General features: G+C 40.4%; 3 protein-coding genes across 3 annotated transcripts; 1 reads left to right on the top strand and 2 right to left on the bottom strand.

The window, feature by feature from the left end:
* Window positions 1–41,067: 41,067 nt before the first annotated feature.
* Window positions 41,068–55,063, top strand: htra4 (HtrA serine peptidase 4). Its single transcript, XM_028414088.1, has 9 exons — window positions 41,068–41,518; window positions 48,203–48,302; window positions 48,375–48,579; window positions 50,086–50,280; window positions 50,363–50,395; window positions 50,924–51,038; window positions 51,413–51,470; window positions 52,575–52,670; window positions 53,889–55,063. The coding sequence occupies exons 1-9, from the start codon at window positions 41,101–41,103 to the stop codon at window positions 54,043–54,045; spliced, it is 1,377 nt and encodes a 458-aa protein (XP_028269889.1). The 5' UTR covers window positions 41,068–41,100; the 3' UTR covers window positions 54,046–55,063.
* A 1,841-nt stretch (window positions 55,064–56,904) lies between these two features.
* tm2d2 (TM2 domain containing 2) lies at window positions 56,905–63,303 on the bottom strand. The gene is made up of 4 exons (XM_028415216.1): window positions 62,941–63,303; window positions 62,289–62,376; window positions 62,087–62,202; window positions 56,905–59,693 (listed from the first exon to the last, which is right to left on the bottom strand). Exons 1-4 carry the CDS (start codon window positions 63,201–63,203, stop codon window positions 59,480–59,482), a joined length of 681 nt encoding a protein of 226 aa, XP_028271017.1. The 5' UTR covers window positions 63,204–63,303; the 3' UTR covers window positions 56,905–59,479.
* Window positions 63,304–64,099: 796 nt separating this feature from the next.
* LOC114441098 (T-box transcription factor TBX3-like) lies at window positions 64,100–67,830 on the bottom strand. Its single transcript, XM_028413877.1, has 7 exons — window positions 67,341–67,830; window positions 66,990–67,257; window positions 66,702–66,848; window positions 66,533–66,609; window positions 65,628–65,737; window positions 65,127–65,548; window positions 64,100–64,396 (listed from the first exon to the last, which is right to left on the bottom strand). The coding sequence occupies exons 1-7, from the start codon at window positions 67,670–67,672 to the stop codon at window positions 64,100–64,102; spliced, it is 1,653 nt and encodes a 550-aa protein (XP_028269678.1). The 5' UTR covers window positions 67,673–67,830.
* Between the last annotated feature and the right edge of the window lie 4,259 nt (window positions 67,831–72,089).

Genomic DNA, 72,089 nt, shown 5'->3' with positions numbered 1-72,089 from the left:
AGCCTCTTCTTTTTTATTACTGTAATTAAGGCATAACAGGACAGCTTTCCAGGGGAAGAAAAAAAATGACACCTCAGAGGTTTGGCACTGACATTTTCATCAAACCTGATGATTTTTTTGTGGATTTTTTAGCTGCAGTTGAAGTACATGGCAGTGATTACTTATCACAAGGCTGCTTATTAGCTGGAGGAAGCATTTGTTGTGCCATTAGACGTAGCTGCGCTGAAGGTAACTTCTCTGCCATGCATGCAGTATATATGTTGTATGCAGGAAAAAAAGTGTTGCATCATTGTTGCATCATTGAGTCAATGACTGAGGAATGGGACCAGAATTACATCACTCTACTCTTGTTCACAGTGGAAATGTTTTTTTACCAGCAGAAGAGCACAAACCACCAGCAGCATCCAGAGCTTTTCTTCCCATCCCAATTACTGTGCCTGCGCCGACATGCCATTGGCTTTACAGCTGCTGTTTGATTAGAGCGCCGCGTTTCATCTTCAGCACAGGGGTCCACTATCAGCTTGGGTCTGTTGACTGATGAATGTGTGTGTGTTTGCCAGAAAACACCATTGACCCCACCCCTACCCCCGTACAAAAAAGAAAAAAAAATGCAACTCTGCCTGCCTGTGCACTCCAAGAGCACCTTGCAGAATGTCAATTCCAAAACTCTTGTCTTTTTCAATGAATGCACAAGTCTGTAACCCGGCTGCCACAAATTGGATCAGAATCAGTGGAGGTTTTATTCCTTCTGGCAGTGCCTGGAGCCCAGTATTTCACAGCAGCAACTGTCAGTCATGGGGAGGAACAGAGGTGAGGGGGATTTGTTCCTGCTTTTTAACTCGGCGCATCTCTCCTCCCTGTGCAGGACACTTTTTGAAGTAGATTACCAGCCAGCGCCTCTGGAACTCCCTGAGTGAGGCCTCTTGTTGCTGTATTATCAGTATTTGGATTTTCTCATCCCTCTCATGTCTGAGTTGTACATCTGGTTGTGTTTCCGCAAAACGCCATGCAGCAGTTTCTAATTTTACATTTCTTAAAACTCAAATAAGAGCGTGTTGTTGTGAGAATGAAGAGACGTTGGAGTCATGATATCTATGCTGAGCATGAATCCTGCAAGTTCCCAGTGTGATGTAGTTACTGCATTTAATTCATGGCAGCAGCAGACCTTGCATGAAGCCCCTGGGAACACAGAGCATATTTCCCTTTATCTGAGATCCATTGTGTTATTTTTCATTGCGGGTGACATTTCAAAAGCTATCTCTCTCAAAGTTCCAAGTTCACCTATCATCCGCTGCCCTTACTCAGACAGATTAGGTGACAATTTGTTTAAAATGTCATCCTCTCTTCCAATAACACCTGTACACATGTGGGACTTACAGGAGGATCCTGAGCAGGGTCACAAACAACTGATGCGTATTGGTCAAGGGAAGCTGGGGTAATACCGAGCCAGAGCCTTCACAATAAAAATAGTATTGACACCTGCCGTTTCTTTAAAATGAGTAATATTAGTTCAGACATGAAAGTCAAGAGTCATGTGTGCCAAGTTCTACAGACTTCCAGGGGGTCGATTACTGAATCCTACAGAGAACAGAACCTGCAGGACAAACTGCAACAGAATCACTATTTGCACTGAAGGACTTTATGAAGTTCTTAGCACAAGTTCAATCAGGAAGACAACCACTCTCAACTTCATCATTTTTCAACCGCCACTCCGATCTCTCCCTCTTCATCCTCCAGATGCTTTATCTCTCTTTCTAGCTCATCCCCTCTCTCTCTCTAACCTCCCACTTGAATCAGGTGGTTAATTTAGAGCACATCCCGCACCAATCAGCTGTTGAGCTGTCCCTCTCCTGCCCAATCACAGCTCAGAAAAAATATTTAAATGTTTTCGTCTCTTCTCCAGCTGTCCTACAGATCGACATCTGCAACCCTCCTCCACCCCAAGCACCACCAGTTTCTCAACAGCGCAGGCCTCTTATCCTCAGCTCTCCAGCTCCTTCACCACCACCAGGTCTAGACCCGGGGGGATTCCTGATTAAGCGGCCTCACCTCCTGTCCTTTCCTTCCTTTTCGGATGTTGGTCACCATGTCGGGGTCTAGAACGCCAAAGCACATTTCATATATTCTTTGTAATTCAATAAATTATTTTCCTCATTCAATCACCTTAGCCTCTCCTGAATGAAATAAGGATAATAATGATCAAGACAGGGGTGTCAAACTCAAATTTACAGGGGGGCACTTTTTCCTTTTTTCTTTGTTTCTCTTTCTTTTTTTGGAGGGGGGGGGGGTTATAATATTAAAACTAATATTAAAACATTATTAAAAAATATAACTCCGGAGTTAATCAGTTTTATCATAAAGCAGGAAGCAGGCACCCTTTGTTTTTGTAAATAAAACATGTCTTACAGTGAATTAAAATACTTAATATTTTTTTAATTAGTTTTTCTTTAACTAGTATAATATCCAATATTTAATATTTTCAAAAAAATAAACTCCTGCGTCTGTGTATTTTACCTAATGTGACTTTAGGTAGGTACCTGAATACCACATTTTTTTTCCTGATTGCACTTCACAGACAATAGTATATCTTTATTCTCTGCCTGAATTGTTTTGGAAAGGCAACATTTGCCAGTATGTGATTTCTTGGATTTACATGTGCACCTCAGGATATATTCTTTAGGATCCTTATTATTCCTGCTCCTTTGGTGCATCTCCGATGGTGTTTTAGTAAGTTTTGCCGTTATACATGTTGCCACACGATGCTGAAGTCTGGCTGTGCTGGGGAAGTCATGCAGTCAGCACTGCTTGGTCCCTTTGGACTGGAAATAAGCCTGGCAAGAGCTTCAGTATGGGTTAAAGTCCTGCAGGGAAATAAATTCTGTACCGCTGAATGATATAGCTGGGAGGGATGTGGGCTTTGTGCTTGTGATCATGGTGGCAGATTTGGTTCCGTCAGAGTAAAGTGGATGTTTAGATGGAGCTTGGTGTGTCTTGAAGTGAAAATGACATGGTATTCTATGGATTTCTTCAGCATACTCTGTGCCTGCTTGTTGCTGGGAGAGCATTTCAGACCTCCAAGGAACAACTGATGGTAACTTTTACAGAAGCGCATTTTCATATTTGAAGCTCTAAAAACAGAGAAAATTGATGTAATGGTGTGGAGGAAATGAGACTTTGGTTTGCTTAGCACCCACTACAAATAGACACGAGGTCTAGACAATTTCACATTTGAATTTGTTCTAATATGTGCTTGTGTTTGGTGCACAGACAATATTATAAAGGGGGAAAAACTCTGACAGTCACTAGGTAAAACTGGTTTGAAAATGTTCAGATGCTCAGTGTGGTAGCTTGGCTTCCTCATTGTTTGTATCTTGGGATGTTTTGAGCTTGAGTATCTGTTGGGTAGGCTACTTGCTTAGTGCTTATGTATTAATTTCAGTTTTGTGTTTGGATGATGGAAGCAGAGCATAGTGGTGCTGTTAGCTACAGGCCATGTGGTGCCGGGCACTTGAGCAGAGGTGCTCATTCTCCTGCCTAAATGGATGATGTCTTTTTAGGCGCTTGTTTTCCATCAAAGAAGACCTTGGCATGTAATCCAAATATATGTTATGTGTGGGGGTCATGGACAAGTCTGTAGTTGCTGTTATTGGCTAGATGGTACCATGGTCAGGTCAGCAGTCCATCACAAGGGCTAAAACAGACACACTCAACTACCACCTTTTAAATCTAATACAGACTTTGGTCTATAGGACTGGAGGTCATGCAAACTCCAGTGCATCATTACAATAACAACATCCAAAGCTGTTGTGTATGACACAATGTCACACATTTAGTATCTATAGTGTAAATATTAGTGTGTCCATGTACCTATTAATATTTAGAAAACCCACACTGAAGTGTACACACTATTCAAGCCTGGTATGAATCCTGAAAGCTGCATTGCTTTGTGTTTGTAATCTTGACCTGTCACAAGTGAGAAAATAAAGCAGCTGTCCTCTGCGACAGCCACTGTGTAGTTATAATGAGCTTATGTTTGCATGGTGTGAGCAGGCATTGCGTGAGAGCGCCATCACAGAGACACCTTTCAGACCCTCAGCGCTGCAGCTTCTTCACAAGTCTGACCTCCTCATCTTCACTGTTCTCCGCTGAGAGGTGAATCGTATTCTCTGCTGTGTTTCTCCGGGGATCGTAAAAAAGGATTTGCATTTACACACCCTGCTTTAAGTGACTAGCACACGTTTGTGCATACATCCTTTCCAAAACACACCGGTGGCATCTGATCTCCCTGAACCTGTGCTACAGAACAGCTGCTGCTGCTGCTGCTGCTTCACCCCGTTCCCTTTATGGATTAAAATCTGAGGTATTACTTCGTGTTTTAGCCTGACCTTAGCAGCAGCCGATGAGCAGACCGAATTCTGAAATGGTTTTGTGTTTGGCCTTCGAACACAAAGATAAGACATCTGAATGTTATTTGTTCTGAGGGGAATACACCCTGTCTCCTGGCATATATACCCAATTGTCAGTGGGAAAAAAAAACAATAATAAAAAAAAAACTCACAGGACAATCTCCCTGCTCGAGACATCTAGTCCACTCCTCTAGTACACTAATATCTCACAGATATGCATCATCACACCAATACCTTCATAAATGTGTTTAAGGAAATTCCCTCCTGGATAGCTAAATGGCTCTTTAGAATAATTGCTCCCATTTCTAGCAGATTTAATATATGCATTTAGTCAAGTAGCACGCTTTCCTTTGAGTAATGGAAACATTAGAACCCCCCGAGCTCGGGATCCTCGCGGCTGTAATCAGCCATGGTGCTAAAGCCCCTTTGGAGATATGAGACAGTGCTCTCCTTTGTCTCACTAGATGGTACCTTAGCGCGACTCGAGCAGGTGAGCGTGAAGCTTTGTTGCACTGATGTATTATTCACTGTAGAGCTACAATGGAGATTTTACCCATCATAAAAATATGCTACCGCTCTATGGAAAGTCACAGATAGAAGTAGAGTGGACTCAAGCATGTGTCTGTGCAGTTAAAAGAGAGGAGAAATCCAAATTGAGTCCCACCCCCAACAACACACCACTAGTAAATAGATACAACTACTAGGTGACAGATACATACCCACCTTCAACGGCTCTATTTTGTTGGTAAAAGGAGTTCACAGGACTGTTCACGATGCACTAGAAGTACAGTAAGGTTCAATACTTTCTGTAGGTTGATTTTTTTTTTATTTTTTTCACTTACACATAATGAAAAGGAGAAAATAATGTCATGGTCAGCAGCCAACAGAGAAGCTAAGCTACGCAAAAAGTTGAGGGAGGAGTGTGCTCGTTGAGGAAGTGGGTGGGTCTATGGGTGAAATGACAATGATGGAGATTCACCTCTTGACTGCTTTACTGCAGGCTTTAGTGAAAGTGTAGGTGTCAATCATTTCTGCACAAGTCCCTAAAATGACAATATGTTCTTCAAACAGCGTCACCCTCCAGTCTGGTGTATGGATGGGTCGACACAATTTTGGACAACAAGACTGGAGAAATGCAGTTCTTTGCACATTTCCAGCTGGTCAATGAAGTTTCTTTTTTACCAATACTCTTAATTAATCTCATCCTTATTATTGTAACTATGGCTTTCCCCTCAACATCAGCACTGTTTGGTGGGTTAAAAGCTCATTGATCAATTTGTTAGTGGTATGTATTGCTGCGGTTAGGTAGGGTTGGAGGACAAAGCTTCTGGTCCTTATAATAATTCATTTCATAATGCATGCAGGCATATATATCACTATATCATTACATAATGCTATCAGCATGGCCTGTAATAAGAATTTATGCACAGGCACATATGCTTGTTTCACTAGTGTACTTAGATACAGCTGGCTGCATGTTAATTTGAGATTGCTGTGCCTGTTCTTAAGACTTGTTTGACAAATGGGAACGGTAAGGCTGATGACTGCACTGTGGGGCACTGTGCACACTCCTGACTTATAGTTTCAATTCAACAAGTTTAGCAATGCTGCACTTTACAGTTTTATACACAACACAAAGAACTAATTACTCTAATGTGTGTTTGGAGACCTGTGTGATGGTGTTCAGAGAGAATGATGTGCATTATATTTTCTGTGTGTGTATATTGCCATGAACACGTGTTCAGGAGCTTTGAATTTTCTCCCCGTGTGTTAAGGCCAATTGGATGCAATTTTTCTTTGAGAATCATGATGGTAAACAACAAAACAAGGGCATGTGGTGAGGAAAACTACTCAATAACATAACAATGAACTTCCTTGCTGTTTTCCCCTCTCTTGTCACATTTTCAGTCAATGTGGGCTCATTTTGTTATATTTGGTTCTGCCTCTATGAAAACAGCACAATCATAGCTAGAGGTAGAGAAAACTCACATATATATATATATATATATATATATATATATATATATATATATATATATATATATATATATATATATATATATATATATATATATATATATATATATATATATATATATATATTTATATATATATATATATATATTTTAATAACAGTGTGAAATCATTAGGATGTTTTCTGTACACCCAGAGCTGTTACTAAATGTTCTGACAAGCCTCTATCCTCCAAGCCAAGAATCCCTGACTCCGGGATCCACATGAGCTTTTATGGCATTCTAGATACCAAGGAGTGCAAAATGTTTTCATTATACCTACACTAGTCTGGACACTGAGGCCTGCATTTCCAGCTAGCAGCTAATAAGGAATGAGCCATAAGGAGTCCTGCCTTGGCTCTGCAGTCAGTCACTATAGCATCTGGAGCTTTCCACCAGTCATTAAGTAATTTTTTTTACAGTTACAGTTACAATACAGTTGCTTTGTAAAGACCATGAGATTCAAACTCATGCTCTGAAAAGTGTGCTTAATAAAGTCTATTGATCTCACATAGGCAGCATGTGGCATCCTTCTGAATGCAGCAGTAAAGTTTGGATTAAGTCTCATCCCAAACCCACAGAGTGCCGGGCCTGAGGAGAACGAGGCATTTTAGTGGAAAGCTAGGTTTAATTAATGTCTGTGAAAGCAGCCCCACATTTCAAAGTGTGCACTTCCAGCAGGAGGATGTCTCACCTGTCTACCTCGGAGACACATCAAGAGCCAAATGAAAGTGTAGCACATCAAAAGTGCTACAGCACGAGTGTGCGTCTTCTTTTGATGGGTCATGGTGTGCCTCAAAGAGAGTCTCCCCCGAACATAAGGAATTCCTTTTCCATATAGACTCCTTTATTGTGTTTATGCCCTCCTCATGTTTCATACATGATAGAGGTTGTAGAATATTTATCCTTTCTTCATGGCCCCCAAAGCAGTGATGGGAGACGGTGGAGGGTAGACAAGGCACATGCTATATTTTAGCAGAAATACTCTAAAATCTTTACAAAAAAATAAAACAATAAAATCATAGCAGAAGTTAAAAATACCTTCTCTAATGCATATTTGAAGCTATCGTCTTTTGTAAAGCTATTAACTTTTATTTTTATTAGATAGTTTCCTCGTCTTTTAAGTGATCTTAAAAGCATTTTAGTCTCTTTAATCTCCTTGTTTTTGTCGTCCACGTTAAAGAACTTTATGTGTTAATTTGTCAGCTGGAAAAATGCTCTCATCATAATACTGCACTGTGTATATAGTAAAACATAACAATGCTACAGGTCTTTTTCTCTTTAACCAAAAAGTAAAGCAAAACTTCAATTCCCAGAATGCACTCACCCAACTACAACAACCAGTTAGAGCCTCTAAAGTGAAGTCACACTGAAAACACACAAAAATAAACTGAGGGCAGCATATTATATGTTTTTAATGTTATTGATATAAAAAAGGAACCAGCTGCTGCAGACAGTAATGAATCTATCTGTTCTGCTCTGCACCACTCTCCTCGCCAGCTGGCAGAGCAGTGCATGACTCTTAGCTGTGTCAGCCTCTTCTTTCGACAACTATGCCTGCATTCTATTCTGCTCCTATGAAAACACACAAGCAGCAACCTCAAGAAAAAGAAGATAAGCTGATGCAAAGCCGCCAAAAACTCAAGTTCCTGGATTTGCCACTCGATGCCGGTTCCAAAACTGACTCAGTCACAATCCTCTCCCATGTCACCTCATGTTCAGCAGAAACAAACATAGGCTATTTGTAGCTTGCCAACCTTAGCTCCACACTTAATTTACAGCTAGTATTAACATACTAGCTTTAGAAGCTGACAGTGACTCGCTCACTTATTGCTTTTATTCTGTTTATGCTTTGACACTTGATGTGTGCTGCGCCACAGTTGCAACAAGGACATAGGCTACTCCAATTATTGTCAGTTCATCAGAGAAAAGGGCAACAGCATAATAGTTAAGTGCAAACTATCTGCGACACCACAGGAACAGAAAGAGCACAAATAACCGGAAGGAACACCTGGACCAGTGCCACACTAACTCTAAGCTGAGGTAGCTGCTGGATTAATGAAGTGGAAGCTGTGTCCACTCAGCGCAGCCAGATTGTGCGTCTTATATCATTAGGCTTATGGCATGCCCCCATGTACAGTAACCATGCAAATATTTTAAAGATGTCATAGCATGAACATGCTAAAGCACAAACTGCATTAAACATTTGTGATTACACATCTAACATGATTAACAAATCAATAAAATGTCACCCCTCTTTGAAGATGCTAATCATTAATCATCCCCCCTTGCTTTTTAAAATCTTATTAAATTAAACGAGCAGGCTATTTCTGGAAAGTGGCAAAAAAACTTGAAGATTATATCAACATTAATTATATCAAGAAGATGAAAAAAGAAAACACGCTCATTTTTCATCTTTAAACAGCAGCTACCTTGTTATCTTGTCAGAGGATGTGCCATTACCATTAACTTGCGAGTGAAGAAAAAATATGAAGGAGCAAACAATGAACATGACAAAATGTGAAATTCCCCAGCCTCTTTCAAGGTCTCATTTCCCTGGCAGCTGCTTGGGAGCAGGGAAGATAGATCCTCTATCAACAGCCTTTGGGAGAAGGGTTGAGCAAATTTTTTTTTTTATTATTTTCCCCAGGCAATTTATCTACATTCAGTCAGTCATGTTGTAGACGAGCTTTACACCGCAAATAATGTATCCAGAGGAGACGAGGAAAGTAAGTAAATAAATAAATGCTCCTAACTGTGAAGTCAATTTAATATCAACTATCAAGAGCATTAAACAAGCAACCTGGAGTGAATTATACCCGAAATGAATTCCCCCCCCGCTCTTGATTGTAAAAAGAAGAGCTGCCGCGTGCAGGTCACCTGTCACACTGACTCGTTCACGTGCTCCATCACGGTGGCAATGATCGTGCTACATTGGGTCACAGGCAAGTGATCTGCAATTCTAATATTATCCAGATTTGACTATATCCTTGCAAATGGTGAATAGAGCTCAATCATCTAACAAATTGCCAGACTTGAGGTGACAAATTTCAGTATGTAATTTTTCGGAGAGAAAGACTGATGAACTTAATTCCGCACACACACACACAGTTCTTATGCTGCAGGGTTCAGAGAGGCGTATGGGGGTGGAATGGGGGGTGATGGTGGTGGGGTTGAAATTCTAATACCAGCCATGTGATACTGTGCGCAGTAGAGACACATGAAATACTGATCATCAGACACCTATGGTCTTAACCTTGTATAACTATAAGTGCTAGTTCTGCATGGGCTTACGAGATAGCAGCTGTCAATCACAGAACACAGAAATGTCAATAGAGATTAATTTGGTCAAGACTGAGATTGGATGATTTTACCCTTTAAAATGCAAACCATCATCTTTACCTGACAATTACATTTAATGTCTAATACTAAGTATTCTTATGGGAGTGTCACCTGAGCTCCACCACTGTGCCCACATTTGAAGTTATACAAATTCAGGTGTTGCAAATAATGAGTTGGCACTGAGCTTCAGAACCTCTCTCTTTCCCAATGTCAACCAAAAAAGCAGTAGAACCTTGTGTGGTACTTCCATGTCAATACAAGCATTCTTTAAAAACTGCAAACTGCTACTTGCATGAGATTTTTAAGGGCAATTTTTCAAGGAGAAAATGTATCTACTGTAGGGCTAGGGCTAAGTAGTGCTGGAGTGTGAGTAGCTGCATGTTTCTCCTGCTCTGAGAGTTATGAATGTGACAATATATATATATATATAATATATACCCTTTCGTTCAGCCATCAAAGTTCCAAGTATTTGCTGTGGGTTTAACCTTAGTATCTACTGCAAGGTAGGATCAATGGGCGGGGCTTGCCGCTGATTAGGTAAATCTATCATGGGTCAATTTAAGTTAAAACTCAAAAGTAAAGGAAGGACAAAAACAAAGCATATAATATAGCATTATAAAAGAACAGAAACCTAGCAGAAGCAGGACTAAGTCCAGCAATTGCATTGCTTATAATCAATGAGAATAATTACAGTATGCAACCTGGGCTGCGACGTCACTGCTCACACTACACATGACTTCAGGTGCTCACGTGGTCACAATTAGGTGTAAATTAAATATGTCTAACCCAGAAATGTGGTTTCAAAGACGAGCTTGTGTTGCGTGTTGCTGCCACAGCTCAAAAAACCTAGCCTCTATCACGTGTCCAACTCCGTGTGGGCGCCACCATGGTTGTTTATTATCTGTAACAATTTCGCGTAGACGAAGTGAGCGTGTTCGGCTAACACAAGCGCAGTGGGAAAAAAACACAGACTTTTTGAGTTGTGGTTGTTGTGTGTTGTGTGAGGTTGAGTTGTGTTAAGTAAAGGTACAATTACCCAGTAAAATACATTTTTAAGTAAAAGTAGAAGTGTCACATCAACAATCCTACTTAAGTAAAAGTCTTAAGTACTTTTAAATGTTCTTAAAGTATTAAAGGTAAAAGCAATCATGCAATTAGTTGTCTCGATATCTAGGTGTTGCCATTTTGATAAAGAATGCAGATATAGCTCCTGGTAATGCTTCTGCCTCTACACATGTCACTACTAGTAAATCCCTGCCAGTAACTCTTTATTAAATTTTCAGTACAGACATCTTTGAAATGTACCCAGAAGCCAGTTACAGACACCTCAAGTCTGTGTGTGATGGGGCAGGCTGTGGGCATCAAGTGAAGAGAGAGGCTGGTACATGGATGATAATAAATGGCAATGAGTGAAGCACATTATAAAAACATATTCATACAACTGTATTCATCAAATGTATTAAGTACCGTAACTAGAAAGTACAGATAATAGCTGCAAAATGTAATGGAGTAAAAGTATAAAAAAATATGGAGCTTCTATGCACTGTGCTGCACTGAGCATCAATTTAGCATCAAGAGCTGCTCTGCTGTATAATTTACATTTAAAAACAAGCTTCTGTTGACACCGTGTGATACAGCTGTAATGGTGTCACATCATACACTGAAACAGTCACCTACAGTCGTTAAAAGGAGCCACCGCTGTGAAAACCAGCCGTGTCTCTCATCCCCTGCTGGGATTCTGCATCTATCTTTAGTGCAGACACTTCGTTCATTTGTTGACTTTTAGAGTTAACAACTGTCCACGGAGCTCCCATCAGTCGTTACTAGAAATGCCAAATGAAAAGTATCCAAGGGAAGGTTGCAATGAAAAGCCATAGAAAGGATGCAAATGATGCTACTTACACTGATATAGATATAGCATATAGTGTTGGTAGGGGCGTTAATAAGCAACAAACTGAGAAGTTAATTAGCCCAATGTATTCTGGAGGTTGAAGTTTTTCATCTTTTCTCTGTTTTCTCTCATCCTGTTGAACTGATTTACACTTTAGTCATGTGGAAATGTGGAAGTGTATTTATATAATAGTTCACAATAGACTTTACAAATTATTGATTGCGAGGAGTGTGTAGTCAGTGCAGGGTGGAGAGCTGTCACTGGGATGATGTTCAGTCAGTCGTGTTTGCGGTGGGTAGGTCACACTTACTGTAAGTCGTAGGCACTTGTTCATTTGAGCTTGTCTCTGATAAGCCATGAGAGAGGGCCTGATAAAGTCATGTTACTCTGCTACACGAGAGTGTCTGTTTTCATTGAACACCTGACATGTTCAAAGCAGTGCACACACACACAGGTACATTCCCTTTTCACCGCGGGATGACAGAGAACAAGGGGCCTATCACGGTTGTGGAATCTGATGCCAATAAGTTCTAAAATAACGCTTTATCTTAATCAAGGTCACACAAGTATGGAACTCTATTTTATATGCCTTATGCCCTTTATAAAAACATAACAAAATTCTATTGTGTTTACACCAATACACACCCTCTCTCTCTCCTGCCATTGGTTACCTCTGTGGAAATTGCCACACCTCTTCCCTGTATAAAGCTGGCCGGCCACTCAGTGCACCATCTTCAGTGGGCTCGGTTTGATAAGCTTCTGTAGGTGCCCTTGTTCTTCCGTCGTTTAACAGAACCCTATTATCGACACCAGGCTCCCTTTTCTGGCATTTTTTTTTTAAAGCAGTAACCCTTCCATGCCATCTGTCAGACATAATCCTTGCAGTGACATGGGATCCTGAAAGGGAGTGTGAGGCAAATGAACATGCTGCTTCAAAAGATCTTTTCTGCAAGGCTAAATTGAAAGTTGATAATGTTTATATTTCAAACTTTTTAAAAACCTTTTTCACCAGGTACCAGAAACTGCAGCTCCTCAGGTTAGCCACTTGATGCTAGGTCATTTCTCAAAAACTACAATGCTGAAATGAACATGTTTGCAATCTGGTCTTGGTCTCCCTATGGCTTCCCCTGCTGATGGGTGTAACCACTCTTTTTGCCAATACTGCTCACTTCACAGTATGAGGAGCTTAACTTCCTGCAGCTATCCAAAGTATAAAGAGAGGCAGAGCCTTTAGTTATCAGGCATCACTCCTGTGGAAGCTGCTCAGGGTTCTGGAGTCGACACCCTCTGTGTTTTTAAGATTAGGCTTTACACTTTCCTTTTTGATCAAACTTATATTGTTGAAGTTGGCTCAGGTGCCCTTGTGGTGCTATAGTCTTGTAGGCTCCTGGGGGACTGACAATGCACTGAGCACCTTTTATCTGCTGTAATTTCTTCCACTCTGTGCATTGACACACCGCTTTTGCATGTCATTATTGTTGTAACTTGTATTACGTTTGATTTTTCTCTACATGCATCTCTGTCTCTCAGGCTGCATGTATCTGATCTTTACTAACAAGCCTCAGAGGGCGGTTAAAACACAAAAAGTGAGTGCTGCTTATAGGGTATAGGGTCTGTGGCAGCCCTGCCCTGTGCTGGATAAAATTGGATAGAAGGTCACCTCTTGAAGTCTGGCTGAACATGGTGCGCACATGTGCAATGGAGTAAGACCTGAACCCTAGAGTCAGTCTGTAATTTGCAACAGTTCAGCAGATCAGGCATGTTCTTGTGTGTTAGGCTGCATTGATGACAGTGGGAATTTAGAATTTTGCAATTGAAACTCACTATATCAAATCCACTTATTCTTGATGAAACTACAGACTGGATCCCCTGTTATAAGACCCTGATGTTATATTGAGACATCAATTTTACACTACATTTAATTCGCTGTTTAGAAGTGTGCCTCTATTGTTCAGTAGGCTGCTGCTTCTCCATGAAGTTGCGGCTAATTCAAATAGGAGGCGGAGTTCAAGCAACTCAAGTCAGCGTCCTGAAAGGAAGCCCAAGCCTGTCTTCCAGGAAACAGACAACTTGCTGACCAGTCTGAATCTCAGATTGATTGATTGCCTACCTTGTTATACAGATGTCCCATCAGTGTCTGAGCATTAGAAAAGATGGAAATCACATATGCTAGCTATATGTAAACATTAATCGTAGACCATTATAACATGTTCAGTTATATTTTCAGGACGTGACAGCCTTTGTTTATCCTTCTGTGTCATTTATGCATCCAATTAAGCTCTGCTGTTGTGGCACACATTCATATGATATACCTGTCATATAGGAAGCTGCTGTCGGCCATGTTGATAATTTACAGTCAAAGTTTGAGCTCAGAGTTTGGAGTTTCCAGCTGAAGCTGAAAGTTTCTGGTGTTGAACTGATTGGAGTGTGAGGACAAAGGCAAAGACAAGATATGAAGACAGAAGGATTGTGGAGGCGTTTGGTAGCTAATAGGTTCTCAGAGGTCAAAAGGCTGAAGTGGATAACATTTCTTTCAAGAAGTTGTACTGAGGCCACGGGGAGGCAGGGGGGCAGATAGTTTTTCACAGTTATAATGATGGAAAAAATAAAAGATATACATTTTATGTGTATTTTTTATTTTGTGGAGGGACACATTTTATTCTAAAATGTGGCCTCGAACTGCATCTGCCCCACACACACTCCAAAAATAAAACGTGATTTTCTTTATTTTTTGCCTTACAGTTGGAGAAAAGCTGCGATTCACAGATTAATGAGCTCCAGTAAAGCTCATTTTTCTTACATAAAGATCAGAATAACGAGTCGCAACCATCCCGTCTGCTGCGTGTTATTTTGTAGCAGCCTGGTTGCTGTTTGCATGTGATTTAATGACGGTAACCCGACGGACAGATTTATCAACATACTGTATGTGTCTTGGTGCCATCAGATGGCTGCAGAGATTTAATGAAGTGCAGGGGATGCTTTTCCTGCAGCAAGCAGCTGATACTGTCACAATCTCTCAGGGTAATTTATAGATAAATGAAGACTGATTCAGGGGAATTATTTGGAAGCTAGCGTATAGTGTCGCAGTTTGTGACACATCACAGTCTATGTGATAATACAGGTTATGATTAGAATGTGAACATGTTCAAAATTTGAAATTTAGTACCCCATCATTTAATAAAAATCATCTGATTGCAGGCAAATACATCAGACAAACAATATATAGGTACTTTTTTCCCACTGTGTCATTATTTATTTAGTAAAAATTAAGCCAAAAAAATCATGTGAATAATACTAAGCAGCCCCTCACTGCTTCCATAGGATTTAATTAGGTGAGCTGCAGCAGGTGCTGCTGATGATCAGTCCTTGATGAATTGATCATCAGCAGGTGTACTGACCTCTATAAAGACAGATGTTTTGGTAGCTTTCAGGTGTGTGTTAACACAATGACAAGAGGTCAAGACGTAAACAATGGTGTTAGAGCAGCAACTGTTGCTGCACATCAATCAGAAAGACTTATACATTTCAAACTATTTGGAGTTCAACGTTCTACAGTGAGAACGATTATTCACTAGTGGAAACATTCAAGACAGTGGTCAGTCTTCACAGGAGTGGACGTCCCAGCAAATTCACCCCAAGATCAGAGACATACAAAAAAACCTACAGACCTCACCGAGCATGCTCAGTGTTAATGTGACAGCACAATTAGAAGAAGACTGAACAAGTACAGTTTGTTTGAAGGGTTACCAGGAGAAAAACTCTTTTGTCTAAAAAGCACATGGAAGCACGACTGAGGTTCACTAAACCACATCTGAACAAAGAACAACACTTGTGGAACAATGTCCTATCGACACATTAGACCAAAGATGAGTTGTTTGGTCTTAATGATTACCACAGCATTTTAGCAGAAACACCTCGTACACACTGTCAAGCACAGGGGTGGAGTGTTGAATAATTTGCCGTTGTTTTGCTGCTTGTCGCATATGCAGCAGAGGTGGCATATCCTGGCTGCATTTGATATTTGTAAATGAGCAATGGCGACGTGTAATACATGCAGGCGTTATGCTGCAGTCTGTGTGTGTGAACGTGGCTTTTTAGCCTGCTTTGGTTATTTCTTTTGGGATGATATATTTTCTGTCTATCACTCTTCTGTCCACGCGTGGCCCAAAGCTTTCCTGAACAACTGTGATCCTGCTTGTCAGGTACTCTCTCTCTTCCCTCCTTTTTCAACCTTCACAATAAAAGCATTGAGCACCCCAGCATGGCATAAAAGTCAGTAACACAGGTATGAAATATTACAGTATGTTAGTGAATTAGTGCTTAAAAACACCAACACAAAGCACTTTCTGTATATGAACACTTTTACACTAGCACCAGCAGAAAGTATAAACTTAATCAATAGTTCAATCTGCCTTGAGGAAACAACCACTTACAATCTAATCTTAAACAGTGTTACGTGCCAACTTGAGTACTGTGAAGTTTAGCTTTTAGCAATAGCATAGCTGAGCAGCATGTACTCGCTGCTCATTACTGAAACATGCAGTACTCACACACTGGCCTCAAAGCTTCCTGTTACACTGATCCAAAGAGACTGGCTGAGGGGCTCCAGCAGATTTTGTTGGTGAAGAGAATAAAAACACAACACACACTTAACATGTTATAATGTTTGGAATTATACCATTATGGTTGTAGTTATAATTTTTAGTGTAGGTGATTCTTTATGTAGTCGGCCCGCAGCACTCAGCGGTCTATCAGGTTTGTTGACATGGCCCAAAGCTTGAATTTTGTTTAATGATCCTGTATTAACGGTAAGAGCTCTCACTCCTTTCATCATTCACGCTACTATACACAAACACGCAATGACGCACACTATCAGGACAGAGTGAGACATCTCATGTTCACTCTGTCTGTTCCATTTGGAAGACCCAGAGGTGAACTGTCCCCTGCACCCCCCTCCCCTTCTCACACAGCTACTGTGTACAGCACCTTCTCAGCAAGCAGGGGTGCCTGCAGCTGCAGGGGGCGCTAATTGGCCAATTTCCCACACTGTGATATGATAAATAATATACACTGCAAAACATCTTAAGTGTGTTAAACTTGCAAAAGAAAGTTCACCTTCTGCCTTAAAAAAAGCATGTCAACTCCATTTGAGGTTTATCTTTGTTTCAACTCTCAATCAAAGTTGATTGTACTACATTGGTGTAGTTGTCTCAACATTGTGTTTTAAGTTGAAAACCGCTTAGCCACGCAGATTTTTTTTCCACCTGCTCTTGCCGCCCCGCATGCCCATGCCAAAAACCACCACTGCAGCTACCGAAAACAGATTTTCAAGAAATTTGTGACATCACAAAAGAACAGAAGCCGATCACGCCTAGCCTCCTTAAACCAATTCTTGATCTTTCTGATCGACGGGTGTCCAAAGCCTCTTCTAGGACCACTCCTCAAGATCACATTAAAGAAAGAGGATGTTCTCATGGAAGCAGACAGCGTGGGTAATACAGTTATGGCTCACTTTCTGAGCCCTCTTATTCCCATATTTTTCAGTATGATTCAAAAGGACAAAACATGAAAGGCGCCTGGTATCAATATCAGGCCTGTAAGCTAGCAGGGTGCCCGCAGCATTTATCTGCTTCCACTGGACCCCCCTAGTAGGTTCAACTAGTCATGAGCAATGCTTTCTGACAGCTTCTTACTTACAAGAAAAAAACAAATCCATGCGGTGTTGAAACCAGGCACAGTCACTTGTGAGGTGAGCTCGGTTCTAATGAGGGCCCCTGCTTCCCTCCGAAGCCGCCTGATCTGCATAACCATCTGTAAAGCAGTGCTGCTCTGGGAATGATTTTTTGTATGCCTTTGCCAAATGCCGCTGGATTTCCCGATCTCAATATTGATTTACGTCTGGGGGTGAGCAGGTTAATTAAATGTGAATAGCGTGGCAGCAACATTATATTGAGCTCTCAGTAAAGGCAAGTGGAGTGACTGTTTGAGTTGCTACAACAGCAATCAATGCAAAATAACGAGGGAGTATCTGTCAGAGCGCCGCAAACGGATGGGGTGGAGTGTGATGTGCAGATGAATTAAGCAGCTGGTGTAAGACACTTGGGCTGTGTTTGAGGTTTAGTTGTGCATTAGTAATGAGTTAGTGGATTAGCACAAGGAAGATTCTCTGACACTTTTAGGTTACCTGTGAAAACACACATCATAAGGATTACAGGGGGACAGCGAGATGGAAAAACAGAAGCATGTGCTCTCCTCACTCAGAGATGTCTTTAAGATTTAAACTGCACAAAAACATCACAAATGGCTTCAAAACCGTGCTAAATAATTATATTCAGCATCTGCCCCCTAGACTGGTTTTTATTACAGCGTCAACAGCTTACTGAGTTTTCTGATATCTGCCTCTCAGTGGGTCATGAAGTGTGAAATCTGTGTTCACACATTTTTGACAAATCATCTGACAGCACGGCTGCTATGAAAGAATTAGAGATGGAGAGATGTGGCTTTTTTTTTTACTTACCAGACTTGTTTAAAAAAAAAAAAAAAACATTCATGGATTTAGATTTGTGGGCATGGCGCTTTATGAGTTTAATGACTGTGATTACAGTTGATCAGTTTGATTTATATCACATATGGCTGTTGGGCCCTGTTCTCTGTGTACAGATAACTGAATTAGCTTGTTTGTTGATGTTCAATCAGAGATGGCTGAAACGTTGCAGCTGCCTTATAAGAATGTTTGGGGAGAACTCAACTCTTATGTGGATTTTTCCATATACGAAGAGTGATACGTAGGATGATGTCTTACTGATGTGGTTGGTATTATACTGATAGCATATAGATGTCATCATTTTCTCATTTCTATACTACATTTCTGACAGTGGAGACAGACAGTCCAGACCTTCCAGATCATTTCCTGTACCCATCTCCTAATTCATAATAATGAATTATCTTAGTTTTTAGGTCAGTGGAGAGCTGTTTAGAGGCCCCCATGTTTCCACTCTCAAAGAAAGAACCTATAGGACAAGTACAGTCAGCAGTTACCTACATTAATGAACCTTTCTCCTGATTGATTCCACCTGTCTTTGTAACAGAAGGTCTAACGAGCCAAACAAAGCAGTTTTGTGCTTCAACCTGTCATCTATAAATCCCTACAGGTCTTGAAATGAATGTGATTAAAAGGGCGCCCAAATTTATGCACATGCCTATTTTTGTTTAAATGCACATAAAAATGATCTCACTACTGAAATGTTTCTGTTTCCATAAGATATAACATGTTAAAAATAAAAAGTTGCTTTTTTAAAAGCTCAGCAAGTGAAAAACCGAGGCAGTGATAAGGGGGCCCACTGCATGCCACTGTATATGTACATGTATACACACACGTTATGTATATGTATATATAGATTTACTAAAAAAGAAACTGCTGCACTTAAGATTCCTAAGAGCACAGTGGCCTCCATAATCCTTCAATGGGGAGACGTTTGGGACGACCAGAACCCTTCCTAGAGCCGTCCGTCCAGCCAAACTGAGCTATCAGGGGAGAAAAGCCTTGGTGAGAGAGGTAAGGTTAGACTGGGCTGAAGGTTTACCTTCCAACAAGACAATGACCCTAAGCACACAGCTAAAATAACAAAGGAGTGGCTTCACAACTACTCCCTGACTGTTCTTGAATGGCCCAGCCAGAGCCCTGACTTAAACCCAATTGAGCATCTCTGGAGAGATCTAAACATGGCTGTGCACCAACCTTTACCATCCAGCCTGACAGAACTGAAGAGAATCTACAAGGAGGAACAGCAGAGGATCCCCAAATCCAGGTGTGAAAACCTTGTTGCATCTTTCCCAAAAACACTCATGGCTATATTAGATCAAAAAGGGTGCTTCTACTAAATACTGAGCAAAGGCTCTGAATACTGAATACTAACCATGTGACATTTCAGTGTTTTTTTTTTTTAATAAAACCATAAATATGGATTTTATGGATTGTGATGATGTCACAGTAATGTCACACTGATGCAGAATAATGCAATAGTGATGTCAGAGTCGTGTCAGTTTATATGACATAAAATAACAGATAATAACACTGTCAGGGCAGATTTTGTATTTTAAATCAACAGTGTGCACTCCAGTGCAAAGTCAGTGAGCAGAAACCTCTGACTGATTTTTAACAGTGACTTGACTGTTGAAGAGCAATTGAGGAGGCAAGAATGGTGCTTTGCTTTCTGCAGTTGAGAAGTAAAAAAAAAAGTGTTTTTTTTTTTTTCTTTTACTCTATCTGCCTCCTTTTTCTGTCTCATCTGTTACATATTCCAGCCTGAGTCAGCCACTTTAAAAAGTCTGGTTCCAGCAGCAGCAGCAGCAGCTTGTTTAAACAGAACACATATCTGTAATTAACATCTCTACGCTATTTAGAAGATATTGATTTTAACATTTTAGTGTGAAAATGTTAACTCTGTGATTCACTTTCTTTCATTTATCTCATTTTAAATGCAAATTTTGGGATGAACTTTCCTAATTTGCTTTTACTTCTATCCCTGTGTCCAACAACTTTAAGAAGCCCCCTAAGAGAGCACTGCCTATGGATGTCAAGCATAACATGCTTGAATTAGTTACCAAGCTGTGGTAGTGCTGATGGTGCAATTACCAATTGTCTGACAACTTCTCTCAGGCTCACAAATGATTTGGAAGTCAAGGTCTTGTTTTTGCTTCAAAGAAGGATCTGCGTTTTCAGAACATCTTCAGAAAATGTTTCAGTTGCCTCGATTTAAACTCACTGACCTTTTGTCTTCCAAGAAACAGGACCTTAATTAAAGACTTGACTGCTAAGAAAAGCAGCAGGATGAATCCTTAAGTGTACAGATCTATATCTTCTAGATTCCACCAAATGCTGCAGAACATATAGAATGCCTCTTCATATTGCAGATGGCTGATGACCCAAAACACAGACAGCTACACAGTTTCTCAACTGAATTGGGATGTTCTTTGTAAACCTTCAATAATTCAGTCACCTGATCTCAACCCAATAGAGCATGCTGTAGACAGCAAGAGCCAAAAACAAGAACCAGCTGCAGTAAAGGCCTTTAAAGCATCTCAAGGGAGGAAAGTCAGCTTTTGGTCATGTCTATGGGTTCCAGACAATTACTTACTGCAATTTGGCATATTGCATATTTTATGGCCCAACATCATCTTACCTGAAAAATGCTGTTTTTATCTCAGAAACAAACTGACACTGTGTGCAAATGGTAGGTGTGATAGCAGGGGAGCAGTTCCTTAAATTTAGCAGCACTGCACTTTCTTAATTTTATTATTGTTTTCAATCTTGTTCACCAATAAACCTTCATCTTTCCAATTCCAACTTGTTTTATTGTTGCTTCCCGTGGCCACATCACTATGACGTCTCACATCACTATGACATCACTTCATAATCATTTTGTTAGAATAAAATTGAAATGATTGTGTCGAGTGTGTAGAATATTAAAAAAATATCCACTTCCATGAGCTGAGCAAGTTTTGGAATAATTAAGGCCACTGGCTGCTTGCATCCAGTGCATCACGGTACATATATGTATTGCAATAATTGCTGTGTAAGCTGCACGACTCAGAAAAGTGTCAATATAGCACACACGGAGGATTGTTTGCCTCAATTACCATCAACACTAACTAGACAGATTCTACCTTTAAGGGATCTGAAGAGATTTATTATTTATTCCACAATAAGTCTTGAGATATCAATATACAAATCCCATAAATTAGGTGTGAAGGTTTACATTTATGTGTGATATATGTTCACACACCCTGCTTTAGGTTTATATATTAGGACTTAAAAGTCATCTTAGTGTTTTATTGATTCTATAAAAGAGAAGGAACATCTACTCCTGCATTACAGTCCAAATATATATAACAATAGTATATACAAAAAAAAGAAATGCTGTCATCATCATCATCATCATCCTCATGTAAGCAATTGCAGAGCTCACAACATCTAAATTGCTGCAGTATATCCAGCTCATGGGCTCTGACAGATCAATGGGAATCTGAGTCTGTGAAATTCAAGTACAGTTTTACCATTGCCCTAAGCAGTCTGCAATAAAAGACGGCACGCCAGACAGTGATGGATATAGATTTCGAAGAGGGTTTTATCCCAAAGCCATTGTGTGTCTCAATGCATATATGACGTGGGGAAAAAAACAAATCACAACACAAAAGGAGCCAGATGTGTGTGATCAGGGTAAATGTCACTCACAGAGGAATCCTTCACTTTGCTTTAGGTGAGAGATGCTTCCTCCTAAGAGGTACCGTCATACTACGAGATGCTGTTAGTATGTAGGAAATACTGCTTTAATATTTAATAACTGATGTAATCAGTTTAGGATAGCTAAACTAAAACTAAGTGTCACAGCCCGCTGGAAATGTCAAAGTTTGAGTGTGCTCTCTTCAGATTCTCCATTATATTCCCTTTTTTATTGAGGTGCTCTCACAGCAGAATAAAAAAAAAAACACAAGGCTATTGGACCAAAAGGCCCAAACACACACTTCTCAGTCCACTCACTGTAAAATTGCCTGTTTTCATTGTCAGTTTAACTTTTTTTTTGAGTGCTGCTACAGTTCTGCAGCTAATATTGTATTTAAAGCCTGCACAGCTCTGCAGCAGCTAATATTTGCCGTTTTTTTTAAATTACAATTATATTGAAGCCGTTTAAAAGTTGGATGTGTTGTGATCTATTGAAAAAATAGTTTTTTTTTCAGCCTGCTATTAACCTTACATAAAAAACAGTTGGCTCAGAACTCAAATATACGCAGGTTTATAGGTCTCTAATCAGTCATCTTAGTGTGACCTCCTCCAGCTTATTCCACTTTATGCAACACAGAAGGACAGCATGACAGGATGGTGCTCTCTGGAGCCACAACTCCACCATCTCCTAGAAGAGTAACTGGTGCTTCAACTGCACCCCTCCTCTGCCATGTGTTTTTTTTTATTCCACAGTGCATTTCAAGGCTTTGGTGACAGGAAAAGCCAGGCTGACACTTTGACAGGCACACTCCAACCCTTTGTGGCATTATGAGGGTTCAGATCCAGGACAGATACATAGAGCTCCCACTGGAATACAAAACCAATCCCCACATGGCAGCTTGACAAATCACCTATCAATACCCGCCTGTATAATTCGTACCAATATGGAACATCATACCACATGGATTAGGACAGGTTTAAATCAAGGGGGGCTGCTTTGCAGGGAGGGAGGTTATGGCCCTGCATTGTTGGGCTGGCCTCAACTGATGCAGCATCTGGTGACACAAAAGAACAGTTGTGTGTCCGTCCTCTCCAGCAGCACCGTAGACTATCATGCTAAGCAAAGCAATGCATCCAGGCGAGCTGCTGCTGATTCACTGTGCACAAGTATTGATCTGGCTTATGCCCAAGAATATCATTCCGCCACCCCCATCAGGCGACAGTGAGACGACACCAGGCTCAACAGCATGGCAGGAGAATGACTTTGGAACTTTCAACTATATGTTGGTATTAAAGCCTACTACAATTTCAGCTACAAGAATAGAAAGATGATGAGTACACTTTCTATTTTTATAGGTATAAAAGAAATCATAGACATAGACATATCTAGGCTATGCTGATCTAATAAATATGTTCAAGCTTTCCTTTGGATGGATCAAAACCCACGCGACAAGAAAAAATGGAATTGGTCAGAATTGTAACCATGGTAACCCAGACCAGAACAATAAAATTTAGTCACTTAACTAAACCAGTGTAGAAAAAATTAAACTTAAGTTAAAAACTGTAACAGCACTTGATGAGAAGGTGCCTGCAGGTGCAGCCCTGGGCTTTGTCTTTGGCCGATCACAAGACAATATACCAAAAACTAAGGTGGCCTAAGGTGAGCGTAAATCTCACAATACATCAAATTGGAAGACCAGGTTGTATCTGCAAGTATCACATATACACAGTCACCATACTGTATGCAGCATAGGCAGTTCCACACACTTTTATTCAAGTAGTCTAGTAGGAGGAATAGTAGTAAGGTAATCTTTTCAGGCAGTGCATCATTTAGAAGGGCTAGGGGCTGTTTGAAAGTACAATGAGAGTGTACCTTCACCACCTATCCTACCTCCTTTGTACTATTGTGGATGGACCTTCAAAATACAAAAGCTCTTAATGGCCTAGCTCCATTATATCTTCAGGGTCTAATAGTCCCATATATTCTAAATACAACACTCCAATCTCACAGTGCAGGTTTACTTGTAGTTTCCAACTCATAAAACTAAAATGGGAGTACGAGCCTTAAGCTATCAGGCACCTCCACTATGGAACCAGCTTCCAACTTGGGTTCAGGAGACAGACACCACCCAAGATGTTTGCTGCATGTTTGTTCCTCTCTCTCTCTCTCTCTTTCATCCACTCTGTCCTGTCTACCTCTTCTTCTCCTCCTCTACTCAGCTGACTGTCAGCAGGAAGGTTCTCCTTGTGAGTCGGGTCCTGTTCAAGGTGTCTTCCTGTTAAAAGAAAGTTTTTTCTTGCCACTGTTGCTCTTAAGTGGGTTTCAGCCTCTAGGTCTCTGTAAAGTGCTTTGATGCAATTCAATGCTGACTATGCATCCAACTAAGGTGCAAACCTAGGAGGAACCCGGGTCACCCTCTCAGAAGCGGGACCAAGCACTACAGCTATCAATGAGCATTGGGAATGTGAAAAATCTTTGTGTCCAGTATGTGATGTGTGTTAAAATGATTCAGATAATTAGAAATACATTCATCACTACTTTGATATTGTCATGTGTGTTATAAAACTTTGATATATTACCTTTAATTTCATTATATCAGCCATTTTATTTTTCCCCATCCAGGCAGTGATCTCATTAGATAGTGTACACTTGATGATTGCATCTCTTTAGAAACCAGTGAGCAGAAAAAAACAAAAATGATCCTGTCTCCCTGTGATCATATCAGTTAATCATTAGGTTGACAAGAACTATTATTTAGCCATTATACAATAACTTGCAGGAAGGGTACAGCTGTTTCTGCAGAGCAGGAAAAAACCTCATGAAGCCATCAGACATATACTGAGATGAAAGTTTGTTCCTTTCCACCTTCATTTCTAACATCTAAAGCACTCAGAAGCCTCTCGTGAAGAGTATCGTATTGCCCTTCAGGAGAAAACATGTAGCTGTTCATCAGCGCTGTCAGGATCGTGCATGCTTTGAGCTCTGGCTGCACAACATGCAAAGACAACAACTCGTAGATGTCACATGGAGTTTTGGCTCCTTCATCATATTCAGAGCGAGGAGATGTTACACTGACAGTGCTCTGAACGCTCACCAGCGCTCAAAATAAAAAGCAAGCAGTGACACAAACACTTCTCAGCCAGGTTCCCCACATCTTAAACCTGTTTAGCAGACTGGGAGTGTAAAGCAAGTTCAACTGATAGAAAAAAAGAGAAGTTGACTCTTATTGAGATTCTGATGTACGATAAAATGGTAAATTAGAATAAGTACCTTCAAATGATAAAAACAAGTGACTCAGATGGAGACCCTCAACAGGCTGCAGTTAGACACATGAAGCTCTAACTGCAAGTTCTATCAGGAAGACCTGTCCTCTTCTCCCTATCCGCCTCACTCTCAACCCTTCTCTTACTCTCTCTCTTGCCTCTTGCTCTCCCTCTCTTTAACCTCTCACTCTGGCCAGGTCATTTATAGAGAGTCCCTCCCTCACCAATCAGCTGCCAGTCCATCTCTCACCTACCCTATCACGGCTTGGCAAAAATTTTAAAGTCTTTCATCTCTCCTCCAGCTGCCTTTCAGATCAATTCTGGCAACCCTCCTATCTCTATATATGTATAGTATCATCAAAGACAGCTGGACTCAAATGAAGGTGTAGAACCATCTGAAGGATGATCAGAAGAAATGGATGCACCTGAGTTCAATATATGAGTCACAGCAAAAGTTCTGAATACTGAGGACTAGGGATGTCCCGATCAGGTTTTTTTGCCCTCGAGTCCGAGTCTGAGCCATTTGATTTTGAGTATCTGCCGATACCGAGTCCCAATCCGATACTTTCTATAAAGGCACTTGTTGCGGCAAAACCCGTGTGTGTGTGACCACACTGGGAGATTTCACACAGGCAGCACATCAAGGTCTCGAACCCAGGACCTGTCGTAGCAAAAGCAACTGTCATACCCCTGCGCTACAAGACACAGAGCCACCCTGCACAGAAAGCGTTAACTTTGACAGCCCTAATAAATATATATCCGAGTCCTGATCGGGAGGTAATGTCCAATTCCGATCGAGTCTGAAATCACGTAATCGGGCCTGATTTCCGATCACATGATCGGATCTGGACATCCCTACTGAGGACCATGTCATATTTCACTTTTTCTTTTTTATACATCTGCAAAAATGGCAACTATTCTGTGTTTTACTGTCAATATGGGTGCTGTGTGCCCATTAATGAGGAAAAAAATGAACATAAATGATTTTAGTAAATGGCTGCAATATAACATGTATATAAGTATGTATATGTATATATATATACATACATACATACATATACACACACACACACACACTTATATATGTACAGGCTACACACACACAAAACTACAACTACTCTCAACCGTGTAGTTTAATGTGTAATCCTGTGGACTTTTCCCCTTTTTACACTTGCGTATGTCAGGCCCATGCCTTAGACATGCCTTGTTTCATCTATCACATTTATGTGTGACGACATGTTTTCTTCAGTACATGTGCACGTTGTACATTATGCAGTACAGCAAATCTCTGACATCAAGCAACAATTTGTTACACAGATCCAAGGATGGGGCATGTACTGTTCTTCATATCTTTTTGATACCTTTGGTGACACCAAGTTCCACCACTACACCTTGTTGTTTTTGTTTTACAAGAAGTAATAATAATACGAGTCTTATAAACAAAAAAAAAATAGGGCACATCTATCTGGGGGCACACATCCTGCAGCACGCAGTGGAATATGTTTGGAGGTTTGTTGCAGGCTGTGATCATTCTTGGCATCTTGCATTATTCAGCTCCACGAACAGGCTTCTGCTTCCCTGATATCCTTCGAACAAACAGCATTTTGTTTACATCTGACTCCAGTAAATGTTTGAATTGCCTTATAGCACCATCAAACCAAGTTACCTGATCTGTTATTCAGGACTGTGTTTGCACTCTAGTGGCTGAGGTCTTAATAATAGAGAGCCATCTTTGATGTGAGCAATGTCATAATAGATTCAGGCTGTGTTTAAGTCTGTATGCTGAACTGCTCATAATAAATCCTCTTCACAATACACCAATAAAAAAGAACACATTTATATGTAAATTGGAAGCCAGTGATACCACATTGCCAGCAGGTATTAGGAAGTAAGCGTGTCTTAATGAAATACCTTCTGCTTGCTGGCCACAGTGTTACATAAAGCTGCTCACTATTCAGCACAAAGAGGGTCAATTCTAGTTTTAATGTTGCTTGCTCACCTTTGACAAATTTGTTTGAAAAGAGCAGAGAAAGTCTGCTGCTTTTCCTGCAGAAGCAGGGAGGCAGGGAGGGCAGCGGTGGAGGCTCTGGCTGGATTTGATGTGGTGCCAGCGGGGGCAGAGGAAAGTTTAAACTGCAGAAACTACAACTGTGAACATGACGCTGCTACTGCAGACTTAATAGATGCTGCTGCTACATTATTGCCTAACCCTGTTCTCTTAGAACAACTATATACTCCATCTGCCTGCATGGAACTTTAAGTCATTTTACCGCTATTATTACACACAGAAATATTGCAATTCTAGGATATTTCCAATTTACTAATAATTCAAGACAAGCGTTATGATTCCCATGTTCAGAAATAAGCTCTTACATAAACAAGAATGACGATATGTTCAATAGATAAGTTATATAAATAAAAAAAAAAAATCACCGTACAATTAACACTAGAAGGGAACTTAATCAGTTGAGACCAGAATGTTTTTTTGTACTAGGCTGTAAATATGTTTACAGCCTAGTACGTTTATAGTCGGCCATTTTAACATGGGAGTCTATGGGAAATGACTCGCTACTGGAGCCAGCCCCCAGCAGTTGTGCCATGTTCTACTAAGTTTTGACACTTCCGCATGGGCTTCAAGTCTGAGCCCCGGAGGTTGCTGCTTCGTGGAAGCGCTTGCAGTTGTGGATGTGTTTTAGGTGCGGTGAGGGCAGCAAGCAGCAGCACACCATTGACCAAATGTTGCATGCCAAAACAACATTCTGGGGTGCCAAAGGCTTTGAGGTGAAAGATGAACACCACAACCGAGACCCATTCTACATTAATCTTATACACACACTCTGCACCTTCTTCTACAACAGCTAACAGTTTTTCAGCGAGTGTGTTCTTTCCTATGACATTTAGCTACATTTTTTAAACGATGCTAGTAAAATCACTGACCAGAGGAAGCTGATGTCACCTCCTGTTACAGGACTGGCTTATGGTATGCAGGCCCCCGTGCATTGAGACGCTGACAGATAAGCGATGACCGTATGACAAACACATCAACCAGGTGCAGACAAGATGCCGAACCCAACACATTTTTTACTTATCGGGCTAATTAACCTATCTGGAGCGAGGCTGCAGCTCTATATCACCAGCCATCTGCTGAAGCACTGTCTGTGCCATTACCGTCTCCTCCACCCACGTCTCAGCAGACGTGCCACCCATCAATCACATTCTGTTGCTCTCACTCTCATGATTAAGGCCTCCTGCAGCATCACAGGCTAATTATTAATGAGGCGGGCACACAAAAGGATATATGGCTGGACAAAGAGGTGACATCTGCTGCTTTATTTTTGGACAATGTAACCAGGATTACAAAATATTCATATTTCACAGCTTGAAAAGTTACACCGAGAAAACTGCGAACAAACCTGTTGTATAAAAGTAAATGCACAGGAGGACACCCATCTAGCACGTTGCCTTTTATGCTAACAACCCACCCAACTGAGTTATTTTGTAACTAGGACGAGTGTTACACAGCAGAGCTCTCAGTGTAATTAATTTGAAGGACAAATAGAGTAGGCCATTCATAATCAAGAATGGCCTGTGACATAAACACACATTTACTAAGTCGTTAGCACAAAAGGACGACATTTTAGCCCTTACAATAGAATCTCTACTGGAGCCACAAACTGGCAGGAAAGGACAGGAGGTGTGATGATTAGATGATTGTACACAAAGATAATTACATAGCACGACAAACATTTCTAATGATTAACCAAACATGTTACTTAAATGTTCAAAAGACTAATGTGCTGAACTTGGTAACCCCGATCCATATGCAATTCCAACAAAAGTGCCACGTGTATGTACAAATGCATACATTTATCTGCACACGTGTGTTCATCCTCCATGCACTCCCACCTTCATGCACGCATCAAGCAGTTTTCAGGGTCACTCATAATCAAGTTCTCTGCAGCAGATATGCCAATGGGGTCACTGCTGATTATTGACCACTGATAGAAGCAATAGGATGAATTCTAGAGTGTGCAGATCAATATTTCCTGCTCAGGTTCAGCCAAATGCTGCAAAAATTAAGAGGACGCTGCTTCATACTGCAGATGGATGATGACACAAAACACATGGCAAGGGCCAAGTCAGTCGCTTGATTACAACCAAAGACTGTTCACTTACTGACGTATTAATCCAAATCCAAAAAAGCATAGAAAGTATAAACACTGGGTAATAAATGCTACGAAAAATGAGTATATGTACAGGATAAACATAGGTGTATAAGGGAATAGTATAAGGGTAATAAATCCAAAGATGTGACCGTCTATAAAAACATGAATCAATCAATTTCTAGTATGGACTGGCTTCATGCACATAGATGGTAGCAAGATGCTCGCTAACCAGATTTCAAGCTATTGCACATGTGCCTCTGTACATCAAAGACTGTAACTGGAGGTGTGATCTGAACCTTATAGACTCTGTGTTTTATTTTTTATAATTAGGTTGTGAAACACAGAGACATCATAAGGATTGTCTTGGGAGCTCAGCGTGTAGCCTTTCCTTCCTTTCACCTTCACATACACACACACACACACAGAGCTGTAGGCGGACACTCAGACATGCATGAATCCTTTGTCTGCACAGCACCTGCTCCTGTGTTTGGTGACTAGCCGGCCATCGTATTTGCCTTTTTTATTGCTGATAAACAGCATGTCAGCTCGCCGGAATCGCCTCCTCTGCCACACGCTGCCTCTGTGGCTTTTCATGTGCTGCAGTCATGCTGAGGTGGGCTGGATGGTTCTTATGATGTCCCTGTACAAACAAACAGTCGCACACCTCCCTGTTGTGTATCTGCACTTTGCATGTGGTGAGGGGGAAGCTAACCAGTGGGCTCCTCCTACACAGACCAGTAAAAACGAAAAAAAGGTATGACCTATGAAATATTCATGACCGTGTATCTAGAGCAAAAGCCTTCAGCAGAGCCCCTCACAGCCTGTTATGCTCTGTTGGGAAACGCATGACACACTCACAGAGTAAACACACACCCCTGTATGTTAGGCTGGCCCTCCGGGTTTAAATGAGCACATTGTCCTGCTGATTATACAGTAGGAATCTGCACATATGAAAGGTTTAGATGCCTAAATGATTACACCTAAAACGGTCATGATTCTTCTGGCAAGAAAATACAGTGGACCCCGACATAACTATAAGGGAAATCATTTTAACCCCCAGGGCTTTTCCCACTCACTACAATAAAATGTCCTGAATGTCTATGGAAACACAATCTTGGCAAGAACGACAGCTTAAACATGTCTTCGTGTAGTAAAACACACTTACAGTATACAGAGATAAATCTTAGGAAATGAAAAAGACATGAAAAAATGAACATTTCAATTTGATTGTTTTTTTTTTTAAATATAAATAACTTTGAATTTCTCCCTCAAAAAGGCATAGAGATAAGCACTAAAACACTGACCTGATGTTATTATCTAATAGTCCAACAATGGTATAGTCTATATAGCTTTTTCTGCATTGAATAGAGTAAGGCTGCAATCTAAGAACAAATTCAGTGAGGGAAAAATGACACTAAAAAGTAAAAAAAAAAAAATGCTTTGAGAAATTGCTCTTTTATGTTTTCCATTTAATTATGACGTTCACATAAAAAGGAAATATGCATGACAATATATACTCTCTGACTTTATGTCGTGATGTGCTTTTATTGAGGCATTTTAAATATTCCAGTGCTATGTAGTTGGATTCACTCGGAGGACAGAGGTGCTTTGTGATTTGAGGCGAGCACTTCCTGAGATTTGTGAGGTTGATTCGAGTCCACAGATGCACTTGAAGACAGATGGCAGCTATCAGACAGATTGTGGCGAAAGTGTTCTTTTCGAAGGTCAAGGTAAGAGCAAATAACAGTTGAAGAAAATGATGGAACACTGCAATTTCTAAGTTTTTTTTTGTTTTTTTTAAAGCAGATACTGGTCCCTTACAGTGGACTAATTTATCCTTATTTACAAAAACTGCAGTCTTAAACATGAGTCTTATTTGATGTTAAGAGTTACATCACTGTATTTTTATATTTATTTAAAATAGCTTTTGCAGATTTAAACACAGCTATCACTTTAGATGGCTGTGAGCTAATTTAACGTGATAATTTGCATTTCTAAGTGTGATCTTACGGTCGTCTTTTATATTTAATGCAACAGGTGGCTGAGCATCACCAGCATCTCAGGTTCATCTTTGGTGGAAACTGTCAAAGAGAAATTTAGTTTCAAATCAGATCTTCTACTAAGGCTCAATGTTTGATGTGCTGGACCTCATTTTAAAGGGAAAAGTTCCCTGGTGAGGACTTTCTGGTGTCAAATGAGGTCTTTTTCTTTACAGCCTTTGCAGCCTGACATGCACACATTGTGCAAAGATGCTGAAAATTCCATACTCTTGTGATGTCACTCCTGCTAAGAAGGAAGAAAGATTTAAGTTGGCAGCTAGGCAACTGTTTTCCAGAAAAAAAGAAATGCCACCTTCCAATCCGGCTATGCCATCCAGGCCACGTCTATGAACAAGAGGGCGCACACGGCAGCAGTCCAAATGGTGAGAGCTCCAGCATACCAAGCCAAGCTTAAAGTTCGCTCTTTATATGAGATAAAATAACCACCACGTCGTTCTCTCTCCCAGTGCAGGCTCTGATGAGGCACCTCCGCTTACCTAGAGCAGCCACAGTGTGTCTTTGTACAAAGAGCTGCCAGCTGTGAGACGCATGTTTGAACAGGAAACACTGGTTAAAATCTGGCCCTGATTTTTTAGAGTTTGTGTTTAAAAAAAGGGGGGGGGTGCTCATATTTTCTACTTTGTGTCACACTTTCCTTTCAGTGACCTGCAGGCGAGGATTTCCGTTTGTGCATCCACAGCAAGAGATTTACAAGTAATCACATAACATACACTGACACTGGGGGTTCTTCTGAAAAAAAGTGTTGCAAAAAACCTGGTTTTCCCAGAATTCAGTGCATGCACACACTCACTGTTATCCATCATTAGCTGGTACTGTACAGCTAACATACAACACCAAAGGATGTGGAGGCCTGGCAAAGCATGAACATCAGGATGTAGAAGGAGCCCAACCCTATATGCTAAGATAAATCTGAGGAGATACAGGTCATGTTCACAGCTGCAGCATGAAGAAGGCAGAACACAGAAACTACCCTCAAGGTGCAGTGTACAAGTATGTGGCAATCCAATTCGACAAGCCATGAAGCCAGGAAGTGTAAAGTGCATCTCTAATGATTGGCTGCTGCTGGCAAAAACGAAGGAGAAAGCCACACAGGCATCATGTTGGCTGTTTGTTTACTTTTTTATAAAGAGAAAAAACAGCCTCAGTAAGTTATTTGTCTGATATTTATATCTTCTTTTTGTCTTTAGTTGGTTAGGCTATGCTACAAAATTAAAATACAGCCATGGTTTTATTTTTGAAAGAATGTTTGCAACCCTGATTTTTTATGGTAACATGGACGTCCAGGTGTTCTGCCATCACAGATAAGATAAGGTGTCTGTGGGGCCAGACTAAAAAAGATCATGTGGAAGTTGGTATAAAAGCATAAATAACAGCTAATCCAGCTGCGCTTTGATGGGCTTCCCTCTGCATCTGCCTGACATTCAGCATGTCCCACACACACACACACACTGTCGTCCTTTCCCAGCTGTCACTGCTGCCCTGATCCCAAGGGGTAATTGCACCGCCAAATCATTACCGCGGTCTCTTATCAAATGGCCACCGAACTCCTGGAAGCCAACAGTTCAGAACCCTTTCACATAAAACAAAGTGAAATCCAATAAGAAGCAGGACAACAAAAATGAATCTTCTCTCAGACTTGTCTGATCAAAATGATTTCAGATATAAATTCTCCGTAAAGGGCCTCACTGTTTTTCTTGTAAATTTCCAAAAGGCGAGCTGCGAGTTACAAAGCCGGTATTTCTTACACGGCCTCACAGTCAAGCTGGCAGTAATAAAAGATCTCATACACCTTTGCTGCCCCTGGTAGAAATATTTCACATACATGCTGCTTGAATTCTCCCGTGGTAGTATGTCTCATTCAAAGTTAGACTGTCATTCGACACAGATTACACACAGAATATACACAGAATGTAAAGATTACTATGTAATAATCCAAAACAGTCCCTAAATAAGGAACAGTGTTGATGGGCAAGTTCGATCAGTTGGATCAGTACAAAGACTTAAAGGTTCAACTTGTAGCTCAGTTAGAGGGTCATATGCTAATTGGAAAGTTTCAGGCTAACCTGATGTGCGATCGCCATAGGAACTGATTGGAAACAACAGGCACCTCTGTCATTCAATGTCTGTTACAAACCAAGTCAGATCAATAAATTGCTAAAGAGAAAAGATGCTGATCATTGAAAGCTAGCAGTAGCTTGCATGCTGAAGGACAATTTGGAAGATCTTTGTGAGGAAGATATACGTTTTTATTTACACACAGTCGCTTCTCAGTATTGTCACCACAGGCTCATCAATCTTAAAATAAGACCCATAACAACTGGTTTGTTTTGTCCCTCATCTCTGTATCTGTGTATCAGCCAATGTATCCAAAGTGGCCGTTCCAGGCATGGGTTCCCTTTACAATTTAAATGATTAGTTTAGCACATGTTCCATCAGTAAAAATATATTGGACAATATTCAATGCTTACATACGCTGACGTATTTCACCTTGTGTTCTTGTCTCAACACAATGTATATGTATGTGTTTTAAATTATAGAAGGTATAATAAAGATGGACAACGTGGCTCTGCCTTTTCCCAGCTGCAGGCATCAGGGGGCAGACACGTCCCCCATCTTTATATACAACTTATGGTTCAAATATAGTTACACACTGTATAAAATATGAAATGCTTGGATGGTACAAACAAATATGTGCATGTTTCTAAACTGTAAGCAATTGCTGTTAATTTACAGCCAGTTACTCCTGTTAACTCCCATGTTACTGTAAATTAAAGTAATTACAGAATTATACTGCATTTTATTTATAATTTTTTTTTACTGTAATACTGTTAAATATATATATATATATATATACATACACTTTCCATCATTAGTGTCAAGGCAGCTTGTATGTTGCCTGAAAATCCAGGGAAAAATTAGTTAAATAGTTTTAATATATTAAACATTGTGGCAAGAAGGTTTGCTGTGTCTGTCAGCACAGTGTCCAGAGCATGGAGGAGATACCAGGAGACAGGCCAGTACACCAGGAGACATGGTGGGGGCCATAGGAGGGCAACAACCCAGCAGCAGAGCCGCTACCTCCTCCTTCATGCATGGAGGAACCGGAGGAGCACTGCCAGCATGACAGTTTTGGTGGTGGGTCAGTAATGATGTGGGAAGGCATTTCTTTGGACGTCTGGGACATCATGTCTCGTTCCATCGCCACGTTGCACCACAGACTGTCCAGGAGTTGACTGATGCTTTAATCCAGGTCTGGGAGGAGACCCCTCAGGAGAACTTCCGCTGTCCATCAGGAGCATGTCCAGGTGTTGCAGGAAGGTCATACAGGTACGTGGAGGCCACACACACTACTGAGCCTCATTTTGACTTGTCTTGAGGAACTTCCACTCAAGTTGGATCAGTTGGATCAATGTGATTTTCCACTAGATTTTGAGTATGGTTCCAAATCCAGACCTCCATGGGATAATAATTTTGATTTATATATCATATTTATGTTATTTAATGTAATGAATGAAGTTTTCAACTAGAATATTTCATTCATTGAGATGTTATTTTAGTGTTCCCTTTACTGTTTTGAGTAGTGTACACATATATCTCATCTTCCCCATGCTTTCCTTATCACAGACTGTACAGCAAGATGCTACTAAACAGCTTCCACAGCTAATGAGTTTCTCCCACATTGCCACTGAAGTTGCCCTTAACTCTTGTTCTTGTAGAATTTCCTGACATTAAGAAAGCTAATTCTCAGATACTTCTGCCCTCAATTTCAAACTAGCCCCCAAATCCTCTTAATAGATTACGCACCATCAATCAGCACACACAAAAGCCAGTGAGGGAGTAAACTCAATATCCATGACTAAGCTTATTTGCCCTGCTGGTGATCTGACAGCTACCACCGGAGAGGAAGGTAGGGAGGGAGGATGTTGAGATGCACTTTGCCACCACATTACATCTCATCCACAACAGCAGACAAGGCTAATGAAATAGGATATGGAGAGTTCCCCCCTTCAAACAGCCCGACTATGACAATTGCCATATGGGACCTTTAAAAAGCAGCATCGCAGATACTCCAGAGGGGCTGTCACTTCTCTTCAGTTTCATTTTCAGTGTCGCAGAGGCAACCCATAGCCAATTAGTCCAGCGGTCATCAGTGGAAGAGGAGATGGGCTTGCGGTCACTGCTGGTCCTCAGATGGCTGACCTTGGGAGCAGCAGTCCTGTCCCTGCCTTGCATCTGGGTCTATAGAAGCAGTGGAGTTTAAAGGCATCCTCCCCTGCAGCCCCAAATTAGATAGGAGGAACTAGAGTACACAGAACACCAATTATGGATTACTTCTGCCCCCTACTGGCAGGAGGAGGCCCTTGTATAGACCCAAGGTGATGATCAAATAGTACAAAATAGAGGACTTTGGAGGAGGCAATGCCCAGCCCATAGGAACGCGATGACATGTCTTGGCTGGGAGTTATACACTGTGAACCCTGTGTGATCTGGAGTCTTCAATACATGAGGACAAAACCAACTCCTTTCAAAGTCACTCAAACAATCTCAAGAAGTTGGAAGAATAAATGCTTTTGAAACTGTTCTTGACTTTCAAAACTGGGCCATTCCTGATCAGGAAATTGCACAAAGGACGCGCGTAGCCTCTTTAATTCACACCCTCCATAATGAGCTTATGAATTATGAGTTTTTCAGGGGAAATAATGGATTTGTATGCTGAAGGAGCAGCCGGAATGACAGCCGCTATAAATGAAAAAAAACGACTCTCGCAGTTACAGTCGGCCATTATGGAAATGTCAGGTCATTTCTTTTGCCTCTGATGTAAGGCTTCTTAACTGCACTATGTTAAATGTAATCCATTTACCATGTGGACATACTGTAATTATAATCATAACAAAATAATCAGGAAATTGAATTCCACAGTCTGCTATTATTGTGTCTCACTTCAGCAATTATCCAGTCTGCCTGAGGAGAACTGTGGCGAGAGCTTTGAAAGGTCTGCGTCAGTCATTCTTCATGATGAACATCAAAAGTTCTGCAGGAGCTAGACGTAAAAATCGCGCATAGATTCACACAGGACTTTTCTGTGTCAAAATGGATCCTGGCAGATCGTCGCTTCGTCTATTCTGCATTACCATATAATGGAACCTGGAAGGCAGTCAACTGCCTGCCATGTAATTGAACTGTAGCCAAAGGCTGATGCCAGTATCATTACTTTTACCCAAACTGTTAGCGTTATCGTTATCAGGAGCTCATTAAAAGCAACGCGCCACCATATGTTTTAATCAGCATGTTCAGGTCCACCCCCGAGGTGCATCAGCTGTTAATGATAACACAAAATCTCATGATCTATGACTTGACAATTTGAGTGTGTTAAACTGCATGATGCAGCAGAAATATTAACAACATACCACTACATTATGACTGTATCAAGGGATACATTTCATATCTCGAATACAATGTCTTTTATGTACAGTACATTTCAAACCAGGTGTTAATAAAGGGCAGGTACACTTGTCATTTTAATATGATCTTACTGTAGACACAAAAAACTGCGTTGCTATGCGTGTGGTGATCATGGAAACGCTTTTATAATACTAATACTGCCACTAATAATAAAAAAATAATAAATCTCACCCACACACCACACGTGCACACTTTATTATACCAGTGATTAATAGGGTTGACAATAGTATGACAATACATTGAGGCAGCTGCTTTTTTAAATGTTCTTTTCCTTTGTTTTAATATCTGCCATGTTTGTTTTTAATGTATCACTATCATGCCTACGGCTACACTGAAAAACTGTCCTTTCAACTTGTCCTCACCAGAAGAACAAAAGAGACGTTGATGTTTCAGGCTTTCAAAATCTGGCAGCCAGAATATTGCAATTATAATTCAATATTGTGCTTTCCATGAACAAATAGCTCCACATTGATTAGATGTAGATGTGACATTTCTTAAATATAACATAAACTGCACTACATATAAATAAAAATATTTACTTAACAATATGGTGGGTCTAAGTTTAAAATCTGATTTAAAGTAAAAGTAGTGTAAAGTAGTATTGTGGTCTATTTGTGACATCACACACCATGTGCCGTTTACACCATCCGCCAAGTGACAGCCCACACAGGGATACGTAGCTGAGGACTCTACTTCCATCAAGGGAGAATCACCTGTTGCAATCAGTCATAATCTGAATTGACCAATCAGCATCCATTAGCACAATGCTAGCATCCTTAGCATTAAGGAAAAAAGAAAGATTTGTCTTCTGCAACAGGGGTTACTGCAGCAGTTTACCTTAGTAGAGTGCAAAAGTACTTGTGAAAAAAAATCCAATTTTGGTCAATAATATATCCCCCAGATATAACACATGGTTACATTTAAATGTTAATCGAACATGTGTACCTATAGCGCAACATAATCCAATCATGGGACCAATACAGCCACAAACATTTGTCCTAAACAAACAAATTCTTAATATGGTTCTCGCCATATTTGGCTACCAATGTGATGGATTCCTGCCCCATGAACACATAGAGAATGCACCTATACATTATTCACTCCGTCCAACAATAGTAGGTAGACAATAGCAGTCTATGTCCCAGATAGTCTTCATATTTTAACACTGGCTCCTGGTGGCACAAACTATGCTGCATACTTCAATACGAAACATATACTCAATATGAATCTGTCATAAGGCAGCAGTATGATTAATTTCTACTCTAATAATATCTCATTCATGACATCAACCTTCTTTGACTCCATTTACTTTTGAATTTTTAGCTTCATCGTGAGTCCAAATCGTTTATATGGGCTGCATTTCATTTCCACTTTTCCACATGAAGAAGCACTGCACATTACTGAGAGAGTCACAGAGAAGCTGAAGCTGCTACACTGAGCCCGGCTGCCCTGTCAGAGTCTATCGAGCTATTATCAAGATCTCTCGCTCTCAAACTGTGTGCAATCACAGTGTCACTGACCACGCTGATGAGAAAATAAATACACAGATGGACAATCTATGTCTTCCAATCAACACAAAATAAATAGAGTCATTTAAAAACTATTGAGTGGCGCATTCAGGAGAGCACCAAGAGTCGAACAGTTCAGTTTTAGACACATCACATATCATTTGAACAGTGCTCGAGCTAGGTGTTGCACTTCTTAAATAACAGTTCACTTTGGCATTATGAGATTGTTTCTTTAAATGCAAACAGAGAGAGAGATAAATTGAGCTGATCGATGGGAGATCTCCAGAGACTGAAAGTGGGCTCAATGTAAGTGGGAGGTCTTAATGTGACAACTTCTAGATGAAGTAGCCAAAATCTGCTGAGTAATTTCATTTTCTTTCAATATTTTTTCACACAAGGAAACAAACAACGGTAGCAAAGTAGTGGCTAACAGCAGAGGCAATCTACTGACAAAAAAGTGTACCGATTTGTAAGTTACATCCACACACACATACTGTACATAACTAACCACTGTTTGCCATCAGCTCCACACTCTCTTCTCCTGGTGTACTATAATGGGTTAAATCGCTGCATACATGGAAACCTCTGACAACAGCCAATTCATTTTCTAGATTTTGAATTTTGAAGTTTGAACAAACACAGACACACACATTGAATAATCAGACTTTTCCTAAAGGAACTGTAGAAGTTACTGACCACCCCGAAAAGTGGTGCCCCCACCAGAAAACAATTGTAATGCTCAAATTCTTATATGCAAACATTATGTTATATGATTAAACTTGATTTCTTTTACATTATTGGGAGTATATGTCATATACAAGAATGATTAAGCTAATTCAAACAACCTCTATTTTGCACCCTCATGTGGTCATGAGCTTGGAAATGACTCAGAAATGCCAGATAGGCTTATGGCAGATGGGAGTTTGCCCTATAACCCCTTTTTTTGTGCGAGTACATGCCTTTTTCTGCCCACCTTTAACACACATTCCCATAAACTGCTTGTTTAATTTGCAGTTTTAATTCAGCATTTGTATAAGATAAAGGAAATGTTTACCTTCCTCGTGTTTATCAGAGTAAGTGTATTTACCTGTTTGCAGGCGCTGTAGTCTCTCCAGAAACTCATGTGTGTTGAATGGATGGACGACCTGAAAGGCGCTGCGTCCACTCTTCTGACAAAAGATGCAGAGATTATATGATCAGTTGTGTCATAGATTCACATTTACAGGTTGGTACATTCGATCATCAGTTAATCACCTACTCTCATTCAGTGTTCATCAACATGCTGCTTTGAAATCAGTTCCTGTAAATGTCCAGTGTATTGATCAGTTCGAATTAGCAGACGATCAAACTCCTCAGCCTTTGTTTCTGAATCAGAGGCCCCTAAAAGATAACATGAGTGGAATCCCACAGAGTGTGTTTAAAAAAAAACAGCATCAAATGGGGTCCGTGTGGATCAAACACAGGCGCTGCCCTCCACAGGTGCAATTTAGGTTAGAAGGCCTCTGATCGATGCACAGCTATTCTTTCAGCCATAACAAGAGCAGACACTTAATTACAGCCAAAACAAAGAGGTTCAAGGGCTGAATGAGTAAGAGCAAAGAAGCCAACTTGCATCTTGAACGCCACTCATACGTTAAGCACAAACAGAAACTTAAAAGTCTAACTGATAACTACTTGATTCTTAAAAGTACTCCAAACGTATTTTGCACTTTCCACATCAGTGTCAGCTAAAGTCCAAGTCATCCATATTGCTTTGTGCTTAATGAAATAAAGAAAGCATGCAGTGGCGTTAAACACTTCAGGCTGGTCTTAATTATGCAAAATGGATCCCAAACCTAAAAAAAAGGTAATCAGAGAACAAACCTGGGACGATATGACAGAAGCAGGAATCAGGTAGGTGATATTAAAGGGTTAAACGAGCAGAGAATGCGTACTAACAGGACTAAACCGAGAGGTAACGGGAGGAAACAACACACAGGTGAAACTAATGAGAGTGGAGTAGGCAGCCACAAAAGTACCAAAATAAAACAGGAAGTCAAACTAAGAACCAGATATTTTCAAAATAAAACATCATTCCGCCTAAGAACCATGACACATGTTGGCAAAAAATTACACTTATGATGGCGATGCAGTTATATAGTGTCAAATTAACTTGAAGTTTCGGCTCATTAGCTTACTGAATTTAGCGGTTTAGCTCTACAGCTAGATAAGCTCACAGTGGCACAGCTAGCACCTTGTTGTATATATATTGCAGTTGCAAATATATATACATCAACTGCTGTTTGCTTAAAAAGTTGGTTTGAAATGGAACAGTGCCAAACATGCTGACATGGTAAAAAAAAAATATGTAACTGCAAGACTTTGCCCAATGGCTCCACCAATAGTTACCAAGATGGCGTCCAGTGAGTGTGTTAATCAAAATAATAAAGGCATACTACAGTTGTTCATGTTACTTTAAATGCCAGGGGTTTAACTATAAACCACACACTTAAAGGAAAATATTTTACCCTACCAGAACTGCATGAGAGGGGGAAGAGACATAAAAACCACAACCCTGATTCAGCTGCATTCCACAGTGGTTACAGTAGTCTGACATTCGGGCGCACAGGAGCGCGAATCCAGGCACAGCATGCTGCTACTGGATAATTACTGGCCTTAAGCCATATACCTGTGAGCAGTGAAAGCAGCAGGCAGCGGGTTGTCTTCGCGTGTTACACCTGCAGAGCGCATAGGCAGAGGGACACTGTGCACCGACTGAGGGTCACGATGAAGTTCGTAGCGTACTTCGCCCTCCTGTTCTCCGCAGTTTACGCAGGCCTGCTGAGGAACAGACAGACTTGCCCACAAGTTTGCGCATCCCCTCAATGCCCCGTCCCGCCGCGCGCCTGTTACTACGGACAGGTGAAGGACGCGTGCGGGTGCTGTGTGGTGTGCGCGGCCGGGGAGGGTGAAGTGTGCGGGGAGCGGAGCGGCTTATCCTGCGGGGAAGGGCTGAGGTGCGACTCCGTCCCTGGCAAGGCCAGTGCGCTGCGCAGCGTGTGCGTGTGCGCCTCCTCCGGTCCGGTGTGCGGCAGCGACGGCAGGACGTATCCCAGCATCTGCCGGCTGCAGGCTGAGAACAGGAGAGCCGAACTGGAAGAGGCCCCCCCGGTCATTTTGATCCAGAGGGGGCAGTGTGACTCAGGTGAGTTGGACTTCTTTTCTTTTATGGCATCAACAATAAAATAACATAACTTATTATGTTATCATTGCAAAAGGTGGCGTTACTATTGTTTCTTAAAAATATTTTTATTACATTAACAAATAAATAATAATAATGATTTCTCCTAATCCGCAAACGTTTTCAACAACATGACATGGTGCATGTCATAGCCTCTAACCAGATTTCTGCAGCTGCCAAGAGACACATGCAAAATGTTAGAATTGACATGTGTTTATGTATTGCCACAAAAACCTGCAGGCTGTAACAAGTAACGTATGCAACTCATGGAAACACCTAGCTTGTAAGATCTGTGTCAGTTCATGTTTTTTAATTTGTTTGCCACTTAATAGGAAAAAAGGCATCTGTTCTTTGTTTCAAACAAAAAAATGATGTCACAAATAATAAAAAAATCATAAGAACATGGCTGAAAACTGGGGGGGGGGAGTCAAGATAAAGGTCAAACATTGCCCAGATGGCTCACCTGTTGAAGCTGGTCCTCATTCCAGCAGCTGATTCCCACCTGCAGGCCTTTCGTCATATCACCATCTCTCTGCTTCTAATTCTCCTGCCTCTCTCCTCTGGCAACTTTCAATCAAAGCAAAATGCACAAAAATGAAATACTTAAATCAAACAGATGAGGCTTGGAAAGTGTAATGTAGCCACATATTTCTACAACACATCGAGGATTGGACAGAAACTATCAGTATGATAATGTTTTGGATAAAAGATTTACTCTATACATATTTAAATAGAGGAACTAAAATAAACTTAAATAGAAGAACTGTTTTTGTGATCACTAGAGACCAGAAAATGACTCAGTTGCAAGATAATGATCTACCAAATAAAGTCCACGATCCAGATTACAAACAACAGAGTTAGAGCAAATCCAAAAACATACAAAAGGATGCAAGCAAAGTCCAAACACAGAGAATAGTTAAAACAAAAATAATGGCACAGAGTAGTGAGCAACAAGGATATACAGGTGAGCCATAATAATGTCAGGAAGCATGGCAAGAAAACAGAGCGATTTCTAAATAATACATGTGAACATTCAAAGTCCATTTAGATCACCAAAGGGTTAAAGCCATATAAATAACTTTACTTGTGTGAATCTTTAATTGTTTGAATTCCAGTGGTCTTCAAGTCATCAAGAATTTTAATGTTAGAATAAAAATAAAATAAAATATGTATTTAAAATATAATGTTAAGATAAAATGCTATGTTAGAAAAAGTTATAATAAGCTACTTAAAATGGACTCATTAAAAAAGTTATCTTTACTGAGACCATTCGAACACCACCTGCTCCTGTGTTCTCCATGAAGAACCCTTATGACCCTTATGATTCCAATGGAAAAGCTAATAGGCCTTTGTACAGACTGAAATGATACAGTCAAATAATATATATATATATATATATATATATATATATATATATATATATCTGGAAATGTCCTCTGTTATATATTGCACATATTCATGCACAGCATGGAGCAACAAGACAAAAGAAATGCAGTATGAGTTCTTGCTGATGGTGTTTAATCCTCCTGAGGGAATCTCATGCACAGCTACGGTCTATCCTTTTCATTTTGCCATCCGGTCATATCTATTTTCATAATGTGCAGCTTCTCATCCTCAGAGGTGAGAATGCGTCGTGCATTAAGACCTCCCGCTGCTTTATTTTACAGGCAGGATTCTGCAGAAGCTTAACAATGGAAAAGAGAGCATGAAAGGGAGAATGAATAGCAGCTAGAAGATGGAAAATCCCAGACAAGGGAGGATTAAATATAGCCCTTCATCATAGAAATGTGACCTCCTTTATGGTGACCAGAACAATATAAATCATAGGGCAGAGGTGGCAGAGTTAGTAATCCATTCCCAGCTAATTAGGTTTTACCCTGTTTGTCCACAGGAAACTCTAGCGTCCGGTGTCTGTCAGACACAATTTATGTCACATAACAACTGGAGACGGTGTTACAAATTGACTCATTTATAAGGCCGCACACTAATTTCCCCCAACAGGAAACAGAGAGTGAGCAGACCGTCTTTGATTATTCAGCCAAAAAATACTGAAATCTTCTCTTTTTTTATTTACCTTTGTTGTTTCCGCTTTTTAAAATCAGCATCTTTAAACTGTTGTTACATTTTTTAATGTGAAACTCATTTGCTCAGTGTAAAATATTTAAGCATATCTGCAACAGAGATAACAAAAACACAGTTAAACAACATTTTTATAGTGTTTTCGGCCTAATATACAATATGGGTATTAATATTTAATTTCAATTATAAATTTAGGATGTACGTTTTTGTTTTATATTTATCTTTATTTATAACAAAGTAAATTTGTCTAAATTTGTAGAAATACATGATTTTTAATATTACAATATTTTAGTATTTTTCAAGCAGAATGTCACCATGTTTTCACATTTTTTAACAATTTTGTTTTACTTGCACTGGACTTGCTTTTTACATAAACTTGTATGTGGTGTCTTTCATTCATATGTTTTCTGAAAAGTAGCTTTGAGGCTCAGTGTTACAGACAAAATGCAACTTTTGAGTATGAATATACACTTTGGTTAGCAGGCGCTAGCTGTTAGCTAGAGATTCCACAATAAGATCGAGCCGTGCCACTGCTGTTTCCAGTCTGTGGTTTCAGTTTATGGATTGAAGACAGGCATTGGTACAAAACTGGGCTGGAGCGTCATGTTGTAGCAACACACATTTCTTCAGTGGTCATCTGAGATTTTCCATGTCAAAAACCATAATGTGTCTTTATAGTATAATGGTGAAGGATCAGCCCACACCCCCTAAAGTCTGACAGCCAATCAGTGCAAAAAAGTGACTGACCATATAAATCCATATAAATCTAGGTATAAGCTCTTTAGACAGTTGCATGTAGCGAAATGTAAAACATGGATTCAAACTATGTTGCTATGTGCTTGCTGCTACATTACACAAATGATAACATTAAAGAGTGATTCATTTGAAATGTGAGGAAGTTGCCACGTCTACAATACAGTTCAACTTGTGGTCCTCCAGGAACTCCTCGGTAAAAATGAGCAATTTCTGTTTAGTATTATGGTGGAAGCGCTTCCTTACACACACACACACACACACACACACACACACACACACGTCATTCAGACAGAGTAGCTGAAGATATGCCAACATTTCTGGCTTGTCTGTTTCTTGATCACCGTGGTTACTGAGCAGCAGCGGAAGGTGATGAAATGTACTGACAGCCACTCGACACACACACTGCTATCTACATGTCACAGGGCCACACTGTCCTTATTTCACCTTCTCTGCTCTGGTAGGTAGCAGTAAGTTTAAGATGGTTGACTTTTCCCTAATCTCCATTAAAGGATGAGTTCAACTAAATGCTGATTTTGTTTTTGTTTTTATTAGTAGAGAGTGCAACCGGGATTTTGTTGCTTAGCTGAACTGGACACAAATGTGTGCGTGTGTGTGTTTGGACATTAGGAAGCATATTGCATTCACAAAACAAATTTCTGAGCCAATAATTTTGAATTCTGGAAACACTGTACTGTTGTCAGAAGCCATGATTATCTGTGAATTTAATGTAGCATAAAATGCAGTAGTCATGTTAGCTCATTAGATTAGCCAGTTGCTAATGTTGCTACCATGTGTTTTATATTCACTTTCACAACTACAGGCTTTAGCTGGTTTGAAAGAACCTGACAGACAAACTGATACCTCCTCCTCCCCATTTAATATCATTGGAAGTATTCATCGATCCTCTAGGTGACTCACAAAAACGACACAACCTGACCTTTCCAACAATCCCCGCAGCTAAGTCAATCAGAATCAGTCAGTGTTGTGTTTGCGTGTTGTTGCCCCAGCTCATCAAACATAGCCTCCATCAATTCTTTCCAACGCCGTGTGGGTGCTGCCATGTTTGTTATCTTCTGCGTGTAGGCGCAGTGACGTTGAGCGTGTTCGGCAAACACATGCGCAGTGGGGGAACAGCCTTCAGGTCTCTCTCACGAGAGGCGACAAAAATATCAAACATGTCAGAAATTCAACCAATCATCCGATCGCCATTTGTGCGCATTCTCGTGAACACCAGTACACTGTGCGATTAAAGATGCACAACAAAGCTGAAATTCAGCCCCACCCAAAAAAATCGTACAACTCAAAATTCGGGTCAAAATTGGACCAAAAAACCCACAGTGTATGCCCGGCTTTAGTCTCACCTGAACTAATGCTGTCAACAGACACTCAGGTCCCTTCCCGCCAGCATAACACACCAGCAGCTGTGACTCAGGTCTTACAGCAGGCGGTTTGTTGATTGCAAGCGGCAACCTTCGGGGCTCAAAGTTGAAGCCCATGCGGAAGTGTCAAAACTTGTAATTCACGCTGCAACAGCTGGGGGTTGGCTCCAAAAGCGAGTCATTTCCCATAGACTCCCATGTTAAAATGGCCGATTTCACAGCAGAAAAAAACATGTTTACAGCCTGGTAGAAAAAACCACTCTGGTCTCAGATGATAGGTTCTCTTCTAGTGTCAATTGTAGGGGGGGTGAATTTTTTTACAACTCACTCGTTTCAATTGTATTCTGACTTAAAATTACGCCTAATTATGGGCGTTGCCGCTTGAGTGACAGACAGTTGACGTATCACAGCGTGAGTTTCCTGCTTCCACGATCGCCCGCCCCCCTAAACCCCGCTCGTGCTCCCCCTCTTTGTCCATATTTGGAGTTTTGGTGGACGTGACGCTGCCAACATGGCGGCGGTCATCAACGTCCTGGAACCTCCCACCGAGCCTCAGAACGGCTCTTCAGAAACAAACGGGTGACGTCACGGAAGCTCTGTCCATAGTTTTTACTGTCAATGGTTGATTGACTCTGATTGGCAAGTGTACTTGTTGGGCAAGACACTGAACCTGATGTAGCTCCTAATGGGGAACAAAAGCTATCAGTGCAGACTATTTACATATGGCTTACGTTGGTGAAGTGTGATTTATCAGCTATGGTAGGTGTTGATATATGGTAGATACGTGTCCTGCTACACATCCCTGTAGTCCTTTATTGCCCTGCAGTTGTCATCACTGAATCAGCTCCTTCACCCACCTGCACATCTGCTCCAAATCTCCCTAATCAGCTGCACAGCATTTTCAGCAGCCATTCAAATAAAAGTGCTGTATGCCTGTTGAGGCACATACAGTACAGCCTGTCCTTACACTCAGAGCAGGTGCTGCAGCTAAACTTTCATTTATTGTATCTCAAACAAAACACAATGATACGATACTACAGAAAACAGAGAGAAGATTGGTTCAATAATATGACATTATGTTATTATCCTAAATATCACATGGTCCTTTTTGAAGACCAAAGCTTGTGTTTTACTTGCCAATAAAATGCTTTTATTTTAAACAGAGGTGTAAAAGTCAACCCATCATGCATATGACTCCACTTTTCAGTATTTCCACCGTCTTGTATTCAGAACACACTCATCAGGCAAGTAGCAACACATCTTTGCTCCTCAGAGTGCCATTAAAGCTCTCAGAGGAGCAATGATTTCTTTGGTTTCGCAGACATACTGGCAAAAAAAACCCTTGTCATTAAAACAAAGATCAGACTGGAACAACAGCACATACTAAGAATAATAGTAATAGTAATGCATTGGTCCTATACAGCACTTTTTTGCTGGGCACTTACATCACAAAGTGCTTACATTGAGGCACCTTCACGCCACATTCTGTAAACTACACATGTACACATATAGCTACAGCTCCCCAGGGCTTCCAATGTGTGCCTACAGCCTTTCTGACCACTGCAAATTCATTGATACAGCAATGAGTATGCTGGAGGCAATGTGGGTAAAGGACAAGAACACATGACAAAGATAAGGGAGAAGCCGGGTTTGAACTGCCAACCTTCTGGTTATTGGATGACCCACTCTACTAAGCCACTGCCACCTAGTTAGAATCATATTCAGGCTTTTGACCCAAGATGAGTTTGACTCAAACCTGCCGCTTCCTAAGTCCTCCTCTTCTGCCTCCACATTCTCTGACTGATGCCGTGTTTACAAAGTTACACAAACCAACTTGTCAGTGCAGAAGCAGCCCTATATGCAAAACAATATGACAGTTTTGCCAAGAGCTACTTTGGCAGAATACCAGCTGTTTTTTTAGCTTGTCAGAGAGCTCTACATACAAATCTACAGTATGCTCTGTGCTGGCAGGGTAAACGCAGCCCTCTGTTACACTGCATGGCCGCGCCAAATGTGTCAGCCATCAGAAGAATGCAGCACACATTTGATTCAACGTTTTAGTTTCACTTAACCTCTCAACATTCAGCCTATTTTCTGCTGAAAACACTAAAAGCTTGGAATCTCTCTCATGGTCTCATGGTGACAATGGACATGGTGATTCAATGTCTCACACACAGCACTGATGATGATATACAGTGCTGCTTGAAAGTGTGTGAATCCTGTTGAAATTTCTATATTTCTGCATAAATATGAACTAAAACATCAACATTTTTTCCAACCCAATCAAAGGAATTAATCTGAATTATTTCACTTTGTCATTGATTTATTTAGGCAATGAATGCACCATCAGAAGAACACTTCCACTGTTATGGAAGCTCCTGCAACAACAGACTGAGTCTAGTGATTTATTGTCTCCTGTCTTGCATCCTGATAGGAGTGCAGCATCCAGGAAGTATGCGCTACAAGTTTAACTTCATAGCAGACGTGGTGGATAAGATTGTCCCAGCTGTGGTGCATCTGGAGCTTTTCCAAAGGTAAAAGCAACAATGAACCTTGATGTTCTTAAAGACACACACTGATTTCATCCCCTTTTTTTCTCCCCCAAGAGTGCCATTTTCCAACGAGGAGGTCTCTGTGTCCACTGGCTCAGGCTTCGTAGTGTCTGAGGATGGCTGGATCGTCACCAACGCTCATGTGCTGACCAACAAACAGCGGATAAAAGTTGAGCTGAAAAGCGGCATGGAGTATGATGCAGTGGTCAAGGACGTGGATCAGAAGATCGACATGGCCCTCATCAAAATCGAGCCGGATGTGAGCACCCTGTTTTTTGTTTTTTTTTTTTCCCCGCCCTTCGGCCCCCTGAGGGTTTTGTGCTAAATTCAGTCCTGTGTTTCTTTCCTCTGGCCTTGGCAGCTTGTCATCAGAGGCTAACATCAAAGTGCATTAATCCTGTGCACAAAGCTGAGCAGCATATTCCACAGAGAAAATCATCAAGGGCCTATGGCCACCAAAATAAGACTCTGTTCCTTAACATGGTCAATTTGTCATCTGAATTCCTCTGGGGTGGTATTTGGTCATGTCTCGTAAATTCAAAGCCCCAGCTACTTTTTGTATATTTCTATATTTGTGTGTGTGTGTGTCGATTTGAATAAAACATGTCGCTGCTCAGACATGCTCATACACACTGTGCTGCTTTGTATGGCAGTGGGGGCTCCCCTCCCAACCACTTCAGTCAGACTCCACTCAGCGTGGAGCGCATGATTAACATTTTTAGCACTGATCTGAATACAAGACGACTTTAAGAAGTAAACTAGAGGCATCACTGGATCTGACTGCTCTAAAGGTGATGGAACTGTCCTCAAACAGGGAGGAAGTGCTATAAGGAAAGCTGCTCCCATCTGCCACAATCTTCTCCATCATTTTCTTGGTTACCATAGTGGCAAGTTCTGCCCTTAACCAGCAGATGCACCACAGAAAGGCACAAAAAGTGACAGAGAGTCAGATGCAGCATAACAGCGATCACTGATCTAACTCCACCTCTTTCTGCAAATTCAAATTGACAGGTAGGAGTAGCAATGAGGGGGGAAACAAAATCCATAGAAAATCACTGTTATGATTCAGAGTTCAAGGATGAAAAATCAAAAACATTAAACTTAAAATCACAATTAACTGAATAGAAACCAGGCAGAAACAAAGACACAGAACAAAGATAGACAGGCACTGTGTTCCTTTGAGCTGAGATATTATTGAATTTTTGAAAAAATAAACTCTGATTCAGTTACACTGGATATTAACAAATCTTTAACCTGTTGACACTTAGTATAAAGTCTAAAAGATAATGTCTGATTGAGCATGTGTGAATATCTGGACCTACTAAAAATGGCTTATTTTGTGCAAAAGATGCAGTGCCCCATTAATCTGATGTTAGTATCCATTACTATCTGAGTAGTATTGTGTTTTTTAAGGCTGGTACTGATGTCAGTTTGTGATATTAGAAAGCTATCATTCTGTTCTTTGTGTTCTTATGTAATCAGAAAAGTAGCCTGATGATGATTTGTGAGCATACTGTATTAGTTTCTGATTTCTATACTCAACTATACTAAACTTTCTTCTGGACTTTTGTGGGGACAATGAAGAGAATAGACACAGCTCTGAGTGACAGAGTTCCCAGATCTCTAGCCTTATTAGCCCTCTATTCTAGTAGAATAGAAGAATCGAGTCTAGTTCACATTGACTGAATTGCTTCTCACTTTGTGGTGTACGGGGGGTGTTGTTGTGGAGTGGGACACCTCCGTCACTTTTACTTCTTCTGTGCAGGGTCCCCTGCGTGTGCTGCACCTCGGCCGGTCCTCAGACCTGCGTCCAGGCGAGTTTGTGGTAGCGGTGGGAAGCCCCTTCTCCCTTCAGAACACTGTCACCACCGGGATCGTCAGCACCGCCCATCGCCACGGCCTGGAGCTGGGCTTTAAGGATTCTGACATGGACTACATCCAAACTGATGCCATCATAAATGTGAGCAAGTGATGAGCCACATTACTTTTACTGATCGTTTCTGGCCCTAAATTGATGTTTTTGTCGCACTTTGCATTCACAGTACGGCAACTCGGGAGGACCACTTGTCAACTTGGTGAGAGGATTTACAGTGCCATCACGTTTAAAAGGATAATACTATCCGTTTGCATATTTGTTATGCTTTCTGCTTTGTGGGCGATCATTCTTGTTTTATTTATGACAGCAAGACTAAGGTCATTATTTTTGTTTTATTTAATACCCAGTGTCTACAGTCTGCCCCCGCAGGTTCAAGATTAAACCTTCTTTCCAAATATTATAGGACAACGCCTGATTATGCAGACTTTGCATTGTTACTGTGGAATAAAAATCACACAAATGCTATATTCATTTATCAAGGTTAATGCTTCCAGATTCCTTTCCCTAAAAAATGCAATCCTTTCTAACACAGGATAGTTGCCATACCGACGCTGCATTTTATAAATCGTCCTTCACTGTGAAAACACGGATAAGTTACTATAATAAGCAGGAGGGAGGTTGTAGGAAAAGAATGCCTAATAGACTGTGAGCTGTGCACTGGAGGAAATATTCTCTCTGCTCTTTTGTTTGTGTGAAATCTGTGAATTTCACATTCTGTGTTTAACAGGATGGAGATGTAATAGGCATAAACACTCTCAAAGTGACAGCGGGGATCTCTTTCGCCATCCCAGTGGACAGGATACGTCAGTTTCTTGCTGACTCTTATGACCGACAAGTCAACGGTGAGAATGCTGGTCAGTCACATTCACTCTGTCAGTCAGGGTGGCCACACAAAAGACCATTTTATGCTTGAGTTTGGGCCCAATTTGTCCAAATTAACTTAAGTGTGTGTATGATTATTTGACTGTTTCTCAAACATGTTGGATGTTTCATAAAGAGCTGATGATGTGGATCATCCTCCAGATTTGCTTTTCTTATGAAGTCATGTTTGATCATGTACGTTTCTGTGATATCTGTGGGGAAACACCAAATTGAAATTGTTACTGCACTTACAGGTGTTTGTGTGTGTGTGGTCATCATTGGACCTGAAAATCCTCTTTGTTTGTATCTAGCCTCAGTAAGTCAGTTAATCAATTATTTGTTTGTTTGACTGCAGGAAATACACCACAAAAAAAGAAGCTCATAGGCATCCGGATGCTGCAGCTCACACCATCGTGAGTAAACATCTGTATGAGTAACTGATGGTCTGCTTAGATAATAATGCTAGGTAATGAAGGGGGGATTTTTTTTCATTGCAGTACCACACATGTCCACTAAATTATAAAAGCAGGGCTAAGTGGCAAAATGGAGATATGGGCGGGAAAAAAAGGACCTCCTATGTCCTTTTCTTACCCACTTGTCCTTAAACCTGGTTTACTATGAGGTCAAGGAAAGATGAGATGGAGACGTTATTATTAGAAAAATACAACCACAGTGCAGAATGAATGTGACTGCCCTCACACTAAGCTAGATAATCAATGCAATAATAGATGTATTGATGTAGGTCTGCTGGGGTTAAAGGTCAATGTTCTGCACCATAGTGTCTAAATAATGTCCTGTTTTCACCTCTTATATTGGTTAAAATGTCCACAACTTTACTGTAAGAGTTATTATGAGTGCATCCAGCTACTGACAAACCTTTGTCAGTTCCCTCCAGAATCATAGAGCACCGTGCAGCATTCTAGTCCAAACACAGTGGTCAGGACTTTTTTTTAATGTGGTGTCTTTTATTATGGAGATTTTTTTAGCCTTGTGCACATTTAGATACACATCAATTCTACATATAAGACCTTTCTAATCATGGAAGAATGACTCATTTCATTAGCCATTTTTGTCAGGGACACTTTGGTCTGATTATTTATGACCAGCTTCTCTTCTAGTCAGCATTAGTCAGTCCCCCAGTCAGGGTTAAATTAAACGATTATTAAAAATGATTTCATTATAATACTGTGATAACGCACATCATGCCTGCTTTTGGCTAACCTTGCAGTAATGCTAATGCTGTCTAGCATTGGCCTGAATGCTGACTGTATTCTGATAAACTGAAACTAATATATTAACGATGTAGGATATTCAATTTTTATTGACGTGGTAATATTGTTCTATATCTCATTTTGGCTGATTGAATTATGTAGTTATACTTGGAGTGTTAAAGGAATGTTAATTTCAAATGTCCTACTTAGATCTTATTGGTGTAACACTTCAAACTATTTTCTTTGGCAAATTTAAACTGAATTTGAGATGGGACAGTGATCCATGTCCTCTCGGTGTATTTCTAGTTTGATCCACGATCTTAAAGAACGTGAACCTGAATTTCCAGACGTGAGTTCGGGCGTTTACATTCATGAAGTAATATCTGGAACAGCTGCATCCAGGTAGGGTTCAAGTCACACTCCTTTCTACCATGTGATATAAAATACTAGTTATTTAATAAAAAAAAAAAACTTAAAAAAAATGTTTCCTTTTCTGTAATTTATAAACATTTCCTATGTTACAGTAATAAAAAAATGTGGACTGTCCCTTTAACAATGAACCGCTTAGAGAAATAAAACTATGATATATTGCTTCTCAAGGAAGAGACATCATGGCTCAAACGTGGAGAACGCCATTTATGTTTTTGTACCCTATGTACCCTGCCTATCGTGACTATGGGCCTGTTGTCATCGATAGATAGGTACATGCTACATGTTGCCTTCTGTGCAATAATACGATTGGGTTGGGTGTAGTTGGGCAGAAAATAGTTCCAACTGGAAAAATTGAAAAGATTCAATTTTGAGGTGAATTGTCCCTTTAAGTAAATATATTGCGCACACTGGAAAAAATGCACCATTGACCAACCATGTATGGTGACAAAGACAAGACTATTTGTTTTATTCCTGTCAGTAGTAAAAACAAGTGGGACCTCCTTTGTTTTGTCCTCATAAAAGTTAAACAGCTTACATTATACATAAGTTGTTGCAGACACTTCCCCCAGTGCCTTCCTGATATGTGCCACAGTTTAAAAATTAAAGGTGTTTATTCTAAACAATCCTGAATTTATTAGAAACCTTACCTAACCTGGAGCTAATCGGCCTGATGCACAGTCAGGGCTTGTTTAAGCACTGGCTTTTACAAAATGCAACAGTAGAGCTGCGAGCTGGCATTTGGAGGCCTCTGGGTATTTTTTTTCCTTAGCTGTGGAGAGCATCCCGCACTTCTCAAGGCTGTAGATTGAACTGTGGTCCGACTGCTCATTATAGTTGTGCTTCCCACAGGCGAAGCTCTGACATCTTTCTCCTGGTACAGACAGGATCTCTCTCTTTTTCTTTAGACTGTCTATATTCTTAATAGTCTAACCCCGCCTCCAGTGACATTGAAGCCTGAAGCTTTGAACAGCACACAGCAGCAGCCTAACACACAGGCAGTCGGTTCACCATCACAATGCTGAATTGTCTGATAAACTACTACTCTGTCCTGATACTCTAACGTATGTTCTAATGCATGAGACAGCAAGTGTACCACTTTTGTTTACAGTGTTAACTAATAGGTCATTTAACAGCTGGGTTGGGTTTGTTTTTAATGTGACCGATGTATTGATGATGTTTTCTGTGCAGTGCTGGAATGATCAATCATGACGTTATCATCGCCATCAACAGCCGACCCATCCGCACCACGCAGGAAGTACGTGACGCCGTCCAGAGCAGCACCGCACTATCTGTAGTGGTCAGACGGAAAGACGGGGACGTGATGCTAACTATTGTTCCTGAATAGACCGACCGATGAACAGCTGTCTATTCAAATATAGCATAAATCTGAACCAATTTGAGATCAAGATTATGAACCACAGGTTAAAGGGTCATTCCAATCAAATCCAGAAACAGAGTTCTGATTTTATTTATTGGCTGGGCTGGGCTGTATTCACAAAGGTTCTAAGAATCCCCTCAGAGAGCTCTTATCTTGGCCTAAAAAATCTGAAAAAAAATTCTGAGAGTGACTCTAAGGAAGGAGCAGATCTGAAAGATTGATCTTAGTGGGGAGGCGTGTTTGACCCCGTTGCTGAGCATGACGCATTGTTTTAGGAGATGTGATTGGTTGACAGGAAAAAAAACATGTGAGAACACGTTCCTAATAATATAAACAGCATAGAATGGACAGTGACATGATGTCTTGTAGTCTCAAATGATGATGTGATCATAAACACAAATGGCTGATATTATGATGAGATATGATATTAATGTGGGACTACATGCTCGGCTGTCATCAATGTTCTGTGGTTGCTGTCTGTTGGCCCAGATTTACCTGCAAACATAATAGGAACAGGTGAAACAAGGTGAAAACCAAACTGGAGTAATGCTCACTCTAAGCAGTTGACGCAAGTTGTCAGAGTAAAATTCAGCCCAGTTATTACAGTACATTCTATGAGACAGACATGAATGGCCAGAGCGCAGCAGATCAACGCTTCCTTAACCCTGGTTTTGCTCACAAGTGGGGAGCATGAAATATGATGGGTTGTCTGCAGTCTAAGAGGAGGTCAACCTCAAACATTATGTCCGCTCCATCTAATCTGCAGCGTGTTAATAGCTCACTGTCATTCATAGTCATAGTTTCTCCTCTATGTCCTCTCTGTTTAAGGAACTCTTAAGCCTCTTAAAAGTCCTCCTCTCTACTCTTAACAGTTGTTCACCTTAAGACCTGTCTTAATGACTAAGATGTTTTGTAAATCACTTCTAACATTTACTGGGATTTAAACATTTATAAGGGGAAATTTTTAGAAAACAGCATTCATAAATGCTGACTGTCTATGTGTATCAAAAAAGACAGGAAAACATCACTTGTGCTCACTGCCTTCATAGATCACTGCTACTTTCCTCTTCCTTGTAGTATTTGGCATCTAATTTTCCCTCTATCATTATTATTATTATTATTATTAAAATGACAGTATTGACAATATTGTGCAAACAAAATCATTAATTACTTGTCATTTGGCCAGTATAAGGATATTTGTTTCTCGGTGTGGGATTATTTAATGGTATGTATATATATCCAATGAATTGTTGTTGTTTCAATTTGACTTTTATTTCTTTAATATCTTTGTGTGTACATAAAGCAGCAGATGTAATAAAAAAGTAATTATTATCAATAAAACCCTGTAATCGTTGCAATTAATCTGCAAATAAATATTTTATTACATCAGCTCATGTGTCATCCTGATGAAGGAAAATAACTCAGACTCATTGTAGACTTAGGTGATACAAGGATCACAGCTTACATGCAGATTGGCCTGTGCTGCCAACCTTATGTCTCTGCCAACTAGCTTAACAAGCTCTTCCTGCCTTTTTGATTTGATTTGCACTTACTAATAGCTGGATATCATAAAATCAAGTTAGTGTGGACTTAAAGGTCTAAATGTAGACAAAGCCAACAATGTGTCCCTCCACATGTTTTCTATTAAAGATGGTTTAAGGTCTGTTTAAGATTTTCACAATCAGTTTACAATTACATGTTTCTTAAAAAGAAATGCATTTGTTGGGGACTATTTTCAGTGGCTCAATAAAAAGAGTATTGGATTTTGTATCAGCAACATGCAGAGGATGTTAAAGGGACAAAGGCTCCATATGTGCCAAGACTGACCACTTGTGTGGACATAAAAATATATACGTACGTGTAGGTATGTATTAAAAGTGCCAAGTCACAACAAGTTTCCCAAGAGCCATTATTTTCATACAATATATATTAATAGGAGGGATGCTGTGCTGATAAACTCTATCTGTGTGACGTTTCATCTGTCTGAAGTGAAAACATACACATCATTTGCCAATGGAGCCTGACTGATCAGGCATGGCAACTTGTGCCATGTGCGTAATTGCGCGCAACTATTTGACAGCTATACAAATCAAGCGGCTGGAGACGTGTATGTAATTAAAAAAAGCAGGAAACAAAAGAGTAACATATTTTAGTATGAATAAATTAGTTTCAACGCGACGAATGAGCCACATAGTACAGAGCGCGCATGCGTTAAAGGCGCGCCCTAAAGCTCAAATTCACATTAACGGGCAGAGATGAGTTCGCTTTGGTTGCACGGGTGCTTTTCTTGTCAATAAATATTCTCAGTTTTAAACATTTGAATCTTAAAGACTGACAATAAGCAATAATACAACAGCATAGGTGATATTTGTCACGGCCTTTCAGTGTAACACATGCGTGAAGTGCATTTCATAAACTGCGTGACATGTTATGACTGGAATAAAAACGTGCACGATATCATGTGCATTTAGATCCTGGTCGCTCTGGTATTAATTAATGGTTACCGCTGTTGTGCCGTGTGCGTAAATACGCACGTCTTTCTGTGGAGACTCTCATACCGCGGTTGATACGGCAGGCACAAACATGCCAAAGTTTGTGCCTGAGAAAGAAGCCTCAACTTCATGGTCACAACCAAATATGCAAATCCTGCGCTCTGCTTTGTGATCTGCAAGCGATCAGTCCCTCTGCAGGTATGCAGGCCCATCGGGGAAACACTGATGATCGTCTCATATTGCAGGGAACGCCTTTGAGTTGACTATTGCGCTCTTACAAAAAATATCTACATCAAATCTGGAAGAATGAAACACAATAAAAAAATTGCTGAAATCAAATTTTAGTTGTTTTCCGTTTTATTTGTAACATAAAATATTTTATCACTTATATGGCGCTCTTGTATGAAAATATCCACATTAATGCTTCCTTATCATACTGAAGGTTGCTCAATCAATCCAATCAACTCACTGTGCCAGGTATTTGTATTGTGGGCTGCGGTGCTATACACACAACATGACATGCTCTGGATTCCTCCTTTTTATGATGCTCCAAAAGAACCATCATAACATCAGCAGTAGTCTCGAGGCAGTGAAAACGTTTAACCCATTGAACAGATAAGGCAAATAAATAAACACAATCACAATCAACAATATATACAGTATATTTTACAAGACCAAGAGACTGCAGAAATGTTTAAATAGGAATGGATACAGTATGTCTTACATTAATGTGAGGCTGAGTGCCAAGAAAGTTTAGATCAGCTTCCAGCAGTGGAAGAGTATATGTGAATTAAGTGGAGAAATTACAAGATGCTGCTTTTTACTGCTTCTCAATACAAAAGCCAGCTGAGAATATACTACTTTTTATGATGAGAGCCTAACAGGTTTTTACGGATCCTTTAATGAAAGCTGCTCTACCTGTGAAAAAGCACATAAACCTGGAATTCAGGTAGGAGTTAAACAAAGTGGAAGATAAATTTATAATGTCAGATCTGAGCCTCGCAGCAAAAAGAAAAAAAAAAGGCAATGAAATTTCAAATGTACTAAAGCTGGAGACCCTTATATGGGACGGAGCGCTGTAAGCTGAATGCAGAAGAGGCTCTCGTGTGACACAGGTAAAGGAACGTGCCGCTTTAAAGGTTCCAAAGGCCATATTAAAACCACTATAAATCACCATCTCATCAACGTGACTGAGCTGATCGCTAGCCACCGTCAGTCCAGTTCTCCTGTTCGCTGGGGGCTACAATGATTACAGTTGGTGCGCATTAAAGTTACAGGGGGAAAAAAATGAGACTGCCTCCAGAAGAAGAGGCAAGTAAAGGGTCAGTGCTGAGCTGTTAGAAGGAGAGAAGCTGTGATAACTCATGTAGGATGTTGCCCTCAGGAAAAGGCAGAAATATTTCTAAGAAGGATGACTGGCTCCGAAAGGGAAGATTCTTGGTCAGTACCTTGTGAACATTATGTGAAATGAGCTATAATGGAGATTCAGCCAGATTCATAGCATCCACAAACTTTGGAGAACAGGGTTCTCAAAGACAGTAGGTCTCCTGTCAGAGGAAGTTCACTTTGTGGATGCCTGGGGCTCAACATTCTGTTATTTGATTTGACAAAGACTTAATAACTGTGCTAAGATAGTCTAATGTTGATTAAACATACATTAGAAGTCATCTGTCCTAAGACATCATATGAGAAATGAGGAAATTTCCCCAATCTAACCAACAAATCTAACTCAACATGCATGTATGGATCTGCTTCATTCTATAGAACCAATAAATGTGGGTATGCTTACTGCCTGGTCGATGTTGTCGGTGTGATGTTGTGGAAAAAGAGAAACCATATAAGAACAAGGACCAAAGATCCTACAACTAAACAAAAGTGAAGCACACAAGCTTCATCAGACAAATTTGCAGTCTGCACACTCGCACAGACACCGCTGGATACCGCTCCACGTTTGCTCTCATGCTGACTTTTCACTAATGAACCAGGAACTGTGAGGATGATGCCAAATGGACTGACGAGTGACTCACTGAAGACTGAAACCTCAACTGTTTTGGTTTATGTTGCAGCCAAACTGCACAGTTATATTCTTTACCCAACCCTGAAACCTTTGTTTTTTAGGTTCATTTAAAACCAATTGTAAGCTGTAAACTATCTAATATATACATGAGAAAAGATTGTGGCCAGTTTCTCATTTTTAAAAGGTTTAGGACATAGGCACACAACTTAGATTTATAGGGCACTTACAGACAAATCTGAGCATTACAAGTGTAGATTCCAGCCAGCTGCCTTTTTTTTTTTAAATGACAATGAAAACAGATTAAATAAATATTTCCTGGTAGTGTTAATCTTATTTCATTCACTTTACAAAGCTACTTTCTAAAGGATAGGAAATATAGTGTCAAACTTCTGTTTTAAACGTGTTACCAAAGATACCGAATTTCCCATAAAACTGTTTCCTATGTTTCCTCTTCAACAATGTTCTAAATATTCAACTCTACGTTTCATTGCTTGGCCAAACGCATCAAACTGTATGATGGTGAAATGTCATTCTATATTAAATCCATGTTCTGATCATTTAGAATATATAATTTGGCAACCATGGTAAAAAAATGAGGACGTGTTGTATCAGGGTATTCATTATATCTGATGTAATTGTCCAACTTGTGCAGAATGACTTACCCATCAGTCCATATGACTTGGGTTTTTATTTTATAACAGTGTGAACACAAAACAGATCAGACCTGGTCTGGTCTGGAGTCAATGAACCATAGTACAAGTGAAAAATAATTTAGTCCAAACAAGAAGAACCGTCATTGCGCTGCTGAAAATTGTGGATACTTCTCCTTTAAATGAGCCAGTCTGCAGTTCGACATGTCCCTGCATCCCTCCATTTTAAGCTGATATAAGTCTCAGTAGTAAGTGCACCAGTTACTGTAATCGCTGGGCATCAGGCCACCAGTGATGAGCAGGATCAGGTCTACAAACCACCAGATTCCCAGGCCCCCTAGGGTGAGCAGTTTCCCAACCGCAGTGCCGGTGTGGCCCAGACAGAAACGATCAACCCCAAAACAGCCCAGGAAGAAGGAGTACAGCAGTGTGGTGATGAAGTAGTGCCCAGTGTATCTGTGAAAATGATAAGACAGCTGTGATGAGATCTGTTGTTCAAGAAGAAAAAATAGAAATATTAACATGACAAAGACAAGTGCAAGATTTCAGTGCACAGCATCTGCAGCTCTGGTCTAGAATAAAAGCAACAGCTGTCCTGTTGTGTAGAAGCGGGTGGACACAGTCAGAGCAGACAAAGCAGCATATATCCAAGTCCTGCACTGCAGTCAAGTCTTTGTACAGGTGCTCCTTTAATTGTGTCCAGCCGCTGTGAGTCTCAGAAGTGCATGCAGTTACTATAGAGATTAACTGGATGTGCTGATGAAATGCTGGGCGAACACTGATCAGAGGGTGTGTGGTCAAAGCATGAGGGGGGGGGAGTAAAAGGGTAGATCTATATGTGTGTAAACAGTGCCCTCTAGTGGCGATGGCTGCCAGAGTAAACAGTAACTGGATACAAACAGCTGAATTTAGCATTTCTTTAGGTTAATTCTGTAACTATAAGGGAGTGCGAGCATAACATTAATATGATATTTTCTTTTTGAAGTTACATTTTGAAAAGTAGGCAAACCAAACCATAAAAATACACTGAAACCAAAATCAGAACTGATCATAGCCACTATATTAACTCAGGGAAATACCTATACCTTATAAGACCACAAACATTACTTCTGCATGAGCAATATATTACAGTGTTTCATTAACCTCTTATTTGGTGAATATTTCTCCTACGTTTTTTCCCATTTCTATCATGTTTCTATTGTTTACCTCTCAAAAGCACTTGTCCTATCAGTTTTTAACATTTGGAGCTCTTTTTATTGTCCATAAATGTCAGACAAAAACATTTGTTGTGTTAAAACTGTCTTTCTGAGGACCTGAGAGCTGCTGGAAATGTAGCTATAATCTCAAAGCTCATCATTTTAACCAGGCCTAGGCATATGAATGGTTTTTAATATGACCTACCTCAGCATAAACTATCTCACTGTATGTCATTTTAGTTTTTTTGGCTTATACTAATTTTATTTATTTTTGATTGATTTACTGAGTTGAAATACTTTGCAAAACAGATTTATCTTTATTAGAATGTCTAAGAAAATGTCCAAATTTAGCACCAAAAAATAATCAACACGTTTTGAAGGCATTCTAATATAAAAAGTTCTGTAGTGGAAATATATTGTTTCACATTCTAGACTACAGATATACTATTTAGTGTGTGAATGTTATTATGTAAATCATTTTTCAACCAAAGGATAAATAACTACACGATTTTCTATTTAAGAAACTGAACCTTTGTACAGCTTGTACAATTTATTGTCACAAAGTCTTCTGTCAAGCAGCTGATTGATTAGCTCGGATTTTACCACATAAAAGGATTCATTTTTCAGCCCTGAGCTCATCAGTCATACGACTTACCATGTGACCCTTGTGTTAATCTAAAAGTAATTTCCCTGAATATTTTTCACAGTCCAACAGACACTGATCACACATAATCAGTGTGTTGAAATCTCATTTTAATAACAGGTCCGCACTTGGCTACAACACCACCGCACAATTGCTTTAAAACATTTTAAACATTCTGACAGTATTAGTACCAAAAAGGTTATGTAATTGTCTGCCTGTCCTTTTTCCTTTGTTCAATCTTAGAAACAAAAGGCCAGGCTCATATGAGTCTTATCATCCACCAAACAGAGAAAGGGGTTTATTGATTTTCATGATCCTACTGCCTCTCCACTCTCCTCTGCTGACATTAGTTTCAACTTTCCATTTCTTAATGAGCATAGCTCCTGACCTGTTTCACATACAAACACAATATTTGAACATAACTGACGTTCACCCCTTTCACCTCCATCTGTTCAGACTCAGCTGCTCTTATACACCTCTTCTGTCATCTAACCAGTACAATTTCGACAGCTGTGTGATAACTGGGAGATTATCAGACTCCCGCAGAGGCACTGTGTGGATTGAATTCTTGTTATCAGTGAATGTCAGACCAGTCAAGACACAGCAGGCCAGTCAACAACATCAAATCTGAATGAAGGTGCAAACAGCTAGAGGTATACCGTGATAAAAACTAAAATAAATGTAATCTCATAAACCGTAGAATAAAATGGCAAAAGATTCAAAGCAGATTGTGCATACATACAGCTTAAAAAAACAGACCTATAAACACGCACGATATTGATTTTTGCTGATATGCCAACACTGGCCTTTGGGTTAAGTGCAGTTGTGCACATCGGCACATTTTTGATGTGTAGCAGAATTTACACACTGAGATATCATGGGCAAACAGCAACACTGTCATCAGTTTCTGATCTCCACACTGCTGGGATGCCATCTTTTACTATCACACTACATGTATCAATGATAACACACACTTTGACAGTTAAGTGCCCTTTGTGATTATGCCTTACTTGATGCAGGGTACATTTCCTCTGAGGAATTCTCTGGGTCCTGCACATTCTATGTCATCAAGTGCAGTGCAGATAACCGGTGTGTGGTTCACTTCCTTTTGAGTCTGGCCTCCCCACTAGATAAAGAAAAAGAAAAAAAAACAGTAAATTAACTGTTCTTGATCACTCAGCATCTAAAATACACCAAAAACACCATTCTTACCCCAACACATCCATGTCCCATCTCCTGATAGGCACTGTAGTTTCCTGTGTGATCCACGGGGTCCTGACAGTAGATGAACTCCTCCGGTCTACATCATGCATTAAATTGATAAAGGAAGCCAAAAGTGAAGTATGTGGTGTGTCAGCGCTGTGTAAATGGCTAAATACCCACAATTAACGACTGTTACGATTCTGGCGAGTCATGAACCAGAAAACCAGACTTCACTTGTAAAAAATGAAGGTCTACATTCCAAATGGCTAAAATACATTTCAGTTTGAACATTATTTATAGCACATCGTTTGTAGATTATGGATTATGCTTAGAATACAGGGACCTTTTTTTATTATAATCTGAAGAGTGTCCCTACGAAGTCATTCAATTGTAATAAACGAAATGAAAAGACTCATCTAGGCTTGACTCATTTTAACAGTTAGTTACATTTAAGGAATAAAATAATGTTATTTTTACAATTATTCGAGAATCGGATGATAGTAGTTGTAGGTTAGTAGACTATAATTAAGTTTAACAGATTTTAAAAGGGCTTTGCTGTGTCAATCTCCCAGCAGGAGCTGCGCGTAGTTAGCATTAGCAAATGTTTCCACGCTAACCATTTAAATCAGGCAAGGCTACTGCCCCGTTGAATGTTACTTACAGGTAGCTGCAGAGGACGACTGGTGACGGGGGTCTGTACTCATAGAGCTCCGTATAATTCGTACTGTCCATTGGTATTTCATATTTTACAGTCTCGGTCTGCTCGCTGACAGGGGAGAAGGTAGCTCCCTGACCAGGAGAGGCAGCAGGAGTGTCCGTTGTCGATGAGTTCTGGGAGTGGATTCCCTCCAAACATTGTAACAGTATCACCGTCAGTAGCAGCAGGAACTGTCCGCACAAAAGGATATAACTAACTGATATCATCGTCACACTCAAAATGCTACACTTGTGCTGGGGAAAAAGCCGTTCATGGTTTACGGCGGAAGCTAGCTAGCTACACTTTTGTTTGGGTCTTGAGCGCCGTCGGCTGATGATGGCGTCATCAGAAAGCGCCTGTCATAGCATGTTTTTCAGCCGTAAATTTGCATTTTTGTAAAGTGTATAATAATAATAGTAATAATAATAATACAAATAATCTGGAATAGTTTTAACAAGAACCAGCAACTTTTTCTCAGTAAAATATCTTAAACATAATGATAACATGGTTGAAGTTATTGTTGATCTGATATGACCATACATGATGATGGACAAAATTAAATTAAAGCCATACAGTCTATAGCTAAAATTCAACTAAGAATATATTTTCAAAGTAATCCAATTGTGTAGGGTTCAAATTCATTTTATTGATTTAGAGCAACAATCTGTAAGGGTACGTGAACATCTTTCCTGGGACCACACCACAGACTCAGATTGCAAATCATCTTATTAGCCTTAGCAATAGAGATTGCATCTGCCACTTTGAAGTAAATATATACATTAGTCCTTTTGGATATTCAAAGCTTGAGTTGATTGACAACTTTTCAGAGAGCTTCAGAGATGAAAGGTAAAATGAAATACCTTAACAGGACTGTGTTTTTGTAAAGAACAAGCAGCTTGAATCTAAAGGAGACATTGTTTAGCATTCATAATGCAAGAGCATCTTATTCCAATAAAATCAACTTACTTCATTATCAAAGATCTGTTTGGTTGAAACAAAAAAAAACATTGCCCCACTTTGACTCAGTCATGTATGCAGACAAGTGGATGTGAGATTTGAAAGTTTTATTTTGAGATAAGTTTAGGATCTGCTGACCACATGCAAGGTACAGCAGCAACCCCTTTCAAAAGTCAGTACCCTCCCCCTTTTCGTGCCCACAGTCACTTCCAGGTTGGTCCATCGAAGTGTTCTGCTCTGTCTTAGGCAGCATTAATAACTCTGGTGTGAGACATTTGAAGCCGCTATCCCCAGCAGGAGATGCCATCACAGAGGTGAAATAATCCTGGCTAGAGATGCCTGGACAGCCTCTAAAATCCACTCTGGGCTGTAATGGTGGTAAGAGGTACTGGGCCGAGGCTGCGGAGATGCCAGGGTAAGGATAAAACAGGAAGCCTCCAAAGTGTGACAGGCTCATTAGGTCCTGTTGAAAAAACATGCAAAAAGATTATCAGTCATACCAGCACTACAAAATGCCATGTTGAGTATTACATACTGTTCAGCATCCAAGATCTTATTATCATAATCACCATCATTATTAGTAAAAGCAGTAGTATTCTCACTGCTGAGAAAGATAGTATAATAAATTGCACTTCATTTCTGTTATAGTTACACTGATTTATACCATTTTAAATCAGGCAGAAATATTTTGTTACTCTGTTGTTACTGTTTGTTTGTTTTAAATAAAAACCAACATGGTGAAACTGCAAGTTTACTGTAAAAAAAAACGACACAACATAAAGCCTACGAGCATGTAATATTTCTTCTACATGAAGTGACACAGTGAATGGAAACACAAAGAGTGAACTAACAGAACAGTAACATGATGTTACACATAAACAGGATGTAATAATGTCACTCCTCACTTTCTATATTCAGAAAATATAGATGTTCCTTGGGGCTGTTGATCTTAATTTAGATGCACAGTATAGTTTTTGTTTGTTTGTGTATTCTGTTTTACTACTACTTAGGTTCAGAAAACATCATTGTTTGGGTCTTGATACAGCTCCTGCCCCATCTATACGACTCCCTGCCAAAGAGTGCCACAGTGTTATGGCATCTATATATTGCTGCAGGTATAAGACACCCTTTAAAGTCTAACATCATTAGTCTTCCAGCTAATGTGCACATAAGCAACCTAACTTTGGTCGTACCTGTACCAGTGCGTGCTGCTGACGGCACATGGGAAACGGAGTTCTGGCAGGTGCTGCCAGGTTGAGTCCGCATGGCACTGCTCTGTCCATGGTGGCACAGCTGTACCAGTTGTTCACCTGAGCCGGGTGGAAAAGGCAGCTCGGATCCAGCACACGTCTGTTTAAGTCCGGCGAATAAACACAACTGAGTGCGAAACCGCTGTGTGATTTGCATAGTGGTTCCTCCACTGAGTCTTGGGTCTGGCAGATACCCACTCCCTCAGCTGTAACACTGATGGGGTCCATGGCTTCCTGTGGACTCTGCACTGTCCTTTCTGTGGTGGACATCAGGTCAGTCTCTGTCTCCTGGTGAGTTCCGGGCATTTCTTGTTCAAGATTTTCAGCATCATTGTCGTCTTTCTCACTGTCACTTTCATGGGCATCTGGGAAAAAAAAAAGTTAAACCTAAAGTTAACATAAGAGCTCACTAAAGCATGCTCTTGTTGAAGTGTAAGGTGTCACCTGAAGACTTTGAATTATCTGAATATTGTGGAGATGAATCTTTCACAGGCTCGCTTTTCACATCAGTCATCCGCATCTCTTTAGACCTTTGAGAGGAATGTTGTAGTTTCCTAAATATTAAAAAAGAAAAAATATTAATATTAAACAACCTTAAATGATTCAATACATTAATAGTAAAATTATATGGAGCCCTCTAACTCTTATATTTTGAGTAGAAACAACAGGTTATATGTTTGGCAGGTTAATTGAAGGAGTGCATTTGTGCTGTTTGTGTGTCGCCTATTTAAGGTTGACTAAAGTTAAAGTTTTTTTTTCAGAGCTGACACCTTTCTGGAGTTTTACAGAGAAAACATGAATGGATTAAACTGCCTATATTATGCATTAAGATTAGCAGGCTACAGATTAAATGTTATCAGAAAACTTAAAGATAACTATAACTATAAACACATACACAAACAAAAATAAACAAGATGACTGCTTCTTAAGCTAATTCCACAGTTTATTAAGGAAGCCTTGGTGTAAAAAACATAATTGCTCTGAATGACAGTAAGGCCTTTGGTTTTTGGTGTTTTTAGACCTGGAGAGTTTAACATTTGACAACTAATAATGATAATTTCCAGAAGAGTGCCATCATTCAGATATTTTAGACTTTTTTAGCTTTTATTTTGGGGTGTGCTTATATATGTAACCTTACAACTGCACTATTAAGGCATAACTTTGAGTTACTGTGATTCTATTTAATTGTACTATAAATAGTTAAATGTTCAACCCAGGCATAATAATAATAATAGTAATAATAATAATAATAATAATAATAATAATATAATAACCTTCGCTATCTTTGACAATTACTTTACAGTGTTCCAGCATTTAAAGGAATCAGTAACTTAAACGAATGAACTTGCCTTTTTTCTCGTCTTCCGTTGCCCGTGTCTCGGAATCCCTTTGCAAAAGGATTATTGTCTATTTTCAGCTGTGTGATCTGAAAATTGATACAATCAAGACATATTTTCATTTTCATTTTCATTTTTCTTCTTTTAATTATTATTTATTTAAAATGACCCGTCCTCTTACCTTATCATTCTGGTAAGCTGTGACGGCGATAAACTCTGTCTCACAGAAGACATATGTCCTAAAGGTGCTGTAAGGCAGTTTCAGGATGTCGTTTGCCTTTACTATGTGAAATCTGGGTTGGTATTTGTGCATGGAGTTAAGAATTGTCTACAAATAAACAGAAATTAAATAAATATTAGGGGACATGATGTGTAACAAAAATATTTATGTAGGCCATAAACCGGCACATAAACAATGAATATGTTTAACGTCGTGATTCGTGCGTAAAAACCAATAAAACTAACTTACAAATCCATGTTTGTCTGATATATTGTTGGTCAGTTTTAGTTTGTGGAAGCTGACTACTTTGGACATCCACTGCTCGCCCGTGGCCGGGCTGTCCGGGTGGATGTACATGCGTTTGGGCATCTCCGGGTCTGCCTTCCCCGCCACCATCCAGCGCGAGTTATGAAATTTATATCTGCAGTCATCAGCCGCCACGATGTCCATCAGAAGAATGTATTTGGCTTTTCCGTCCATCCCGATGCACCTGGCTTTGAGCGGCGGAAACATGCGCCTGCGGGGAGAAGAAGAAACGAGTTGATGTAAAGAGCGCACTATATAAAACTTTCCATTCATGCGTAAATTACACACATGTACCTCCCAGATTTTGTTATGACCATTTCTGTGCCGCATTTGTGGAACTGTCTCCAAAGGTCGCTGGAGTCCAAAAAAACTTTTGGTTCATCTTCTGCCATTTCCCCGCTACAATCTACAATTTCGGAAGGCCGACAAAGCATCGCAGATGGCTCTGTGTGAATCATCGGTTCCGCGCTGGAGTCCAAGTTTGGATCCGATGGCCCTCTGGAGGACAGGGCGATAGCTGGGAGCAGAGAAGGTCCGGTCAGGAGAGTTCCACGAAGGGCCGCGTCTCTGACTGGAAAAGTTTGTGGCACCTCTCCTGGCACGCATAGCTTAGAGAAGCTGCGCATGGTCTCCAAAAGGAAAATAAACTTTTACGCACGGCGGTGGTCGGGTTACGCGTTTACCCTGCAGAATAAACAGCGCTGCATCCTTTTAAAAGCGTTTACAACACTTAACCACTGAATGTTTTGTCGAGAAATATCTTGCCCACAGTCCCGCGCGCTCAATTGGCTTCCGCACTGTGTCCAAGCTGACTTGCTCCTTGACACGTTTGGACTTACTGTGACACCCAGCAGTGGGTGGGGTTATAAGGAAAACGCTGTCTCAAGTTCAATCACAGCCTGATGAAGCTGCTTGGGAGAAATAAGAATAATAAAGCAAATCAGGAAGACTCAATATAGCACAGGGAAGAATTTATAATTTGAAACCTCTCAAATGATTTTAAAATTTGTCATAATTTATGTTACATAGTGCCTCATATCACACATACTTCCCAAAACCAAGTGAGAAGTGAGCATTCTGGCACATTTGTTTCTGCCTGCCCATGCCATGCCAGCTCTCTGTGGGTTGATTCGCTTCACTGATGTGGTCTCTGCTCCTCTGTGTGGACAGCATGCAGGGATTTGACTGTGCGGAGAAGCCAGCGATTGTCCAGGCCTGGATTAGGCTCTGGGTTTGGTTACAGGTTTTTTATTGCTCAAATGGTCCATGACAGCGCAGGGACATCCTAGGGAAAAGTGTCTGTGAGTGAGGGCGGCAGGTTTCAGGATACATCTGTGCCACCCGGGATGTGCAGCACTGCAAGGGGGCTGCAACAGGATGAAGAGATGGAGTTCACATGGTGTGTTTGGGCCTGATCCAAATGAAGGAATAATAAAAAAAATAAAACTCTGTCATTATGTTCATTGTTTTTAAGGTTGGACTGAAGAGTATGAATATTTCTATTATAAATATTAGAACAAATTGGAGAAACAACAAAGTGGAGAGCTTACATTTACCTGATGTGCCACCTCCAACATTGTCTATATGAAAAGCACAGGCTAGCGTTAGGCCAAGCTGATGAAAGCGGGCTGTAAGAAGTGGCTATTCTGAGTACTTTAATGTCCACAATATAGGAAAACAAAAACTGCATGAAGCATTGATTCTATATCTGAGCCTTTCACACACACTCTTTTTGATGGACTTTTTTTAGCTTTGACATGTAGGTGCACCTACTGAGGTGTTTCTTATTTAAGCTATATTTTCACATCCCTCTTGGTCACTTATTTACTCCACCCAGACAACACATGGTTACATTTACACAGCACCTTTTGGCTGATGTCATCTAGCCACAGGACAGTTATGTTCACTTGCAGATGGGGCTAGGCATTAAAAACAGGGTTTGTGATTAGTAAGGTAAAGATTGTAGTTTGATATTTTCATTAAACACATTTTGTAAGGCAAAACTCTCCCATCTGCTGCCACCAATTTCAGCTACCTTGGTGACAAGTTTTATAGAACTTTTAGGTTTGGCTCCAGGCTATGACACAGATTTGTTGACCCTGTATGAGTCCTTGTCAAATCTAAAAGGTGGCTGGGTTTATGCCACCATGCAGGACTACTCATCTTACCCCTCTGAGAAGGCTCAACGTCATAGACTAATCAAATTATTTTATTTTTCATTTTTATTTCTGATTTATAAAGTAACAATTAGTGATTTCATATCTCTTTTTTATTCAATTAGTTTAATTTTTTAATCTGGGGGCTGCTTTCACTGCTAGGTGTCTGTCCATGTCTGTATGTTAATAGCTTGTTACTTTGATGAAACAATGGTAAGCAGTTACAGCAGTTTTTCTAAAGGCAACACACTGAGGCTTGTATTACAACAAGGACTTCACTGTGAAATCAGGAAATACCTCACACTGGACCTTTTGTTGCGGCTTCCCGCCGGCCCTCTGATCAGATGCCTAAGTAAGCACACGTCTTATTCAGAGGTCATTCAAGATATGCAGTGGGTGGCAGAGCTGTTGATGACCCAATCTTTTTCTGGCAGAGAAGCAGGGGAAAACCCTGCCGGTCCGCCAGCCAACTTCAAAGAGCCAGTCGGTAATCTGAAACAGGCCGGAGAATGATGGCAAACAAGACGCCTGGCTGTTATTCGTGGGTTTGGCCCACAAGCTGCGTGTGAAACCTGTCACTGAGGATAAACCCACACATATCCACTGGGTCACTGCCCAGTAACACACTCTGCCCAGTAAGATCTCCACTGGATCCTTTTCGGTACATACAGCAGGACGACGTTTCATGAATTGGGAAGTCCCTTCGGCATGTCCCTCTCCCTCTCCCAAAACCTGGACCCCATTTCACCTGCTTCCTGTTTGGTTGCATATGTGGGCGTAATGGTCCAGGATTTGTATCCTTACCTGATGCTGACTTGAGTGACATCATCTCAGGGCATTTCCCAGGACAGCTCCCTCTAGGGACAGTACAAAAAGTTCAACCTGGTAAACAGTGAAGTGTGGCTTGGGATTACAAAGAGAGAAATCTCAATAGCACCTTACACATCAAAAGAAGAGCAATCCATGGTAGCTCACCTGTTAGAGCGGGCCAAGCGAACTTCCTTGATACTCTTAATGCTTCAGAAACTTTTTTCAGTGTATACTGTACCCACCAAAAGGAACAGAAAGAAAAGCAGGAGTAAAAGTCAGATTCACAAGGATTGAGTTTAGGACCACTTCTTTTTTATATATACACATTACTGCGCACTGTCAACATGGAATCTTCTGTCATATCTACTGTATGTTGATGATACTCTCCTGATGACATAATGTTTTCCTTTGGAGCAGCTCTCTCTCTCTCTCAACATGATGATCCCCCTGCCACTTCTAATGGATAAAATACACCTGCTGAACCCACTGGCAGGTAGTGCATAACCTGGAGCCTAGATTGAAGTGTGAATCTCATGAGAATTCAGCTGCCTCATACAAACCCAACAATCTTTACAAATAACAAAAGTAGTAATCTGACACTTTCCTGTAGACTTTTCTGTTCTCTAACTGGAAATTGTCTCAACCAGCCAGGGTCACTGGAACGCTTCCAAACCTCTCTGGCCGTGCTGTCTCCCCTAACACCTCTCATGTTTGGACAGTTGAACGTTGATGAATGGCCTAATGGTAACAGGTTAGTGCGAGTGAACATATTTGGGCTTCAGAGGTGGGAGGAATGTCGTTTAACAGCAGAGCTGAGGTGCTAAAAGAGACGGGGGCCTGAGCTGATATCAAACACACAGCAGCGGCCGCATGTCTCCAAGAAGGGAGGACGAGTCATGAGAAAGTCAAGTGTAGCTAGTCTCCCTTCATGTCATATTAAGTCAACAAAAGAATACCGGGTTCAATCTAAAATATTCTAAACTGTAGAAAGTCGAATGTAGTGTTGACCAATGTAGTTGATCCTGTACAGGCAAATAGCAACTGCATGTAGCAGAAAAAAGCACTATAATACTGTATTTATAGAAGGAAGCATTATGGATAATGTAGTCCCCTACATCAAATAAAAAAGATACATAATGGGAATAACTAATAATCCTGAATAACTTTGCTTGCTGCTTAGGCTTTGGCAGATATAATGTAAGATGACCACAGGTCCTCTTGCTAGGCATTAAATACCTCCAGTAAGGATGTCTTTGGTGTGAATGGGTCCTAATCTGTTTTGTTGAATCCATGATCTGTGCCACCGGGTGACATTTCTCAGCATTACAAATCCAGTGTAATGAGTTTTTATTGCTAAGATTTGATAAGCTGGTCAGTCATATCCATTCACTCCATAAAAATGAAACAGGTCTGGAATCTCCTCCCCTTCACAGCCCGTTCCACTCAGCAGAAACCATTGATTCAAAAATAGCTTTATGTGAGGACTAATGCTTTCTTGTTCAAAATTATTGGCAGCAATCATAATATCACCTTGGATTTTCAAGTTTTCCTCTTCCAATACAACTATTTTGGTTTTCCAGTCTGGTTGTCAGTCTGCCAGTGTCACATGTTTCTTTCAATGATCTCATTGCATCCAGAGGGGGGTTATTGTACATCCATTGGCACTGACCCCTGGAATCCACATAGACAAAGTCTATGCATAAAATAGAAAAATAATCAGAACTCTCGACAAACCACACTTTCTTCTCACTAACATCTCATATTATATTCTTAAAATTGCAAAATAAAAGTTGGTAAGTCTACAGAGATTTGAGCCACAGCCCTAAAGCATGTCTGTTTGTGATGCGTCTGTACGACATGACTCACACCAGGTTGGCGCAGTCTGCTGCATGTGTACGAGTCCAGAAGCAGCAGATAACCTTTGGGCTGCAGGCATGAGTGTGGGGGTTTGAAGCAGAGGATTCACAAGGTGATGCTAAGCATTCTTCACATTTCCCAGCTGCTCAGATCCCCTCTGGAAGAAGTCATGCACAGTTAAGACATATTTATTCGATGGACCTGAACGTCAACAACAACA

Source organism: Parambassis ranga, chromosome 9 (assembly GCF_900634625.1).
Source record: "Parambassis ranga chromosome 9, fParRan2.1, whole genome shotgun sequence".
NCBI classification, from domain to species: Eukaryota; Metazoa; Chordata; class Actinopteri; family Ambassidae; genus Parambassis; species Parambassis ranga.
Note: the sequence above shows the minus strand (reverse complement) of the source record. Positions and strands in the feature narration are given on the sequence as shown.

What these genes read in the sequence shown, in the direction of transcription:
- htra4 (XM_028414088.1), top strand. Translation starts at nt 41,101, where the DNA reads ATGAAGTTCGTAGCGTACTTCGCCCTCCTGTTCTCCGCAGTTTACGCA. An exon ending in GAGGGGGCAGTGTGACTCAG is followed by an intron (nt 41,519 to 48,202) that starts GTGAGTTGGACT and finishes GCATCCTGATAG; the next exon opens with GAGTGCAGCATCCAGGAAGT. An exon ending in GAGGACCACTTGTCAACTTG is followed by an intron (nt 50,396 to 50,923) that starts GTGAGAGGATTT and finishes TGTGTTTAACAG; the next exon opens with GATGGAGATGTAATAGGCAT.
- tm2d2 (XM_028415216.1), bottom strand. Translation starts at nt 63,203, where the DNA reads ATGATATCAGTTAGTTATATCCTTTTGTGCGGACAGTTCCTGCTGCTA. An exon ending in GTCGTCCTCTGCAGCTACCT is followed by an intron (nt 62,377 to 62,940) that starts GTAAGTAACATT and finishes TGCATGATGTAG; the next exon opens with ACCGGAGGAGTTCATCTACT. An exon ending in TGGGACATGGATGTGTTGGG is followed by an intron (nt 62,203 to 62,288) that starts GTAAGAATGGTG and finishes TTCTTTATCTAG; the next exon opens with TGGGGAGGCCAGACTCAAAA.
- LOC114441098 (XM_028413877.1), bottom strand. Translation starts at nt 67,672, where the DNA reads ATGCGCAGCTTCTCTAAGCTATGCGTGCCAGGAGAGGTGCCACAAACT. An exon ending in TATCAGACAAACATGGATTT is followed by an intron (nt 66,849 to 66,989) that starts GTAAGTTAGTTT and finishes GTTTATTTGTAG; the next exon opens with ACAATTCTTAACTCCATGCA. An exon ending in AACGGAAGACGAGAAAAAAG is followed by an intron (nt 65,738 to 66,532) that starts GCAAGTTCATTC and finishes TTTAATATTTAG; the next exon opens with GAAACTACAACATTCCTCTC.